The sequence below is a fragment of the Ochotona curzoniae genome, unplaced genomic scaffold (assembly GCF_017591425.1).
Source record: "Ochotona curzoniae isolate NIBS_2020 unplaced genomic scaffold, NIBS_Ocur_1.0 contig_1014, whole genome shotgun sequence".
Lineage (NCBI taxonomy): Eukaryota > Metazoa > Chordata > Mammalia > Lagomorpha > Ochotonidae > Ochotona > Ochotona curzoniae.
This window is the reverse complement of record NW_024464920.1, coordinates 47,496,662-47,565,686: the sequence shown is the minus strand read 5'-3', so window position 1 is coordinate 47,565,686 and position 69,025 is coordinate 47,496,662. Positions and strand designations below refer to the sequence as shown.

The window sequence follows — 69,025 nt, the reverse complement described above, 5'->3', positions numbered from 1 at the left end:
TCCCTCCGCGTCTTTCAGCCCCTTCCCCACATCTCTCATCAGGGTCAGCGCAGTGCCTGGCCGCCAGCACCTCCCTGACCCCACAGCTCTGTGTCCCCGCTGGTCCCAATCCCTCTGCCGTGCCCAGCACCATCTTCCAGTGCCCATCTGCATAGCTCCTGGAGGGGTGGCCTTCCCTCCTGCCTGGACTGGAAGCCCCTTTCAAACTTTCCCAGAACCCCTGCTCACATCCTCAACCCCTAGTTTCCACCCCCACTCCCATTCTCCCCTGGGCCCGGAGCTCGTGCTAACTTCCTCCTTCCCCCTAACTGCGGAATCACGTCAGGGTCCCCCAATTCTCCCCACCAAGGCGCTATCTGGACTGTGGTCCCCAAGAGGCAGCATCCCACCCGGGGCAGGCAGGGGTGGGCGCCACCAGACCTCAGGCCACCGGGCTGGCTGGGCCAGGCAACTTCCCCTTTGGCTGCTCCCACCTCAGGCCCCCCAGCCCGCAACGCACATCCCCGGGGCCACACTCGCTCCCCACCCCCGGTTCCAGAACTCACTATTCGTAGATATTTATAGCGCCTCCCCCACCAAGTCAGGCTCCCTCCCCCGCACTGGGCAGTGCAGCTCAGAGCTGGAGCGCCCCCCGCCCCGGGATGTCGGGCTCCCCGCACCCTCCCCGCTGCCCCTGCGCGCTTCCACCTGGCCCCCACGGGTGGCCCCAGGCCCCCCGCAGGCGGCCAGTACCCCGACTGCGCCTGGGCCTCCGCCACAGCCCAGGGTTGGGTTGGGGAAGGAGGACGCCGAAGTCTCCCACCCCAACCACGCGCGCGGCGCCGGAGGCTGGGGGAGCGGTGGGGTGGCCGGGGATGGGGGGCGGCGTGCACAAAGCAGGGCTGGAGCCCCACGCCCAGAGGACGTCCCCCACCCGCCAGTGGCTGCCGGGGAAGAGGGTTGATGCGCGGAGGCGCTGCCCTGCGGGGCCGCGGAGACCTCGGCCGAGCAGCCGGGTTGGGGGAGGGGGCGCCAGGGCCGCGGCGCTTATCCTGCATCCCGCCTCCCCACCTCGGCCCACCCCCGGTCCCCAGCCCCCGGGCCCTAGCGCTGCTACCGCCCCCAGAGGTCACGCGCGGGGAGGGGGCCGTGGGAGCCGTGCGGAGCAGGGGGTTGGGGGGAGGTGCAGCGAGCGCCGAGCCCGAGGCGAGGCCGGGAGCGCGGGGATGCAAGGGCTGTGGCGCGGGGAGCCCCCTCCCCAGGATGCCGGGGTCAACTCACCCATTGCCTGCTGGGTCTCAGCAGTGGCGGCAGCAGCAGCAGCAGCGGCGGCGGCGGTTCCGCGGCCCCCGGGGCCCCCGGCGGGGAGATGCTGGCGTCCGCCGCAGCCTCTCGCCCCATCCCGGGCTCCGGCGGCGGCTGCGGCGGGCGCCCGGCATCGCAGGCGGCGCGGCCCCGGCCCGGCCCCGATCCCCGCCCCCCAGCCCACCTCCAGCCCGTCCCGCGGGCCCAGCGCAAGGGGCGTGCGGAGGCGAGGCCGCGCACGGAGGTGCCCGCGCCCCCCTCGGTCCCCGCGCCGCCCCGCCCCCACCGCAGCCCCCTCCCCCGTCCGGCTCCGCTGGCCGCGCCTCCCGCGTGAGCCCGATCCCCCCCCAACCCGGGTATGAGGGCGCGCGCGCCCCTGTCCGTGACCGTGCGTGCGCCGGCCCACGGCCCGAGCGTCCTGCGCTGGGGGTGTGGGTGCAATGGGAGGCGGGGCGGCCGGAGAGCGGGGATCTGCGGTGCGCACAGGGCTTGGCGTGTCCGTGGCTGCGTGTGTCTATCCTGCGGGCGTGCCAGGGTCAGTGTGAGTCAGTGCATAGAAGTGCAGGTCTGCCTACAGGCGTGCGTGAGGAGCCCGCGTGCGTTTGCATGTCCCTGACTCGGGGGCTCCCATGAACCAGGTTGTAGGGAATTCTGTGCCCAGTTAATTACCAATACTGTGCCCACCACCTGTGCCATTGCCCCAGTGATTTCCTCACACCTGATGGTGGGCAGGGGTCTGGCTGGCCTTGTCCATGCCATGAACCTCCGTGTCCTGCTGCTGGGGCCAGCAGCAGCTGTCTCAAGGTCCACTCTTCCACCCATCAACTCAGAGTTGCAGCAGGGACACTTGGCTGGGTGGGGGTGGAGAAAGAGCTGAACGCACAGTGGGGGGCCCTCCCCTGCCTAGAGCTGGCCTGGCCAGGTCTGGAACATTCTGGAGCTTGCTCACTGACCCTCTGTCCTCCCCCCACCACCCAGTCTCTGTTTGCTCGACCTTTCCAGATTCCCGAACTTCCTGGGAGGCCGAGGAGGAGGCGGCGACTGTGGCTGAGGCCATACCAAAGTCCGCCTCCGTCCGCAGCGTGCCAGGCACTGGGGGCTGTGTGGTGTGAACATGCCCTGGGCCCTTCTGATGCGACAAGTCACTTGCTCACCGCCAGCCCCCACTGTGGTCTCAGGGCATAGCCTCTGGCTCATGTGCCCAGTGTCCAGGGGTGCAGAAACAAACCCAGGATGCTTCAGGGAGGTGTCCTGCTTGCCTCAGTTTCAGAGTCTGGAGACTGGGACTATGGGACTGGCCACCACCCTGCAGTCGCTTGGGTATCAGTGCCAGCTGCCCCTCTCCACCCTCCGGTTCCCTTTGCTGGCTTCCTGTCCTTGTCCAAGAGGATGGGAGAGACAGAGAAGGGGCAGCTTGGTAGGTGGGCCTCCCCAGGGACCCAGGCCACCTGACCAGGATGCCCAGGGAGCTGGGAGCAGCCCAGATACAAGATTAGCTACCGCCCTGGGCAGTGTCACCTTATATCCCTGCCACCCCCTTTCACCTGGGCCTGATTTGCCTCTGGAAACAATCACTGGGTCTGTTCTGCCTCCAGCAGCTTCTGCCTGGTCCTCACAGGCGCAGGCAGGCAGAGCCACATTCCGGCTACCCCGAGGGTCATCTTGCTTGCAGGCCCTGGGTTTTCCTGCAGTGAGGATTCCCGTTGGGCAGAGACTTCTGGCTCCAGTCCTGGGTCCTGCTGGCCAGGCCAGGCCTCGCTCTCCTAGCCCTGCCTGGAAGGAGGGGGCACGGGGGCAAGCAGGAGAGAGGGAGGGAGGACAGGCAGGTGCCAGCACTGTGCAGGAAGCATCCTGTGAGTCTCCCTTCTCACTGGACCCCACTCCCAAGCCTGCTGGGGAACTTCTGGGTCCCAGCATTTGGGGCTCTTCTACCTCCAGGTCCAGTCCCCTCTCCCCCCATTCCAGCCTCCTCTGCCATCCCTTTCCTGTCCCTCCTGCATTTCCTGTGTCCCTCCTGAGACCCAAGCACGGCTGTTCCGGGCCCCTGCTGGCCTTGCTGTGGCATTTTGGGGTGGGGCCTTGGTTGCAGTTGGGTATAGTGGCCATGGACAAGTCCCTTCTCCTCTGCGGGCCTCAGTTTGTGCACCTGTCAGATGGCAGTGTTCATCCCCTGGGTGGAGGGATGTCAGACATCTCCTAAAATCCACCCCCATGTGGCGTACGTGCAGTGAGTGTGTGTGTCCGCATGGGGGCACGCATGCCTGCATAGACATGTGGATAGATGGCTGTGCACATGTGTTTACCCCAGGGAAGGGGTGTTCGGCTCTCATGGCTGCTTAAAGGCAACAACCATGAGTCAGGTGGGGATACCCAAAGCCCTCCTGCAGGCATGAACCCCGTGTGGTCTGGGGGCACCTGCCCATCTCACCCCTCCCTTGCCCTCACTGCTGGCATTGTGGCTTGGAGTAGCTTCCCCAGTGTGGCACCCACAGCGGCCAAGGTGATGCCGGAAAGCAAAAGTTAGCTGCTTTCTGCCCTCTGCCCAACCACTGCTGTGACTCCTGGTTCGCTCAGAGCTAGGCCAGCATCTTCCCAGGCCCAGCACCTCTCTGGCCTCCCCCAGGGTGCGCTGGCCTCCCTGGCACCTGCCATTCCCTCTACCTGCAAGGTTCCTTCCTGGGTGTCCCGCCCACTTTCAGCCTCCTGATCACCTCACTCAGTGCGGCCACAGCTCCCCTTGCCTCTGCCCCAGTCAGCTTCTCCCCAGGGCTTTGCCTCAAGTGTGGGTTTTCCTGTTCTGTCACCTCTGTTCCCCATGATAACTCAGAGGGAACAAGGGCAGGATTTCTGGCTGCCTCCTCCCTCCCTGCCCCTGTTCAAGCACTTGGCACCTTTTAGCACATCAGTATGTGCTTAGTCAGGCCTGAGAAGCTAGCCCAGAGTGCCTGGCTGTGTGTCCCTGTCCCTATGAGAACCTAAGGGACAGTGAAGGGACAGGCAGGGAAGCAGAGGGACTGGCTGCCTCCAGATGCTGAGCCCAACAGGTGCTCTTGCTGCAACCCGGAGGAGGTTGACGAGGGAGGGAGCTGGCTGCGTCACAGTGTGAATGACAACTGGCAGTCCTGGGAGTGAACACACCCACAGGGTGTGCAGACCCTCCCGTCCGTGCACCTGTGTGGGCACTGGGTCTCTCAGAGACAGTCATAGCCAAACCACCTGGCACACACAGGGCACACCCCTGAATTGACAAAGTTCTGTAGGGCGCTCCCCCAAAACCCACAGGACAGCATTCCATAGGAGACGGTCCCTCTTCACCACCTCCCGAATCTCTGCCCAGGGAGTCTGTTTCTGGCATCTGGACATGGGGGTGGGGCCAGGTTCAGCACTGTCAAGGTCCAGGGGTGGTCAGCAGATTCCAAGGCCATCCTCACCGCCTCTGGGTCATGCCCTCACCGTCAGCTACAAGATGGCTCTGGGAATGTCCAATCTGTTGGCATTTGCCTGAGTCTGCAAACCCTGGGTCACAGGTAACTTGCTAGGGGTCAGCAGCTGCTCTGATCCTTTCGATGGCCAGAGGTCCAGATACACTGGGCCAGGTGCCTGGCTTGGGCTCTGTCCAGCCAGAGTTGAGCCCGGGAGTAGATGAGGGAAAAGAAAGAAGGGGCCCGACGCGATGGCGCAAGTAGTTAAGGTCCTCGCCTTGCACGCCCAGGATCCCATATGGGCGCTGGTTCTAATCCCGGCGGCCCCGCTTCCCATCCAGCTCCCTGCCTGTGGCCCGGGAAAGCAGTGGAGGACAGCCCAAAGCTTTGGGACCCTGCACCCACGTGGGAGACCCGGAAGGGGCTCCTGGCTTCAGATTGGCATAGCATCGGCCAATGCGCTCACTTGGGGAGAAAATCATCAGATGGAAGATCTTCCTCTCTATCTCTCCTCTCTGTATATCCGCCTTTCCAATGAAAAAATAAAATAAATCTTTAAAAAAAAAAAGAAAAGAAAAGAGAGAAGGCTTACCTGCCCCCTGCCCTTTGGGGTCAAGCCAGAGCTAAAGGCTACAGGGCAAGCCTCCCTGTGGGGGCCTGAGCTAGCAGCCAGAGCTCAGCAGCTGACCCCCACAGCCCTGTAAGCTGTGACCTAGGGACCATACATTTCTCCTGGAGCAGAGCAGGGCAAGGTGGATTTGGGAACTTGGGGGAGAGGCCCTATATTGCTGCCTCCTTGGGACTGCTTGGTGTGGGCTCCAGATCTTTTGTGTCCACCTCCTGGAGACCAGCACAGAGTGGACAGCGGTCCTGTCTGCTGATAGCCTGCTTGTCTGCTTAGGTGTCAGATGTCACCACATACTTCCTCCCAGTGCTGCATGGAGTGTGTGGGTTGACTGGGAGGGCGTGCATGGGGTGCAGTAGGTTAAACCACACTTTGTCCCATCCTACAAGGCACATCAGTTCCAGTCCCAGCTGTTTCACAAGCTCCCTGCCTGTGGCCTGGGAAAGCAGTCGAGGACGGCCCAAAGCCTTGGGACCCTGCACCCGTGTGGGATACCTGGATGAAGCTCCTGGCTCCTGGCTGTATCAGCTCAGTTTTGGCCATTACAGTCACTTGGGGAGTGAACCAGCAGACAGAAGATCTTTCTGTTTCTTCTTCTCTTTATATATCTACCTTTCCAATAAAAATAAATAAATCCTGAATTTTTTTCTTGGGCCTGGCACAGTAACCTAGTCTTCACCTTACATGTGCCAGGATCCCATATGGGCACTTGTTCGTATCCTGACCTCCCCACTTCCCATCCAGCTCCCTGCTTGTGGCCTGGAAAAGCAGTCGAGGATGATCCAGAGCCTTGGGACCCTGCACCCACAAGGGAGAACAGAAAAGAAGCTCCTGGCTCCTGGCTTCAGATTGGCTCAGCTCTGGCCATTGTGGCCACTTGGGGAGTGAACCGATAGATGGAGGATTTTTCTCCTTTCTGCTGTAGATCTGACTTTCCGATAATAATAATAAATCTTTAAATTGTTTTTAGAAAACCTCAAGTCACTTTATGGCATGAAATTGTGGCTGAGCCAACAGGGACTGGGAAGGCAGAGCTCTGCCCTTTGTGCTGTGGGGTCATCATTTAGGCTCTACCTGTTTCCTCATCTGTCAGGTGAAACCAACAGGGTTAGGGGAAGGAGGAAGTCACTGGGCACGTGCTGAGAGTTGGGAAAACAGTGTACGCTATCCCTGCTCGCTCAGACAGGCGTGTCCCATGCGAGTCACGGACACTCCTGGCTGGGAAGGTCTTGGGGTGGGGTCAAGTCACTGAGTCCAGCTCCCACCCATCGCAGGTGAAGAAATCAGGTTCAGACAGTGGTCAGATCTGCCCAGGGCCATAGGAAGCTGCCACAGCCTCAACCCAGGCCAGTATACCTGTCCCTGGGCCCTATAGTACACCTGTCCCCGCCAGCGAGGCCTGAGGTGCTACTGAAGGGGCACAGCTGCTGGCACCTGCTCCTGTGTGTAGCCTGGGCAGGGTGTGGAGGAAGCCAGGAGGCGGGTTCTAGGATGACCTGCACCCCTGAGGCACGAAGTCACCTGTGGGTTGGCGTCTCCTGGATCACAAAGCCAGGCCTGGGGGGCCTCATTCCCATATTCCCATAATGGCCATGTGCCCTGATGATGCAGGCTGGGCCCCAGGCAGAGCAGGACTCAGTGAGCTGGGACCCCGCCCTCATCGCCTGAATCCTGCCCATGCTTGCCTGGCCTGGCCTGGACTGGCAGGGGACAAGGCTTAGACGTCACATCTGCTCTCCTATCAATTCCCTCCCACTGGCATCACCACACCATGCCCTGCATGGCCCTTGGCACTGCACCTCTGCTGCCTGCTTAGGCCCCTGCCAGCCTTGCCTCCCCAGCCTCACCCCAGAGCCTGGAATCAAATGCGGTGGGGGGATGGAGAACCTATGTGCATTGCAGCAGAGAGTGCAAACCCGCATAGCCACCCTGGGAAAATCAAACAGAACCTCGTGTGACCAGCCATTCCAGCACCAGGGTCACACCCAAGGGGCGGGAAGCAGGAGGCAGGCAGGCGCTTGTTCACTGTGCTCAGTCATGCCACTCACGGTAGCAGAGGGTGAGGAGGCCAAGAGGACTTTCAGGGTCGAGGTAATCAGTGTGGTACAGTGTAGGCGGGACCCATGCATGTGACATGCACCCTTGCAGGGCTAACCCTCAGGAATCACACAGACACCATCGTGGGTGCTGTGGAATCAAGTCCAACCTCCACTTCCCATGCAGCTCCCTACTGGCGCACATCCTGGGAGCCTGGGCTTCCATCACCCATGTGGAAGCCGCAGATGGCATTCCCAGCTCGGCCGGCCCCTGCTGTGGCTGCTGGGGGCATTGGTGGTGGTTGGCGGGGGGAAATGTGATCCAGCAGATAGAAATTGTAATGGCATCCAGAGAGGAAGTCAACAGGAGGCTCATGTGGAGATGCTATGCCAGTTGACATGGAAAACTTAGGCAACAGACTGTTGCAGGAGGAGGGTCCTGGGGCTCCTGAGGCTCAACAATGTTTTAGCAGAACAGGAAAAAAAAGAAGGGGTCACTAGATGGGCAGCTGGCACCAGAGTCTGAGCTCCAGGGAAGGGGACGCTGATGGTGTTGCTCACACTGTGGCCAGAGACACTCGGTCCTGGCCTCAGGCTGGCCCTGCCCTACCCCTGCCGGTGGCGTGGCCCACAGCAGCTCCCGGGACAGATTCGGGCTTCCTGTTCCCAAAGCCTGGCCCTCCCTGCCGTTGCCATTCCCTGCTCCATGACATAGAGCTGGATGAAGGCTACATAGCCTGTCCTGGGTTTCTTGCCAGGCAAGCACACTGAGGCAGACAGACCAAGTCCCTTCCCCCAAATCCATAGTTGAGGAGTGGCAGGCTGGGCTAGGACTCCAGGGCCTGCCCCTCTGGACACCTGTGAGGACGCGGGTGTGCTGGGTAGGAACCTGTTATAACCTCTGCTGTCCTGGCCCCAGTGAGTAGGAGGCTGGCGGGGGTTGGAGGTCATAGCCCAGGGGGTCCCAGGCAGAGTAGGTAGATGGGGAGGGCACCCCTAGCTAAGCCGAGCAGGGCCCTGACGTGTTGTCACCTGCAGCAGGAGCAGGCCCAGCCTCATTCCTGCTGGAATGCAGGAGCAGAGGAGCCAGCCATTCCTTGCAGTCCTTTGGCCCAGAGCCTTCCTCCCTGCTCCCCAGGGAGCAGGGTGCAAGGGATTGGGGTTGGCCCAGAGAGGCAAGGTCTGAAAAATGTAAGCCACCATTCCTGCCCCTGGACGGGTGGCCACTCGGCCATTGCAGCTCCCTCTTTGGTCCCTGGGCCAACTATAGTTCTGTTCACTGGGCAGTGGCCATTCCCTAGTGTCCCTTGGCCTGAGCATGCTGGTACTTGCCCTTTCATCCAGCTGGCTCAGGAGAGTGACTTGGCCCCTGGGGCTTCAGGAAGTTCCCCAAGGTGAACTGGGTGTGCCACACTGGGGCACACAGTTGGCTGCTTTTCCTGTTGCAATGGGACCTCACGGCTGGATCTAGCCACAAGTGATCCAGCACAGCCACACCATCCCTGGACCAAGGCTGGGTCAGTACACCCAGCTCTGCTCCTTGCTCCCATGCTGCCCTGGGATGGACCCCATGGAGACCAGCTGGGCCAAGGCAAATCTGCTCATTTTCTGTGCCAGGCAGGTCCCAAAAAGCCAAGTTCTGGCACCGACCTGGGATTCAGCCATCCTGTGGTCTTTCTAGCAATGCTGCCTGACAAAGGAGGTGGGAGGCAGGCAAGCAGGGCAGGCTGTGAATTGAGACAGTTCCCTGGGGGCCAGAGAGTGGGTAAGGCATAGCTGTGTGTGAGAATAAGAGGGTGAGGCGGGGGTGGGGGGCATGTGCCTGGTGGTCAGACACCAGCTGAGATGTCTATGCATTTGACAGACCTCAGCACAGTGGCACAGCTCAAGTTGACCATCTGGGCCACCCACGTGGGAGACACTCAGCTGTGGCCTCACCAGCCATCGTGGTCATCTGGGGAGTGACAAGTGGATGGGACCTCACTCTTCCCCTCCCTTTAAATAAAGTCCCGGCTGTTCCACTTCTGATCCAGCTCTCTGCTGACGTGCCTGAGAAGCAGTAGAAGATGGCTCAGGTGCTTGAACCCCTGCTATGCAGCAAGGAGACCCAGATGAATTTTGGGACTGGTGTGATGGCTCAGTGGCTAAATCCTCATCTCACAAACGCCAGTATCCTATGTAGGCACTGGTTCATGTCTCAACTATGCCGCTCCCCATCCAGCTCCCTGTTTGTGGCCTGGGAAAGCAGCGGAGGATGATCCAAAGCTTTGGAACCCCATGCCCACATGGGAGACATGGAAAAAACTCTTGTTCCTGGCTTTGGATCGGCTCAGCTCTGGCTGTTGCAGACACTTGGGGAGTGAACCAGTGGATGGAAGATCTTTTTCTGTCTCTCCTTCTCTCTGTAAATCTGATCTGCCTTTCCGATAAAAATAAATAAATCTTAGAGAAAAAAAAATAAGAAAAATTTGATAAACAAATAAATATTAAGAAGAACAAAAGATAGTATTCAAGCAAACTCCATATGGGGTTCTGGACTGGAACATTCAGATAGGATTTTTTTCTTTTTTTTTTTTTAAGATTTATTTATTTATATTGGAAAAGCAGATTTACAGAGAGAAGGAGAGACAGAAAAAGATCTTCCATACACTGGCTTATTCCCCAAGTGGCTGCAACAGCCGGAACTGAGCCAGATCAAAACCAGGAGCCAGGAGCTTCTTCCTGTTCTCCCATGTGGGTGCAGGGTCCCAAGGTTTGGGCCATCCTGCAGTGCTTTCCCAGGCAACAGCAGGGAGTTGGATGGGAAGTGGAACAGCCAGGACATGAACTGGCACGCATAAGAATGCTGACACTGGCAGAGGAGGAAGCTTTTGCCGCACTTTCATCCAACTTAAGATGCTGCCCCGCCCCCCTCACAAGCTCAGTTAAGTCCCTTAGATTGGCACTGGAGATCTTCCTTCATACCTCACACCCACCCTCCATGGTTCCACCTTGCAGGTGGCAGCAGCTGACCCTGCCCACCCTTTCCATGCACCCAGGGCTGCTGTCCTTTGGGCATTGGTGGATCTACCATCCATTACCTAAATTGTGAGATGTGCTGAGGGCTCCAGGGCCTGGGCAGCCACTCCTTCCAGCCTCCCAGGATTCCAGCAGGGACCTACCTAAGACCACACAGCCCAGGACAGGGGGCACAAGGATGCCACTCACTCCTACTTTCCTCTGCCTGAGCTGGCTGGTGAGTTCACCCCCATCCCCACAGGCAATCTGAGGGGCAGGGTCTCTGGGACACCAGCTGCATGTTGGTGTTTGCATGGACCTGAGACCACCATAGGGGTTGGAGTATTAGGTGTGGGGCTGGGCAAGCTGGAGAAAGCTAAGACTCACAGGGTTAGGTACATGGGGTGGGGAGGTGTTGTGTGGCCCCATCGTCTCAGGGCCTGATGAGAAAAGCTGACCATGACAGCTGTACCTAGGCCCCAAAGTGGGTTGGAAACTGAGGCTGGCCTGGGTCCCCACATGCATACTTTGCCTCTCCCATGAACACCTCCAGTTCCTCTCTGATCCTCCTAGCCTTGCCTGGAAGCCTTCCAGATCCTCCGGCTCCCCCTTGCACTGAACCCCTCTTCTGTCCACTCTTGATTCACTCACTTACTCAGGCATCTTCTCAGGCTGGCCCTGGATGCCAACTCTAAGGGAGACACACCCCAAGCCCTACAGGGAACTCTCGATTCCTGGGTGGCCCTCTGTCCCACTCATCCCAGTGTTTCCCAGATCTGCAGGGACCGGGCCAGACACACATCTTGTATGCTATTTGCTCCCTGTATCAAAACCAAGGACTGTATGCAGCCAGCATCCCACAGGAGTGCAGGTTCAAGTCCCAGCTGCTCCGCTTCCAATCCAGCCTCCTGTTAATTCACCTGGGAAGGCGGTGAAGGATGGCCCAAGTACCTGGGCTGCCTGCTCAGAGGAGACTTACCATGGGACCTGGAGAGAAGTCTGGCATTCCACTCCTTGTGCCTTGGAAGCCTGAGTGACATGCCTCTGGTTTTGCTCAGCTCTGTAGTGCTGGGACGGCATAGAGTTCACTCAATCTCTTCCTTTTGCTCCTGTTCTTGCCACAAGCTGCGCTATCAGTCTTTTGGAGATGAGGTGGGGTCAGGTTTATGCAAAACTGTCCAGGGTCTTCCAGGGATACCCAGAGAGTTGGGGCTCCCCAAAACGCCAGCCCAGGGCAGATGGGGGTGGGCGGAGCCTCTGGGCCGAGCCTGCAGCACGCCAGGGGGGTGATCGGCTCCAGGCCAACTAGAGTTCCTGGTGATTCCACAGCACGGCCGAAGAATCTGGACATGGACCACAGCTCTCTCTCTTGATAAGGACACTGCTGTGTAGTTGGCAGTGGCCCGCAGCACACACAACCCACCCTACCTGATGTGATGCCAGGCACCTGCATGCACCGGGACAACGGAGTCCTCCCACTTCCCCCTGGGAAAACCCCTCCAATGTCCTACAGCCCACAGGCTTGGGATTTCACCTCCCATGAAGTCTAATTCTAACCTAGTCCTCATTCCATCTCTCTAACCTGTCTGCAACGGGCTGGCCACTGGGATGCATGCCTGGAAGCTTCCAGCAGGGCACCCACACTCAGCTGCTGTTCTGGGGATCACAGCACCCTCAGTCTGGGCTCTGCACAGGACAAGCCAGACTTGGTATACCCCATCCCCCGACATCAGCTCACTTGACAATCAGTGATTTCAAATGCTATTTTGGAAGACAAAAGCTGTTTGTGTGCTAAAATGGACACCATGATATCATGGATTGAAGACTAAAAACAGGCCACAGGTGCATTCAGCTGGGCTGTGTGGCTTCCTGGGGATGGGAGGAGCTCGGCAGGCTTTCCGGTTCTACCCGTGCTGGAGGTTTTTGACCACCACAGGTGCATTCAGCTGGGCCACGTGGCTCCCTGGGGAAGGGCCTGGGTGCTCTGGGGGCTCGGGGCTGTGGATTTGCACGTGTTGATGATTGATGACCTGTGGGTTCACACCCAGGTGAGGAATTACTGCTGAGGGACTTCCACGTGTATGTAAGAGGGGCTGAGACCAAATGGTCTGGAAGGGGGAACAGGAGGGCCTTTAACCGCTAGGCTGAAGTACGAGTTCACGTGTGACACCTGAGCTGGGGTAGTTAGCATCTTCCGTCACCAAGCACCACTCGCTGATACACACTGAAGTTAAGGCTGGGGCCTACTAGTGAGAGAACAGGGTACGGGTGATGTCAAGATGGGCCACGACAATCGCTAGCACGTGAGAGAATTGGTCTGCTAGCAGAATCTGTGGAGATGTGGGCTCACTGCTGTAGAACTGCAATCTCTGTTGACACACCCAATAGCTGTGGATGGGAACAGGCCTGGCTGGGGAGCTAAGGGGACACCCTAGCTGGGTTCCCTTGCTGTGGTTCCCACTGGTGAGGACGAGAGCTGGACTGGTGGCAGCAGGCTGGGCTGGACATGGCTACAGCCTCCAACAGCATGGGTGTGGACTGGATCCGGGAACCGGCAGACTGGGCTAAACTCCAGCACCCACTGGTACTACTGAGAGCCAGGGTGAGTACGGGATGAGCTGGGCTAGGTCGTGACTCCCTCTGAACCATGTGAAAGCTGTCTGGGTGCAGACCAGGTATTGCTGGGCTATAACACCCGGCGCAATAGTGTAGTGGTTAAAGTCCTCACCTTGAACGTGCCGGGATCCCATATGGGTGCCGGTTCTAATCCCAGCAGCCCCGCTTCCCATCCAGCTCCCTGCTCGTGGCCTGGGATAGCAGTGGAGGATGGCCCAAAGCTTTGGGACCCTGCATGTGCATGGGAGACCTGGAAGAAGCTCCAGGCTCCTGGCTTCAGACTGGTGCGGTACAAGCTGTTGCAGTCACTTGGGGAGTGAATCATTGGATGGAAGATCTTTCTGTCTCTCCTCTTCTCTGTATATGTGCCTTTCAAATAAAAATAAAGAACCAGAATGGGTGTGGGCTGGTAGAGCAAGGCCACTGTTCCTGCCAGCACAGGAGGTGGACAAAGTCCACCTGGCCGAGGACCCAGCTGTGTGTGAGGACTGCCTCTGGGGAGAGACCTGACAGAGGAGCTTGGGAAACTCCTTTGTCAGGATGCAGTCCCTGCAAGTGAATGCAAGAATCAAGGCAAGGAGCAGCCCACCATGCCAGGATACAGTACCCACCAGCATTCATGTGGGTCAGGTCTGGGAACAGGTCAGCCTGGGTCAATTTATAACATCCACGGGCAGATCTGAGAACCAAGACAGGGTGCAGGAGGAGCCAGGCCACAACACCAGCTAGTTCACATTAGGGCCAGGACAGGGATCAGGCTGGGCTGGCTTCGGCACCCACCAGCAGGAGCTGGAACTGAGGGCAGACTAGACAGAGCCAGGCTGCACAGCACAGCAGCCTGGGTCAGTGGGTTCTGGACTCGTGAGCCCTGGAGGCCGGGGAGTCGGTGGGGCTTGGCATGCTTGGCCGGGGCCTGCCTGTAAGATGGGTGCTGGGCTTGTGAGTCCTGGGAGTAGGGAATCCGGTGGGTCTCGGTTCACCTGGCTTGGGTCCTGTGAGGTGGGTGCCAAGTTAGTAAGCACCAGGGGCAGGGGATCTGGTGCAGCTGGGGTTGCCTGGCCCAGATCCTTGAACTTACCTGCAAGAATATGCCTTCCTCAGTGAAAGAGGTAGAGCAGCAGACACAGACCGTGATGCACATGGAGAATATGGAAGCCCATTTGGTTCCATAGCAGAACAAATTGGACAACTACCCCAGCCAATGACAGCAAAAATCTGGGTGAATAGAGACTTGAGGTTGACTTTGTCAGCCAGTGGACAATGGGAGGGCTTCTTCATCCTTGGATTGGCAAAATCGACAGCATTTCAGAACTTGGCAGAACCCTCGGAACATGCACACATGGGACCCGGGGTTGATACTGGGTGGTGGCTCGCCTTCCCTGGGTACTGGGATATTTGGGAAGCTAGGTGTGGCTCCCCCCTTTATCTCTCCCTTTTCCCCAGAAATAAGAATAGCAAATTTAGAAATAATTTCACTTACTTATCCCTAACCCTTGATCCTTCCAAGCCTGATCAACCATGCAATTATCATGAAAAATTAAAACAAACAACAAAAAAACGGACACTTATTTTAAATTTTTTATTTGAAATACAGATGTGCAGAAAGAAGTCTTTCGTCTGTTGGTTCACTCCCCAAATGGTTACACTGGCTGGGGCTGGGCCAGACTGAAGCCAGGAGCCAGACCACTATCCTGGTCCCCCATCCGAGTGACAGCAGCCTGAGCACTCGGGCAAACTTCCACTGCTTCCTCAGCAGCCCCGTCAGGGAGTTAGATTGTTGGTGGAGCAACCAGGGCTTGAACTGACTGTTATATGGGATGCCAGTATTGGCAGGCAGTAGCTTAACTGGTTCTACCACAACGCCAGCCCCAAGACATCTAACTTCTTCAGCAGGGTTTGGGGGCCCTGCAGGGAGCGTTTCTGTAGGGTAACTATCAGAAGCTGTGCTTCAGCAGCCTTCAGCTCTACCAGGTGCCCCTGGGGCTCCATGACTACTTGGGCTGGTGCAGGGTGACTGATGACTGTGAGGGTCCAGTGCCCATCCAGGACCCGAAGGACACACATGGCAGGAGCTGTGAGGGTGGGGAGACGGCCAGTTCCCAAGCTCCGCACAGGCTGGACCACAGAATGGCTTTGCAGAAATGACAGCTGCAGCTTAACCTGGCCAGCTGTGTGGACATTAGCCCTGGCAGAGCCCTAGCCAGGGCCGGGCTAAGCAAGTGGAGAGAGCCTCCAAGGCAGGGAGGGGGCCTGGGACCGGCCAAGCTCAACACTACTGCCAGATGCACTGTCCTTGAGGCTGCCCGCCGCATGGAAAGGTCGTGTCTGAGCCTGTGGTTGACGTCACCACTGTGCAGGAACCAAGTGCGTGCCTGTGCCAAGCTCAGTGACACTGGCAACGTCTCTGACCTTGCCTGGGTCCTACAGGAGTGTCTGCTGGTGCAGACCCCGAGAAGCTATAGGGGCAGTTCAAATAGTGGGGTCCTTGGGTGAAGTTTCCACCTCCAGCTTTGGCCTCAGCTTGATCCTGGCTACGTGGGCACTTGGGGAGGGAAACTGAGGATGGCCGACCTGTCTGTGCTCAGGGACACCTGGGAGCCTGGCTGGAGGCCTCCATCCTCCACAGCCACAGCCTGGCACCTGGGCCCCTCACTGAAGCGGCAGGACGCAGCAACACCGCCTGCTACAGAGACTACCTTCGTGCATACAAGGGCAGAAGTGTGGTCAGCTCAGCCCAAGCCCAGGTTCCACATGGGCAGGCAGGGGGCTGCCCAGCCACGGTGACAGATGTGTCCAGCAATCTTACACCTTTATTTTGGATTTTTATTTATTTGAAAAGCAGAATTGGAGAGAGAGAGAGGAAAGGAGAAATCTTCCATCCATTGATCCATTCTTCAAATGGCGACAAATCCCAGTCTCTAGCATGCAGGAGTCCAAGCCCTTGGGCCGTTCTCCACTGCTTTCTCAAGGATGTTAGTGCGGAGCTGGATACAAAGTGGAACAACCAGGACTCGAACTGGTGCCCACATGGGACGTTGGTGCCACAGGCGGTGGCTGAATCCACTGTGCCACAGCACTGGTCTCATCCAAATTTTGCTCAGATGTGGCTGTGTCACCAAGCTCATCTAGCTACTCCCTTCTTCCTCCTTCCTACTGATTCGCTTCCCACGACCATCATTAAATGTGCCGTCTTGTCTGGCCACGAGATTCCCAGAGGCCACCTGAGCTGACGGAGAGGCCTCCACAGTCTCTGAATGCAGCTGACTCTAGGAGGGGCCCAAGTGAGTTCAGGGCCAAGGGCACAGTCTGCAGACGGCGCAAGTGGCCCAGGATTCCAGCTGATTCTGATCCAGCCCCACACGGGACGTGGTCTAGGGCTAGATAGCCCAGACCTAGGCCCAGTGTCAGAGCCAGGGACTCCCTGTGACGCATAGCTCTGCCTGGTGGGGGTGGGTTCCTCTCTCTGCCCACAGCCCCTGTGAGGGTCCTCAAAGACCCCCGAGCCTTCCCCCAACAAGCTGTCATTTTCATCTGCTCCTATATGGGATACAAGGCGACCCAGCCTCCACGCATTCGGGGTAGAGCTGGCACTGGGAGGGCCCTGGTGACTGGGACCATGTATAAAAACTTGTGTGCCCATCACCTTAAGGGCTTTCATCAGGCCATGGAAGCCCTGCCCCCTCATGCCAGGTACACACAGGCCTTTGTCTGGACCCAACCCCAGAGGGCTGGGCTCTTACAGCACAGAGCAGGAAGAACAGCTAGCTGTGTGGACCAAAACCACAGAGCACCCGTGAGCAGAAAGAACCAGCAGCCAGAGAGAACAGAGCCCTGGGTGGAGGCTGCGGTACCAGCCACCGCCCAGTCCCTTCACTGGAGAAGAGCCAGGGCCACTCACAGTTGTGTTACAGCCCCACTGGAACTCCCAGAGATCCGAGTGACAGCTCCAGGAACACAGGGATGTACTATCAGTCTCTGGATCCCCTGCAGCACCATGGGACTCAGGGTTCCAGAGCCTCACTTCTGGCACAGCAGCAAGGGCACCAGGTGCCTCTGACTGCATGGACCCCTTGCTTGCTGTGGGCCACACAGCCATGGCCAGTGCTGGGCAAGCCATGTGCCAGGCACTGGGAGGCAAGGAGACAGGCTGGCCAGGGAGGAGGCGGCAGACCCCGACAGGGCCACCGCTGCTTCCTCCTCTGGAGAAGGGAACTGCAGTGCCTGGGCTGGCTCTGGTTGTGTCCCCAGTGCAAGCAGGGTCCACTGACAGGTGTCCTTCCTGCTCCTGTGGGTGAAGGCAGGCCGCATATGGCCCTGAGGCCCAGGTCCACCCAGAGCTAAGCCCCACAGCCTGGCTGTTACCCGGGACTGGGCAAGGACTTCATCTCCAGTTGGAGTTTTGCGCACCTCAGCCGCCTCAACCACCACCTCGCTCACACCAGAAGCAAGAAAGCAGGCCCTGGGCTGCACACCCTGACTTGTACCCATTGCCCGAGAACACTTCAGGATCAGTGCTTCTTAAGGCCAGCTCCCTCTGGGTCCTGCTAACTGGATCTGTTGGGCCCAGGTGCTGCCTTGGCATTCCTCAGCATGGAGCACCAGGACAGGTGCAGGCACCCCTGGCCTTGGCACAAGGCTGAGGCTGCGGGGGCAGTTGCTGTGCAGAATCGAGAGGCACCAGTAGTGTCACAGACTGCCGGGTGATGGCAGCTTTGTGAGCTGCATCCATTAGATGTGACTCTCAAGGTCCCTAGGACCTCTGCCTGAGCTGGATGGTGCTCCGGGGAACCAGCAGGCCAGGTCCAAGCTGCATGTGCACGCCTTACAGTCCTAGGAGCCAGGGGAGGCTGGTGCACAGGACACCCCCACAGGGTGGCACAGTCCGAGCACTGCCAGGCCTTGCTTGGGCAGCTCACCCAGCTGGACTACGGTGCTGTCATCGCACTCTGCTCACCGTGGTCCATGCTCCAAAGGCGGTAAAACTCAGCAAAATCCACGTAGGGCTCGACACGGCCATCCTCGGCAGGTGGGAGTGCGTGGGCCGGGCGGGAGCGGAAGAGGCCGCCGTCGGAGCTGGAGCTGCTGCTCTGGGTGTGTGTGCTGGTGGACTGCAGGGTCAGGGTCGGGCTCTGGCTGCGGGCACCACAGGCAGGAAAGGAGTCAGGGGACATGCCCACTGGGCTGAGTGCAGGGAGTAGGGGCAAAAAAGGAAGCGGCCACTGGGCCGCCGCTTTGTGGACACAGCTGGTGGCTTTCTCGGAGAACCCAGCGGGGTGCAGGACCAGCCACCCCAACTGCAGCCCAGAAGCCCCAGCTGTTCTCAGGGCATGGAGGGAGAGCCGGGGACTTGGGGGATTTCCAGCCCACAGCAGTGGGGCAGCAAGACAAAGGGGCAGGGGAAGAAAGGCCCTCCTAATTGGCCACATCCTGCCTGGGCCCAGCCTGCAGAGCCCTGGCCAGTGGAACGAGGGTGTGGCTTCTCTATTATACTGGGCAGATTGTGGAAACAAGATCCCAGCCCCCTGGGGCAGCGGCTGGGGGGCATTCCACACAAGCAAAGGAGGTGGAAAGAAGGGGCCAGGCGGGTCTACACTCAAGAGGGGACCTCTGACACCCTGATCCTGGGCTGCTCCACCCCTACATGCCCCTGAAACCCGAGAGCCCCCTGCAGAGCTGACACAGTCCACAACGCCCCCTAAACATGGGTGACATGCGGGAAGCCAGCTCGCCTGCGGATGAGGAAGTGTACAGGAACCTTTCCCACTGAGGAACACCAGAACGGGCCCAGGACCAGCAGGCAGCTAGTGGCAGTGACCAGAAGAGACCTGCTGGCCTCCCCTCTCCCTGGCCCAGCTTCAGGGAGCCTCTGATGCCAGGACATCCCCATGGAAGAATGGGGTCCCAGGGCTTACTTGGTGAGGGTGGGTGTGGCCTCATCCAGGGTGGAGGCACTGTGAGCCCCGTTGACCATCTGGCCCTGGGAGGGCATGACAAGGGAGAGGGTCACGCTGGTCTTGCTGGTGCTCTGGGCGCTGGAGTAAGGCACGGACACCGGGTACACGCGGCCCCCTGCAGCTGCGGGAAGGAGAGCACAGAGGGCACGTGGCTCACAGGGGACACTGAGCAGTCAGCAGGGACAGCGGCCCCATGGGGCAGCTCCAAGGACATGTCCTCCAGGCTGGACGGAACCTCCCGTCGGCGGGGGAAAGGAGGAACTGAACCAGGGGCTGAGCCGCTTCCCAGGGATGTTTGCTTCCGCTTGAGGTTGACCCAATGAAAACATGGCCGCAGTAAGTCAGGGACGCTGCAGGAACCCTGGGGACCACAGGAGAACGAAGCTCCAAGATCGGTTTGTTTAAAAAAGACAAAGATAAAGCAACAATGAGTTGTGGCACAGCAAGATGAGCCATCGTCGGCGATGCTGACCTCTCAAAGGGGTTTAAGTTCAATTCCCAGCCATTCCACTTCCGATCCAGATCCCTGCTAATGAGCCTGGGAAAGCAGCGGAGGACGACCCAAGGGCTTGGGTCCCTGCTGACTGTGCCAGAGACCTGGATGGAATTCCAGGCTCCTGGCTTCAGCCACCCCACTCCCGACCTGACCACCAGGGCCATCTGCAAAGTGACCCAGTAGATGCTTGAAGAGTCTGTCTCTGCCTCTTCCTCACTGCCGACCTGAACAGGAAGGAGTGTAGGCTGTAGGCACGGAAAGCCTATGTGTTGGGCAGCTTGGGCAGGTGGTCAATGAAAGGAGCAGCAGGCAGGGAAGTGGCCCCCGGGCACTGGGGCAGGGCCTGCCTCTGGCCTCAAACCCAGCCTCACCCCACAGCCCTTCTTTCTTGAGTCTCGGCCTCCCTCCCCTCCATCCTCTGAGTCACGAAGCAGGCTAAGTCGAGGCACTGCAGGCGACATGCCTGGCACACAGAGGGAAGGGCCCTGGCAGCAGGGGCCAGGGTCTCAGATGTGGAACCCTGTGTGGCAGCCCAGGGTAGATGCATGTGGACAGGTCGAGAGCCTGGGTCACAACCGCTCAAGGCCAGACCTGCAGGTCAACCTGCACACCATGCACCAGGCCACCACTCAGCTCCAGCTCCTGGACAGTGCCTTGGGTGACGCTCGGCTGCAGGGAACACGTACCTGGGGCCGGGGTTGGTGTGGGTTGGCTCAGTTCACCCAGTGGGTAGCCGAAGTTCCTCACCAGCAGGGTCATGTCCTCGTGCCGGGGGCAGAACTTGGCACGCTCCCCGCCACTGGCGAAGGTGTCACTGTGGATACGCCTCACCCGGTCCACCACAGCCTGGGCCACTGCATCCAGCGAGGTCTGCTTGGCGAACTCTGTGTCAATCATGGCGGCGATCTCCTGGGGGTGGGGAGCGGGACAGTGAGGAACAGAAGTGACCCAGGCACTGTGGGCCCACACTCAGGAGACCCAGGGGTCACGGGCTCAGCAGGTGCAGGAAGTGCCTGACAGCCAAGTTTGCAATCTGAACTTGTCAAGGTATTCAGGATAATGCTTCTGGAATCTTCTTACTGGAAAAGCTGCATGACCTATAGTCTCTGATGCTGCTTCCACCTCTCTAAAAAGTGATATGCTTTGCCTCCCGGGTCTCTGTGAGGGAGGTTACATAATAGAACCGGGGACAGCAATACTCGGACGACTGCTGAAGCCCAGCTCACACAGTCACCGTCAAGCATGCCTCCCTGGAACACACTAACATCAGGGACTGGGGCTGCAGATCAAGATGGGGTCTCTGCCTTTAGCAAAATCCACAACCCAGAATATTCCAGAACCTAGTAAAAGCCACTGGATAATTCTACTGGGAAGACCAAGGTGGAAAGGAAAAAAGGAAACTCACACTGACTAAAAACATTCAAAGCACAGAGACAAAACGTCCTCTAGGCTGCCTGCCAGTCTCTGTGCGCAGGGGCAGGCGCTGAAGACTGGAGCCATTCTGGGGGCCGGTGCCCTCACCAGCCATCCTCATCTGTTACCTCAGGCCGGACCCCAAATCCTGTGGCTCCAGGGTCCCTCCTCAGGCAGGTGGGAGTCACTGCCCTTCTGTTACAAGCCATGACGAGAGGGAAACCTTGGCAATGGGCCAGGGAGACTGGAAGTGTTGGGCAGTCTTCTGCGTGTTTCAAGGCACCAAGGTTAGGTGACAATGGCTTCCCTCCACGTGCCTTGGTCACATGTGGTGACAGCTGTCTGTGCTGGTGCTCCAGGGCCACACCCAGCTAGGGGCCCCCTGTTTCCTATATGAACCCACTGACTCCACACCAGAAAGAAATGAAGAAGGGGTCAGGACAGACCTGTGGAGCCCCGGGGTCCGCGAGGACTTGTGGCAGGACCCCAGTTTCCAGGGAGCAGCACCCATCCAGGAGCCCCCAGAGTGACATTTGCCCAGGGAACTGCCCTCCCAGCTTGGCCTTCACTGGGGCCCTGGGAATGGCTGTGGCTTTACGCCCACAAAGAGCGAGGCCTCCAGGCAGGCCTCCGCTCTTCCTTTCCCCAGCCTTGAGTCCAGAGAACAGGCTCTGCCGTGGCCACAGTGCTGCCCAGCTCACCTGATTGGCCTGCCCAGGTCCATGGGCCGCCTCCAGAGCCTTGTAGAGCCCCTCAGACATGAGCACTAGGAAGCCGGTCACCCCATCCAGGGGCTGGGCGCCGTGGATCTCCGGCTCTGCGATGATGGGCTTGGATTTGGCAGCGCTGCCGGGAGAAGGAGAGGGTTTGGGTGGGGCAGGCCTGAGGCGCACACCGACGGCCCAGACGGGAGACAGAACACACAACTAGACCAGAGGTAGGGACAGCGAGGAAGGGACCAGGAGCAGGCCTATCCTCTGCAGCTGCCGAGACAAAGCTCCAAGGTGGGGAAGCCACCGCTCAGGGGTGGGACAGCCAAGGTCAACCCCTCCATCCCTGTCCACAGAGCTGGCCATGGGAGGTAGGGGTGTGAGCGCCAGGGTACGGGAGGCATATCCTAAAGGCCTTCTTCTCTGCTATCCTCCTGGTTGCTCCCAAATAAGTGTGCAAGCCAAAGGGGCACAGATGTAGAAGGTACCTACGAGGGCGTCAGGCATAGCCGGGGGAGGTTCCATCGTGTGTGTGTGCACGCACATACACAGGCAGCCACAAGGTAGGCACAGGTGAAGACGCAGTGGGATTCTGATGGCCGTCAGAGCCGGCCGACATGGCAGGTGGGCAGGACTCATGCTAACACTAAGTGACCTGTGACTTTGCGCCAGGCACCTTGGATCACACGCACTAACAACGCAGTTTACGACTGATAGGATAAGGCACAGCCAGCAGGCCGGCGCTGCTGGCCACTTGGGGCCTCTCAGGGTAGGTGCCTCGCTCAGATGTCTAGCAACAGGTGGGCTGGGGTGGGAGGAAGACCAACTGCATTGCTTATAGCCCAAGCACTGTGTGACCCTTGCTTCTAATATGCAAACAAAAACCTACAAGCTGGGGATGAAAGTTCCAGGTGCCAGCTCCTGGATCTCAGAGGGGAGGGAGTCAGTTGTGTCCTCCGCCCTGCAGGACCCACCTCTGTGGATGGGCCCAGCAGTACGATTCCCCACAGCCCGGTGGCCAATTCAGTGCTTTGATGGGCATCACACACGTATGCCCACCTCCCCAGCTCTTGCCTCACACACAGGACCGTCCCTGGGTCAGGACTTGTCCCACACCAGGCCGCCTGGATCCCAGTCCCAGCTCAGCTCATCATCAGTTGTGCCTGCACAGGCTACCTGATGTCCACACACAGTTGGCTCATGTTAACTGTCCCAGGGACAGGGTGGACACCAGCTCACCGTGTCTGAGCAGGGCTGAATAGAAGAAAGCATATAAAGGGCTGGGCTAGGCTCAGCACTACCAGGGGTCACGCCTCCTACTGGCCACTGTGCCGCAGCGGGCAGGGGGTGTCCTGGGTTGAATGTGGACAAAGCAGACCATGCCTGCTCCTGCCCCTGCCCCTACCATGGGCAGCACCAGCCAAGCCCCTGGTCTGTCCCCACCCCAGCCAGGCACCCCATGCAGCTTCACTTGCTCCTGCTGTCCTTGCCTTTAGGCTAGTTCTCGACTTGCTGCTAGTAAGCAACGACTAGCCACCCCACACCCACTCTCTGCAAGAGAGGTCTGAATTGCCTCAGCGGCACCTGTGTTGTTGGAGCCCCCCACTTGCCCCGGCTCTCTGGTCATCCACCCACCTCAGCAGCTCGATGTCGGTGTAGCCGTACTTGACCTTGTAATCCCCGATGCGCCTGGTGCTCTCCTGCCCACAGATGACGCCCACTTGTTTGATCTTCACTGCATCCAAACCTACCAGCACGGAGAACAAGGCAACAAGCCCACTTCTCGTTCATGGAGAGCAAAAGAAGAGGGCAGACTGGGCTGGCACAATGGCTCAAATGACTAATCCTACACTGCAAGTGCCAACCTCCCCTATGGGCACCAGTTCGTGTCCCGGCTGCTCCACTTCCCTTCCAGTTCCCTGTCTGTGGCCTGGGAAAGCAGTGGAGGATGCACAAAGCCTTGGGACCCTGTACCCATAAGGGAGACTTGGATGAGGCTCCTGGCTCCTGGCTTCAGAATGGCCACTGAGACCTCTGTCTCTCCTTTTCTTTGTAAAATTGTCTTTCCAATAATAATAAATACATCTAAAAAAGTGGGGTCACAGACACAGCAAATAGTCAGAGGCAGAGGCCCAGCAGATGGGCATGAAAAGGGTGTCAGGTACCCCGGCCTGCCGCTGCCCCTATGTCCTGAGGGCCCTGTGCCCAGCCGAGGAAAGCACAGCTCACGGGCCCCTCATGTGCCAGCTCAGTGCCACCCAGAGCTGCTGTGGACACCTCAGCCCAAGCAGCACACTGCCCCCACATCCTCCCCAGGCTTGCCAGCTTACCGCCGAGGAGGCAAGGGGTGACCCCAAGTCCCATGGGGTCCCATGGGACTCTCAGGACCTGTCTGGTGGCCTCCATCCCCACTGGTTAGCAGTGAGCACCCCAGTATTTGGGGAAGCACCAGACACAGATTAAACACAAACCCCCCAACATGCCATTTCTGTTGTCCTCTTAACACAGATGGGAAACTGAAGAAAGCACCACACCTCACGAGCCAGCAGATGGCAAAGCAGGGACCCCAGCCCCAGCCACGGAGGGGGCCGGTGCAAGCCCTGCAGGTCCACTCACCCAGCTGCGAGAGGCGGAAGAGCTCGTCCTCATTGCTTGTGGTGTGGTCCACGTTCAGCTGCGTCACCTGCAGCCCGTCCACTGTGGACTGGCAGAGGAGCGCACGGTTTGTACCTGCAGCAGGAAGCAGGTGGCTGAGCACAGACAAGACCAGGAGACAGCAAAAACAGACCAAAGTTAGGCGACTCCTGTCTAGCACCCGGAGAAGGGCCCTGGTCAGGCTTGGTCAAGGGCTGCAGATGATAGGAACTGGGCTAACATGTAACTTTAAAAAAAAGCTATGGGCCTGGTGTGGTAGCCTAGCTGCCAAAGACCTCCTCTTGAACGTGCAAGGATCTGATATTGGCGCTGGTTCTAATCCCGGCAGCCCTGCTTCCCATCCGGCTCTCTGCCTGTGGCCTGGGAAAGCAGTCAAAGATGATCCAAAGCCTTGGGACCCTGCACCTGCAGACCCGGAAGAGGCTCTAGGCTCCTGGCTTCCGATCGGCACAGTTCTGGCCATTGCAGCCACTTGGGGAGCGAATCAACAGCTAGAAGATCTTCCTCTGTCTCTCCTCCTCTCTGTACATCTGACTTTACAATAAAAAAAAAAAATTAGAAAGAAAGAAAAAAAGTACACAATGGCCCAAACAGCCTTTGGTAGTCCAATAAAACACCATTAAAAAAAAAGTTACAGGTGATAGGACTTGCTGGGGTTGCAACAACATAACCGGAGCATGAGAGGGGGGGTCCCACGGTGACGGCTGTGGACCTGGGGACAAGCGCTGCACTCAACGCTCCTCATGGAGCTGTTCTGTGCTGGGACTTCTGTCACAATCACATCTTAAGCAGAGGAGGAAGAGAAAGCAGTCAAAACCAGGGCACTGCACTGGGCAGTGACCAGAAAGCAAGCACACAGCCCTGGGCACCCTGCCTCCAGGGGCCCCCCGGCCCAGCCAGCAGCTCACCAACGTTGGCCACGTAGAGCTTGTTGCTGAGAAGGACAGCCACGACGGCCATGGCTCCTCCCGAAACCTCCCTCTCTAGCACCTTGAGTCTCTCCAGGATCTTCTGATACTGAGGCAGCAGCTGGTGCTGTGGGACACCCTGCAAGTGGACCATCAGAGGTCAGAACACAGCTGGCCCTCAGGGACTGTCCCTCCAGAGCAAGGACCTGCAGGCCGAGGGCGCAGCCAGGGCAGGGAGCTCTGTGCAACCCAGGGCAGGTTCCTCCGGGAAAGTAGTGGACAAGGTTCTGGTGGGTGCCTGGGCTGTGGACCCATGCAGACCACTGCGCGCAGAAAGGCCTTGCCTCCTGTCTCACTGACCACCCAGTGCTGAGTGAGGCTGCCCACGGAGGGCTGAGGAGGCACCTTTGAGGGCAAATGGCCTTCCCCACCTTCCCCACAGGGGCCCTCTGCTGGAACCCATCTGCTCAGCCTTTTGTGTCAGTGGCCTGTAAGTGACACTACCTCTGGCAGCTGGGACTGCAGGCTGGCCTTCTCAGCCAAGGCATCGTCGATGGACTCCAGGAAGCTCCTCTCCACCACATCGAAGGCCTGCAGGGACAGAGCACACAGGTGACAGCTGGCTCACATGGTCACCTTACACTCCAGCGCCTCCCACTGGCAGCAACCAGCTCCCTGCCCACACCCCTGTGTGATGGCGGCTTCACCCCCAACCCCCTGCAAGGCCCCCGCTGCTTCCTGGGACTGTTATAAAGGCAGGCTGCGCCACCCAGGTGGGCAGGCAGAGTGGTGGGAGGCCGGGAGGACAGTCAGGCAGGAGTGCACAGCTGGGAGAGGCGGTGAGGACACCCAGCTGGGCAAAGGTCAGCCCGAAGGCAGCTCCTCTGAGAGGGCCCCTCTCACGCCCTGCTGGCCATGGCCCTTCCCCCAGGGCGGGGGGGGGGGGCGGTGAGATGACAGGCACGGAACCCTGGGGCTGGGCAGGAAACAGCTAGGGCAGTTGTCCTGGAGGACTGAGAAGCCCCTGCTAACCCACAACCACAGGCCTCTGTGCTCCCCACAGGAGAAGGGACCTGAGCCCCAGCAGCAGAATGACAAAACTGCTCACCGGGACACGGCCCACTGCCCCGCCTACCTAGGGTCTTTCAGAACCTGAGGTCAAGCACTGGCTAGATGGAAAGGAAAGGGGTCACTGGACGTTATCTCACTTCCATCAGGCCCTACCCCGCCACCCCCTTGCTGTCAATCACTGAGACTGGCTGCTTCCCGCCTCATCCTAGTCCTGGACATGTTGGGGGCCTGCTCCTGCTGGAAGCTGCCCCTTCGCAGGGTCAAGATGCTGGCAACACTGCATGGCTGTGGGGGCCCCAAGCCAACTGGGCCCCAGCAGCCTGAGCCCTGTACCTGCAGCAGCACCCGGCGCACATCAGCCTCTGTGTGTTCAGCACTGAGCTGGCCCAGCAGCAGTTCTGCCGACAGGCGCTGGGCCACGAAGTTGGTCACCCGGTTGCCATCGTAGCCGTTGAAGACCCCATACAGGAAGCAGTTGTTCTCACTCCTGGGAAAGGGGTTGAGGGCAGCGAGAGATGCAGCAGCTGTGGCTTCAGAGGCCCACTCTGGCCACCTTTTCACTCTGACCTTGTGGGTGTCCTATATACACACACATACCCACAGCTGGTGGACACACACTGGTGCCCTACACACACACACACACACACGCAGAGCTGGTGGACACACACTGGTGCCCTACACACACACACACAAACACACACACACGCAGAGCTGGTGGACACACGCTGGTGCCCTATACACACACACAGACACAGCTGGTGGACACACACTGGTGCCCTACACACACACACAGAGCTGGTGGACACACACAGCTGGTGCCCTACACATACACACACACACAGCTGGTGGAACAGGAAGGGGCAGCGGCCCCTACCAGGGACCTCATCTCAGTGACAAGCCCCACATGCAACAGTTCTAGGAAAAGTGCTCTTTTCTGCTTGCCCGGAAGGGTGATGCTGCCCTCACACCTGAACTTGAGCCAGTTGTCCTCCGGTGGGTGGCTCTCGGTGCTCTTGCCGTCAGCTGAATAGCAGCGGTTGGAGGCCGAGCCCACCCCGGAGAGGTGGCAGAGCGGCAGGTCATCCGTCCAGCTGGGCTGCTGCTCCTGGGAAGGACACAGGACACTGTGAGGCTACACCTTCCTCCCCTGACTAGATCCCTCCCCGTCTTTTTCTCTTACAATAAAAACCCACTTATTTATGGAAAGCGGCCATGCTCACATGAACAGACACTAATCTGCCCAAGGGAGGGCTGTTCTTAAAGCCAGTCCAAAGTGGTTCCGAGGACCCAGCCTGCAGGAGCAAGCTACGCAGTGCACGTATCGGTGGGAGACTTGGCAGCACCCCTACAAGCCAGTCTATCACTCTCCAGCCCACAAGGACCCCCTCCTCCCTGGGTCACGTCCCTCCCAGCCCACGCAAAAGCCTACAGCCTTTTACACCCTACCCTTACTTTCCACAAGGAGTGTCTCATTTTATTCCTGCCTTAACGGAAAATTTATCTTATTTTGGGGGGATGGGGACAGGGGTGGAGGGAGATGCAAGGCAGATCAACCGAGAACTCTGTTGTGCATGGCTTTCCTGCCCAAAAGCCTGCAACAGCTGAAGCTGCGCTGAAGCCGAGGGCCAGGGACTCCATCTGGGTTCCCACGTGTGAGGGCGCCCCTGAGCAGGCAGCTGGATGGGAAGTGGCGGTGGGACTCCAAAGGGGGCGCTCTGGTACACCACAATGCCCACCCGCATCTCCTCATGTGGCCAACTCCACAGCCTCTGCACTCCCTGGCTCACAGGTCACCACTTCCATTAAGTCCTTCTTCAGGAAGCCTCCCCAGGCTTGCCCCACCGCCACCAGCCCTGCCCGTGTGGGACTTGCTTCTCCCCCACAGATCTGCAATCAGGCTGGGTGACCTCACGCCAGCCATGCTTCCTACGTGGGCACAGGCCCACACGCATACATCCCCTTTGAGCTCCCCAGGGGTCCTTCAGGCACGCCCTAAGCATCATTTCTCTGTAGTGCAATCTAGGTTCCCCCAACCATCGGTGAAAGTCCGCCCCTGCCTCCCACCTGAGAACACGGCCTTGCACACTGCCCCAAAGAAGAAAACTAAAGGAACTGGGGGACTCGAAGTTCAGCTCCCTGCAACAAAAGGTTTTGCTGGAAAACTGGGCAAGACTACCAAGGGGGGCACAGGCGGCAATGGTCTCCCAAACCGACAGGAAGGCACTTGGCCAGGCTTTGGCCATTAGGTGGGCCAAAAGCCCGTGGCTAGCTTTTTGTGGCACAGTAAGTCTTCTGTTTATTTACGTACGGACAGGAAGCGACTGGGGGATTTTCCTCCACTGTGAGGCTTCCACGTTGCCTCCAGCTATTTTAGTTCTGCCTCTAACACCCTGAGCCACTTCTGCAATGTGTGGGTGTCTGTTTGATTTCCAAATTAACATGTAGTAAGACTGCCTTTCTTGGGTGTGCAGTTTTACAAATGTCGGCACGTGTACAATCTATCTTGAGCCCCACGACAGGACACATCACCCCCAAAGCGCCCTCGTGCTGCGCCTTTGGACGGCTCCCTCCCCCAAGTGCCGACAGCCACTTGGTCTGTCCGGTTTTATCCTCTCACGAACATTACACACAGCAAGTGAGGCGCGGAGGTCGGCCTCCAGCGCTCTGCTGGCCAAGACCTGGCCTGGTGGCCGCTGCGCGCGTCGGCCTGCGGAGGGGCAGTGGTTTAGGCATCCGCTTGTTGGAGGACAGCTGGCAGCTTCAGGATTATTTAGGGATTATGACGTGCACTGGTATACGCCTTCGCAGATTCTGTGTGAACTTTCTATCTTCTCACATTACGTACCAGGGGTGAGAGTGCCGGGTCACATGCTTAAGTCCTTTTACAAGAAACTGGCAAATGTTTGTCCGGCAGTGGCCGTTTCATTCGCATCCCACTAGCAACACGGACATCTGTCCCCCCGTCCCCTAAGGCAGACACTCCCCCAACTCAGAGAGCAGCAGCACCCCACCACGGGGGCTCTCACTGCACCTCAGCAGTGGCTACTGCAGGGTCTGAGTGAAAGCCCACTTGTGCGTGGGTAATGTGTTCCAATTGCTGAATTCAAAGGGTTCTTTACATATTTTGGACAAAAGCCCTTCCTTGAATGTGGAATTGGCAAATCTTTGTTTCAAGTTTCTAGCTTTTTATCTCATTCACTCGAGCCAAGCTGACCCTGCAGTTCTGGTGAGGCCACACCCGCGCTTCTCCCGTGGCTTAGGCACCACACTCCCGGCCCAGCCCCAGGCACGAGGGCTCCGGGAGCCTGCCTTACAGCTCTACACTGTTCAGATATGTCACCAATTTTGAATTACAGTATGAAACAGAGGGTTTCTGTCAAATTTTGATTTTCTTTTAAAGATCTACTTGATCTTTTGTTTTTAATATATTTTTTTTTTTTGGAAAGGCAGATTTACAGAGAGAAGGAAAGACAAAGATCTTTCAACTGCTGGTTCGCTCCCCAAGTGGCCGCAGCTGCCAGAGCTGAGCTGGTCTGAAGCCAGGAGCCAGGAGTTTCTTCTGGGTCTCCCTCATGGGTGCAAGGTCCCAAGGCTTTGGGCCGTCCTCCAGTGCTTTCGAAGACCACAAGCAGGGAGCTGGATGGGAAGCGGGGCAGGGCTATGAACCAGCACCCATACAGGATCCTGGTGCACGCAAGGCGAGGACCTTAGCCACTAGGCTCCCACACAGGGTCTGTTTTTGCTTTCTGAGTATGGAGATCTGATGACTTCAGCAGCACGTGTTGGGAAGGTTGGTCTTCCCGCACTGAGTTGCCTCTGGGTGTCAAACATCTGTATGTGTGTGGCTTAGCGTGCCAGGTTGCCTCTTGCAATGCACACAACCCTACTGGAGTCTCTGCTCTTCTGTTCTGATCCAGCTCCCTGCAAACGCACTTGAGAGGCAGCAGGGCCAGCCCAGGTGCGTGGGCCCCGGTCACCCAGGGAGTAGACCAAGATGGAATTTGGGCACCTGGCTTCAGCGCTGGTTGGTGTGGCCATTTTGGGAGTGAAATCAGTGGATGGAAAATCTGTTATTCAGCTGCTCAGCCTTTTCAAAACTGTCCTGCCCATCCCATGAGGCTTTGCATGTAAGTTTTAGGATCAGTTGCCCTGAATCTGCAGAGCCTTGCTGGGATGTTGAATGGAACGGTCTGAATGTCTAGAATGTTCTGGGGAGAACTGACACCAGACTTTTGACTTTTCAGGCCACCATCATCACTGCGTCTGCCCTCTGGCTACTTGACGAGACTTTTACTAACGTGGTTTTACTCACACCACCTCACCATTGCGTGCAAAGTCACTAGTGCCTTGGAGAACAGAAAACATAGCCAGGACCTGCTGATGGACAGGAAATGTGAGGCCAGTTCTGTTCAGCTCTCGAGGACCCAGGAATCTAACACTTCCACATCAAGTGATGGCAAGTGTGACCTCACAAGAATTCCCAGCTCTGACTCTGGTGCGTCTCCTTGTAAAGCCAAACAACGCCCCCTCCTGAGATGCACAGAAATCAGGTCTGTGGAGCCAGTATGATGTGTGTGGTTCCAGTGTCATCAGTTCACACACACATCCTCAGCTAACGCTGGCTGATTGTGTCCAACAGGACGCCATCAGTCTACGCACCGAGGGAGGAGACAGAGGGTCCTGGTGTGAGCCCATCTTCCAGAAGTGTACAAACAAGGCAACTACTGCCAGGGGTGTACACTACATCCCAACAGGGTGGAATGTGCTGGGCTCAGGGAAGAATTGAAGGCCATGTGGCCTCTGCCAGGAATGCACCAGAGGTGGCTCCAAGCCACACGTACACACACGTGCATGTGTGTGCCGGGTGTGAGGCCCATCCTGTGCAAGGAACGAGTTGCCAGAGCGTTAATTTTCAAGGCACTGACATGGCACCAATCAGCTCTGAGGTCTCAGAGCCACCAAGGCATTCCCACTGCAAGATCCTCCGTGGGTTTAGGTGGCCTGGTAGGCACACCTCCCAGGGGGCCTCCTTTTCTAGGGTCTGCCTCTGCATGCAGCAGAACTGACACACACCTAGGTTCCGCACGCAGGAGCGCCCCAGGTGCCCCCGATGGACAGTCACAGACCATGCTCACATGCAAAGCCGCCACCACAGAGCCCCTCTCCTGCTAGGGGCAGACAGACTTCCAGGGACCTGAATCCTTCCAACAATCCCACACTTCCCAGCGGAACAGAAACACCGCGTGAACAATGTACGGGCCTCCCTTGGCATTAGGCGATGGGCCATTGGAAGCACTGACCACTGGACCACCAGTCTCACACACAACAAGAAGCAAACAAGCTCAGCCAACTGAGGAACTTGCTGTGTCGGTGTCGAGGGACAACTCAGCCAGGAGCATCCCCCAGGGGCACCTGGGCTCTTTCTATCAGCCGGTGCCTACCGGGCTGACCATGAATAACAAACTGCCAAGTTGAGAAATGACATTACAGTGGCACTCAGTGAGCACCTGGGACACAAGGGAACTTGCGAAAACACACGGAGCAACAGAATCCAAGGCCGCATTTAGGGGATTGGCGTTGGGATGCAGGGGCTCAAGCCACAGCCTGCGGAGGCAGCCTTTCTACCACACTGGAGTCTTGGGTTGAGTCCTGGCTGCCACAGTTCCTATCAGGCTCCCAGCTGACATGCAGGGTCTTTGCTATCCATTTGTGAGACCACGAAGGAGTTCCACGCAGCCTGGACCAACCAGTTTACGTTCTGAACATAAATTTTTTCCGGTATTGTTAAATGGAAAACCGTATTAGTAGCCATACCTTGAAGACAACAGAAGATGAACACCAAACAAGGTTATTCAAGTCTATAGACCACGAGCAGAAATCCAGTCCTACATTTTCATGAAGCAAGATCAGTGTCAGACAGTGGTCGGGGGCATGCTAGGAGTGGACATTCTCTGACTCAGAGTGGGAGAGAACCGACGGCAAATGGCAGTGACCATGAGGATTTGCGTCCTTGCCCCTCCAGTGCACGCATCCAGGCTCTGTAAGAACACTGCCCAAAGTCCAGGGTCCCTGCCCTGAGTCTCCCCCATACACTCGCACGCTGTCTCAATGATCACAAGACCTGTGCTGTGCCCACTCCCACACCGCTGGAGGCAGTACAGTGCACGTGCATCTGCCGCGGGGTGTCTTCCTCGGTGCCACACAAGGCACTCACGTGCCCCCGTCATGGTGCCCTAGGTGCAGTGGCCAAGTTTCCTATCCAACATGGCAGGGAATAGGACATGCTACTTCCACAGCAGACCCCAGTGGGCACACAGTCCTCACGGCACCTGCGGCCCTGACTCAACAGCAAGGGATGGGCAATGCTGGGAGGCTGTCCTTCACCAGCACCTCCCCCACCCTGCTGTGCTCTCCCACTGCCTCCGGTCTCCCCCAGGACATCTCTGCTCCCGGCACCCATTGCTGGCATCAGGAAAACCAGCAGACTGCCTGGTCTCCCGCCTCCATCCTCTGTGCTTCTGAGCAGTTTGGAAAGGTCACATAGCTGCCGCTCACACAGCTACCCCTCTGCCCCTGCGCCCACCGAGGAGGCATCTTCCCTCCCACATCGCTAAATGCCAAGTCTGCCCACACATGGCCCAGGGTCCATGAGCCTCACAGACGCTGAGAAGGGGGTGTCTTGCACATGGCACACATGGCCTTCTCCGCACGGTGTATGCCTACGCAGCAGCAAATGCAGGCACCTCAGGCCTCTCCGAGAGGGGGTGAGGAACTGCCCCTGGGGCAGCACGCAGGGGCAGAAAGGCAGCAGACACCCAGCCTGGCTCAGCGACTGCTGCGCTGTGTGTCTGTGTCTCCAGCAGGAGCTCACCCCACTCCCCGCAGTCAGGGCTCCAGCCTTGAGTTCAGGCTCCAGCCTGAATAGCAAACTATGGCATGAAAAGGCCGAGTGTTTGTGTGGTGAAAGCCATGGATTCTGTAGAGGCAAGGAGGAAGCCGGGAAGGGAGGCGGGGCCTCTGGAGGATGGCTCCCAGGGGGCCGGGTGCAGCTAGGCTTCCCTACACGGGTTACCAGGCCCTCCTTCCTCACCGTCTGTGCGACCTCTCCTGCTGCACACCCCACTTCCCCGCCAGCCCCACTTGGTCCCCATGGCCCTGCTGGGCACCCTGAGGGGCTCCCTGTGTCAGTCGTCATCACAGAGACCAACTGGGGGCCAAGCAGCAGTGGGACCCTGCAGCAGACCGCTGGCTTAACACCTACAGGTAACAGGCTAATGGAGACCTCACACTGTTTCGTTTTGTTTTGATTTTTTTTTTTTTTTTTTTTTGCAAACAGAAAAGTTTATTTGCGAAGGGACCAGGGGAGCAGGGAAGGGAAGGAAGGGGAAGCACCCCTGGAAAGGAAGCCGGGAGGTGGGGTGCCTCTCGATAGAGGAGGGAGGGAGAGACACCTTAAGATTTATTTTTATTGCAAAGCCAGAGAGGAGGAGAGAAAGAGAGGAAGTTCTTCTGTCCAGTGATTCACTCCCCAAGTGAGCGCAACCGCAGAGCTGCGGCCAATCTGAAGCCAGGAGCCAGGAACTTCCTCCAGATCTCCCACACGGGTGCAGGGTCCCAAGGCTTTGGGCCATCCTTGACTGCTTTCCCAGGCCACAAGCAGGGAGCTGGATGGGCAGTGGAACTGCCAGGTTTGGAATCGGCACCCATATGGGATCCCAAGGCATTCAATGCGAGGACTTTAGCCACTAGATCACTGCGCTGGGCCCAAGACCAGCAGTCTATTTCATAGACGTTTTCACTTTAATGGCTCCATACTTATTTCTATGTCCATTGGAGGGGAGGGAGAGAAAATGCTGTCTACACCCACGAGCTTATAACCATCACTGCTCGACACCATTCGCAATGAATAAAAACTGGTTTCAAACAATTGGCTTTTTCTGCTCCCTGGTGTGGGCTAACTCAAACTCTACTCTGCCCGGCCCCAGGGTGTGACTAGGTTTCCATCGTCACACCTCCAATTCAAGGGAGAAACAGGTCGGCATGGTGGCTCAATAGGCTAATCCTCCTCTTACAAGTGCCTCTTACAATGTGGGTACCAGTTCATATCCCAGCTGCTCCACTTTCCATCCAGCTCCCCGCTTAAGGCCTGGGAAAGCAGTAAAGGATGGCCCAAGTTCTTAGGACCCTGTACCCATGTGGGAGACCCGGAAGAAGCTCCTGACTTTGGATCACCTCAGCTCCTGCCGTTGTGCCCACTCAGGGAGTGAACCAGTTGCTGGAAGATCTTTGTCTCCCCTTCTCTATGTAAATCTGCTTTTCCAACAAAAATATTTAAAAAAAAAAAAAAAAGAGCACAGCATGGTGACTAAAGTCCTTGCTTTGCACGCACCAGGATCCCAGGTGGGTGTCAGTGTGTATCCCAGCTGCTCCACTTTCCATTGAGCTACCCACTTGAGGCCTAGGAAAGCAGTAAAGGACAGCCCAAAGCCTTGGGACCCTGCACCCACATGGGAGACCTGGAAGAAGCTCCTGGCTCCAGATCAGCTCAGCTTCAGCCTTTGTGGCCTCTTGGGGAGTGAACCAGTGGATGGAAGATCTTCCTCTCTGACTTTCCAATAAAAATAAATATATCTTTAAAAAACCACAAAATCTTAAAAAGTATCTTCTAAATCACCTCATGTCAGGCACTTATTTAAAACCATCCTGAAGGGCCCGGCGCAATGGTGCAGTGGTTAAGGTCCTTGCCTTGCACGCCCGGGATCCCATATTCTAATCCTGGCGGCCCCACTTCCCATCCAGCTCCCTGCCTGTAGCCTGGGAAAGCAGTCGAGGACGGCCCAAAGCTTTGGGACCCTGCACCCGTGTGGGAGACCCAGAGGAAGAACCTGGCTTTGGATCGGCATAGCATCGGCTATTGCGCTCACTTGGGGAGTGAATCATTGGACGGAAGATCTTCCTCTCTGTATATCCGCCTTTCCAATAAAAATAAATAATAATAATAAAAAAACTTATTAAAACCATCCTGAAGGTTCACACACATAGACTAGAACCCAGAGCGCACACCTGGGCCCACCAAGTCCAGCAGGGCCCAGCTCCCTCTGACCATGACCTCCACAGCAGCCTGATGCCTCCCGAGGGCACGCCTCACCCCTGCTGCAAGGTCTCCCCACTCCTCCGTGTTTCCTCACGGTTCACGGCAGCCCCCTAACTAGAACAGAAGCTTCTGGGAGGCAGAAGGCAGCACCCCAGCACCTGCGCTGTGGCTGCCACATGCCAACGGCTCCCGCACCCTGGTGCCACCCTTGGCGGAGCTTGTTCACGGCCGGCATGGGACACACTTGGCTAGAAGTGTAATGAGGGAGCTCATCCCATCATGACAATGTGTCCCCAGGGTCGGGTGGAGGGGGGGATGCCACATGGGACACACAGTGCCCCATCACACTGAAGAGGCCAGGTTGCTCTGAACACGTCAGGCTGTGCTGGGGGCTGACGGTCCTAAGGAGCCCACCTCCAATGGAGACCCCTCCAGGGCAAGGACCCACACCTTCTGGCTAATTCTCCTCATCCAGGCTCAACCACACCCCCATGGGGAAGCAAGGGGACCAGACATTACTCTCCCCAGCAAGCTGCTCAGCCTGCACCATGTAGTATTTCTAGCCAGCCCCATCCCCTTGTCTTCTGGAAGCTTCCAAAGCACGGGGGAGGACCTCATAATTGAGTGAATGAGGCTGACTGGCCTTACAGTACTAAACCAAAGCAACAGCCAGAGAAAGGGGAGGGAGCGAGCAATTTCAAAATACTGAACCCAGGGCTGGACCTGTGGTGCAGTGAGTAAAGCATTCCATAAGGAGGCAGGTTCAAGTTCCAGCTGCTCCACTTCTGACCCAGCTCCCTCTTGGTGCACCTGGGAAAGCAGCGCTGGACCATCCAAGTCCTTGGGTCCCTGTGCCCACATGGGAGACCAGGAGGAAGCTCCTGGCTCGGCCCCAGTTTCCTGGCTGTTTCCAGGGTGAGCCAACAGAAAGATCTGTCTCTCCCTCTCCTGTAATTCTGCCTTTCAAATAAGGAAATCTTTAAGAATCAGACCCCCCAATTACAGAGTCTACACAGAGCCTGCATTAGCAGGAGGGCCTTTTCTGCCCTGTAAGGCGAGGCCTGGAGCTGAATCTGACTGTCTAGAGGCCTCCTCATTGCTCAGCACGGGTGCAGGCCCCAGCATACGACGGATCATGGGAAACACATATGATGCTAAACCAGAAACACAGACCCTTTCTTGGGGAGTTCAGTCTGCGCAGGGAGGCAACTATATCTGGGGGCAATTCCAATAGAGGGGTGTGAGGCCAAGTGGGCCAGCCTGAGCCCTGGGGGCACGCGAGGTGGTGCAGAGGCAGGCAGGGGGAGCTAAACCCACTAGGGTTTACCCTGCAAGTAGGCGTTTCAAGGTTAAAGGATTCCCTCCCACTCCCTGCTGTCATCTCAGGGACATGGAGGGCATTGTGGTCAGACCCCCAGGTCCTCACGGCCCGACCTTAATCCTGCCTCCGCAGTCACCGGCTGTGGGCATCACGGGCGCCTCTCTGCCTCAGGCTCCTCACCTGTTAAACAGTCATGGTCACACCAGGGAGGCCGCGGGTGCTCTGTGTGCACGCCTGCTCGGGTCGTGCCCGCTCGCTGAAGACGCCCCCAAATCCTCGATCCCCCGCGGATGCCACCCCTGCAGCCAAGACACCTGAACCCTTGATCCCCTCACCCGGCGGCCCTGACTCCCTCACTTGACCGCCCCCCAAAAAATACACACGCACCCCGCCGGCGGCCGGCCCCGCAATGCGCATGCGTGGGTCGAGTCCGCCGCCGAGTTCGCGCTACAAAGCAGCCCCCCAGCCTAGGGAGGCAGGGGCCGGCCCGGGGAGGACAGGGGAGGACGGCGGTCACACCTCGCCACGGAGAGGGAGCCGCTCCTGCACCCGACAGCCCCCCGGGGCTGCCAACCCCCAGCCCGGAGAGCCAGCCGGTTCCTCACACTCTGCAGCAGACTCCTCCTCTGCGCCGCCATCTTGGAGGGACCCTCGCGCGGGCGCGCCCGCCTCCCGCGAGAGCACCGAGAGGAGCGGCTAGAGCGGCCCGAGCCTGCGCGCAGCGCCACCCCGCGGCCGAGCCGGGACGCACCGGAGTGCGCGTGTGCGCAGGCGCACTCTTCCTTTTTACTTATTTCCCCACCACCACCACCAAGGTACTTAGCTGCTTCACTTCCGTTTACTCGGTCGCTTCTCTTTCAACCCCATTGGCACACTTTGTGCAAGTTACGTTTTAGACGCGGCTGCTAAGAGTCCCCCTATCCCTCCAGGTTTGGGTTTTTATGAACATTGTGGAGGCGAGCGCGTCTTTTCTTATTCCCGCCCTTACCCCTGTAGAAAACAGAGAGAAGCTGGTTGTAGTTGCTCTAGGCGAGTATAATTTTTGGGAAGAAATAGCCAAAGATTGTTTTAGAAGGGAATGGGGAGGCAGGGATGAGCCAGCCACGGTGACAGAAGGCAAGGGGCCCAGAGAGACAGCTGAAACAAAGTCCATTGGATTTGGAGTCCTGCAGACCATCTTCCCTGGCAGCTCGCGGTAGAATGGCGGGACAAGGTCCACTGTGGAGAGTGGAGGATGGGCCGGGCTGGGAGGCCAACACGCAGAGTTGGGGCAAAAAGGGGGTGCTCTCAGGACTGGGAGGCAGACGCTGGGATTTTTGCTTTTAGCTGTGGAGGACTGGAGCCTGTCAACGCTGATGGGACTTTTGGGACCAACTTATGTCAGAAATAAAGAGGGTTGATGGAGCCCCTGCAGGTGCTAGCGAGAGCAGGACCCGGGCCTGGGTAAGACCCACAACGCCCTGAGGCACAGCGGGGAGACTGCTTGCTGGACCCAGCACTGAGGGCGTGTTCATAAGAAAAATCTAGGCCATGGAAGTCACTTGGAGAGTGAATCATGGGTCACAGGATCTTCCTTTCTGTCTCTCCTCTATATCTGAAAAAAAAAAAAAAGCAACACAAAAGACTCATACAGCAAAATGTTTGCCATGGAGATAAAAGATAGGCAAAGAACCAGGCCCTGAGCCGCCCCGGCCACTCAGGCAGCCGGGCCATAGGTCCACCTGGGTTCCTGACGGAAAGGTGGGGAGGAAGGAGACAGGGACGGTGGAGTATAGATTGAGGCCAAGGGAAATCTGGAGAGCTGCTGAGGGTTCTGTGTGGTCCCAAAGCATGCATCTGATATCCCGGGCCATGCGCACATCTCCCAGTGCACTGGGGACCCTGGTCCACAACGGCAGACCTGCCCATCTGCCTGCCTGTGATAGGGCCTGGAGCTCATGTTGGCTGTGGAAACGGCTATCAGGACTGGCACACACGGTGTCCACCCGGTGCTGACTGCTAACCGCTGTGTGGCACCCATGATGAACTCTGGGGGACGCACTGGACAGCTGGTCTCCTGTCACTGTCCCCAGAGGAGGAGCCTGTCAGCGGTGCCTCGTCCTCATTGCCATCCCCCACCCCCTAGAGGCTCAGTGCCCTCCTGCCTGCTCTCCCCAGGGCCTGCTGAGCTCTCTGGAACTGGATCAGGCCTCAGGAATTTTGGAGGGACGGTGTGCAAAATGGTGTGTTGTTTAGGGCAGCTGGGGAGAGGCCAGAAGCCCCAAGCCATAGCCCCAGTGCCCCTTAAAATCCCTCAGGGAACTTGGACTTGCTGTGGCTTGCTTTCTTTTCTTTCTCCTCCCTTCCCCTCCCCTCTCTTTTTCCTTCTCTGTCTCTCAGCTGCCATCCAGGTCTCCCACGTGGGTGGCAAGGACCCCAGGTGCACTGGTAGGCACCCACATTCAGGAGCCTGAGCAGGTATCAAACACAGACATTCCGTGATGGGATGCAGGCCCCTTAACTGGCATCCAAAGCTCCTGGCCAAGCATCAGCCCCTCTGACGCTGCAGCTTTTCTGGAGCTCTGGGGGCCTGAGAAGGAAAAGGAGACTGGGAGATACTGTCGGCTCACAGGTTAGGCCAGCATCCCCAACAGGCAAGTTGGAGACATCTGCATTTCTACAGAACCAGCTCTCTCAGCATCTTCATTCACGGTCTCCATCTTGTGTGATATGCTGACAGAGACCTGGCGTGGCCTGAATTCATGGAAACAGTCACTGAAATGACCGTCCTTGGTCCATTTGGAGTTTTAATGCAACATAAGGGAGCTGACTTGGTTGTTTCCAGATATGGAGCCAAGTTCTTATTAAATTCATTTACTGAATAATCTCCTTCCCTGCTGTTGCCTTCATCAGCTGTGTAAATCCCACACACTGGTATCTTTGTGAAGTGCCTGGCTCTCCAGGATGTTACCAGACCTGAAGGAGGTAAGCTCTCTAGGCTGGGCGTGGGAGCCCGGGATAGGCTCCAGCCAGGCTGGCTCTCTGCCCAATCCTGCTCCTCTGGCCATGCGGCTTCCACCGCTTGGCTCTGGGATGCGGCAAGAATTCCAGACACACAGGAGCAGCTTCCCAAGGCTTCCTGGTAAGCCCTCTCACCTTAGCCAAGGCGACCTTGCTCACCAGGGTTGGGACAGGGCAGCTGGTGGCAGGGTTCAGGTTAGCGAGCAGGAGGTGGGTGCACTTGCAGGAAATGGCTTTGTCTTTAAATAAGAACTCCTCTTTTTTTTTTTTTTTTTAAAGGAATTTATGAGCTTATTTTATTTGCAAAACAGAGCAACAGAAAGAGGTAGAGACGATCAACTGATTCCCTCCCCAAATGAGTTCAGCAGCCAGGACTGCATTGGGCTGCATTGGGCTAAAACCAGAAGCCAGGAGCAACATCCAGGTCTCCCGCACAGGTGCAAGAGCCCCAGGCACTTGGTCCAGCCTCTGCTGCTTTCCCAGGCACATCAGCAGGGAGCTGGATCAAGAAGTGGAGCAGTGGGATTTGAACTGGTGCCTATATGGGATGACTGCATGGCAGGTGGTGGCTTAACCCGCCGCGCCACGGCACTGGCCCTGTATGCTTGGATTTTTTTGGGAAGAGGAGCACAAGGGAATGACTGAGGGACAGTGGTGTCTCTTCCTGATATGGGGGAACAATGAACAGGGAGGGGGTGGGGGGGTGAGTTCATTAATTCAGCAACATTGAATGAAGTACCTCCTGTCTGCGGGGACTTGGGCCTGCTGGATAGGGCCCTCCTAGGGCTTGCATTCCACATCTCATGAGGAGGGCTGGACACTCAGGAGACACACAGGGGGCTGGGGAAGACAAGAAAAGGGGAGAAGGGGGGCTACATTTTTAAAAGGTGCAACTAGGAGTGCTGTCCCGCTGGACAAAGGGCCATCTGAGCTGACCTGAGCACGGAGGGCAGCCTCCCAGGTCTGGGAGAGAAGGGCAGTGGGCCAGGGGGCAGGATTGTGCTTGGTGTGTCCTCCAATGGCAGGGAGGCCAGCACGGCGGAAGCAAGGGGAGAGAGAACAGGAGCTGGCCATTGCAAAGACTGGCTTTAGGCTGAGAAAACCGAGAATGTTTTGGAAGTATTTGCACAAAGATTTTCATTGTTCTTCTTTTCTCTTTGAATGGCAGAGTGAGAGAGAGCCATGGCCTGGCACTGGATCCAAGCACTTGGATACAGAATGTGGGTATCTTAAGTGGCATGTCACGGCAGGTGCTATCCTGTGGAGCTGGCATCCCATATGGGTGCCAGTTCAAGTCCCAAGTGCCTGCCACAGCTGGAGCTGGAACGGGCTAAGCCAGGGAACTGGATCCAGATCTCCTAGGCAGGTGGCTGGGACCCAAGTACTTGAGCCATCAGCAGGGCCTCCCGGGATGTGCGTCAACAGGAACCTGGCATCGGGTGCAAAGCCAGGATTGGAACCTAGGCACTCGTCCCAGATGCCTGCCCTCAACTGCAACTTGGGAATAACACATCACCCTGTGGGCAAGGGGCATTGTGTGAGGCTGCCATTGCGACTGGTCCTCCCTACCACCTTCCCAGTGGCCCTCACGTCCAGATAACGTGCAGACTGGGAAGGACGGCTGTTCAAGCGGGGTGGGGGAGCGGGCTCAGCTGGCAGCCTGGGCGTTGGCATAGGTCCCGAGACCAAGACCCCTGTCTCTCTCCAGCCTCGGTTCCCCTCTTTCTCACCTGCCTCCCACTCCCTATCGATCAATTGTGTCGCCCCATTTTAAAAGGACACAATCAGATCGGCTCAGCCATCATCTCCCGCCTCTGCTCAGCAGCATGGGTGTAGCCAGCGCTGGGACTGACAGCTTGCAAGCACCACCTATCTGGGCTGGGCTCTGGGTACCATCCTGAGGTTGCTGTTCCCTTTCTCCCTAATTCAGCATTTTCTGCTGGACTCCTCCAGACGCAGCCTGCATGCAGGGAGACGGCTGTGTGATGGCCACACGGCCTTCCCCTTCAAGTCAGCCGGGTCCACCCCTTACCCCAGCCCCTGGGAGACACTCTGGCAGCGACAGGCTGCCTGGCTGCTTTGCCTAGCACAGTGGGTTCATGAGCAGGCAGCCAGCCGGCCAAGTGTGATGGCTCAATGACTAAATCCTCACCTTGCAAGCCCAGCATTCCATATGGATGCCGGTTCATGTGCTGGCTGCTCCACTTCCCATCCAGCTCCCCGCTGTGGCCTGGGAAAGCAGCAGAGGATGAACAAAGCCTAGGGACTTTGAACCCATGTGGGAGACCTGGAGGAATCTCCCAGATTGGCTCAGTTCTGGCTGCTGCAGCCTTGTGGAATGTGTCTCTCTGTAATCTTATCTTCCTTTCCAATAAAGATATACAAATCTAAAAAAAAAAAAAAAAAAAAAAAGAAGAAGAAGAAAAATAAGCAGTGTCTGGGGAGCATGTGGATCAGGTGACAGGGTGGGCCAGCTTCCTTCATCCTGGCCATCTCTGAAGGTGGGACCCTGCACCCACGTGGGAGACCTGCCAGTCCAGCTCACAGTGTCAGTCTGGCCTAGTCCAGCCACAGCAGCTATTTGAGGAATGAACCACTAGAAGGAATAATTGTCTTTTCCTCTCTGCAACTCTGCCTTTCAAATAAATCTGTTTTTTTTTTTTTTTTAAAGGATGCATTTGTAAGTCCCTTGTGTAAGTGAACATGAACCAAGCAGTAATGAACAAAGCCAGGCCCCATGCAGCTCCAGGCTCCACCTGAGCAGAACAGACAGAAACCGCAACACGCTTGCAGCCCCCCCAGGGGGGTCTGAGTCTGCACTTTATTACTAAGTCACCAGAAGTCACCACCTGCACGTGGGTCGCCACACACGAATGCACATCATAGAGGAGGGGCCAGGGACCACTGGATGCTCTTCACCAGGTGGCGCTGGGGGATGGGAGGGGACCACCCTTCACCGCACACAGGTATACTCGTGGAGCCTTCTATTAGACCTCTTATATATAGAAAATATATATATATATATTTGTACTATACACAGGCAGTTATGCTGCGGGAGGGGCCGGGCCACCCAATGACTGCAGGCACCGGGTGGGATATGGGGGTGGGGGAGGGAGTGCCAGGTCAGGTCAGGGGCAATGCTGGGAGACGGATGACAGTTGCATCTCCCGTCCACTCTTGGGAGGGACAGTCCCCTTCCATGCTCCTCAGAGAATCACAGGGGTTTGGTGTCAAGTTTGAGGGTGGGGTTCACCCAGGGCTTACAAGTAGAGGCTCTTGGTTAGGTAGCAGAAGCCAAGGACTAGTATCCCCCTAAGAGTCCTTGGTGGCCAAGAAACACCAGGGCAGAGGGGAGCAGGGGGCCCAAGGCTGGTCCCCCCCCACCCCCCGAGAACACACCCTTCAGGAATCACACCCCCAGGGCGGCAGCAGCCACTGTGCAAGAAAGCCTGGGCCAGTACAGGATGTGGCTCAGGGCTGGACCTCGGAAGCGAGGGTCCTTGCAGCCTGAAGTGTGGTGGAACCTGTTTCCTGGCCCCTCTCTTGTGCTGGGAGGAGGGAAGCCAAACCCAGCAGCCTGGTTTGCAGGGGACCTTCCTTTTAAGGACAGGTTTGGGAATAAGGGAGCAGTAGCTGGGGGGTCACCATGAGCCCTGCCCCTGCTGCGCTGTTGGCTGTGGGGCCATGGCAGGCAGCCGGGCTTAGCGCATGGGTTTGCCCCACCCCCTGCTCCTGGCAGCGGTCAAAGGTAGTACACTGACCACTGAACACTGGCCATAGCAGGCCTGGGTCCCTTCCAGGGAGAAAGCCAGTAAGCTGTCCACGGCAGGAGTGCTTTCAGGTGGACAGCAGGAATGGGAGAAGGAGGGACTTCGCAGAGCCCCCTTCAGTGGGCAGAACTGCTGCCAGCAATAATCCACTCCAAGCTGCCCCCGGGGAGGGCAGAGCCAACAGATCCCCTCCCCCAGGCATGAAAAACGGGCACCAACAAGTGGCTCTCACTCAGCCCTTGGGGAGATCTGAACACACCTGAGTTCCCATAATGGTCCACTGCTAGCTCACCTGTGCTCACTGAGCCTCAGCTGACTCTTCTGTTAAGTGGGACAATGCTGCTACTTCTCTTTCTAGAAAGTTCCTTTTCCTTCCCTTCAGGCCTGCTGCTTAGAGCCCCTCCCAGGGCACTTGCACTCAGGAACGAAGTTCATGGGAAAAGAAGAAAAAAAAAAGGAGGAAGAATTGAAGGGTAAGTATGCTTTGGAACCAGGAAAACTGAAATCCATGCAGATTTCCTAAAACACGTTTTCCAGGGACTTCGTCAGGAGCCCTTGCATACAGCCCTGCCCATGGCTGTCTGCTTCCTGTCCGTCTTCCCTGATGCTTGGGGGGAGGGGAGGAGGAAGGGCAAGCACACCTGCTGCTTCCGCCGTCTGCACAGCACGTGCGTGATGGCCACCACCTCTGCTCCACTCCTGGCAGGACTGGTTCGTGCTGGCTGCAGGTGGGGTGGTCCCCAGCTCCACCCCACAGCCAGCCCCTTGGCCCTGTGGCCCCCAGCTCCACCCCACGGCCAGCCCATGACCCGCATCTCGCCCAAAGTGCCCCACTGGCAGCAGGCATTCCCCCTGCCCAGTCCCCACAATCCTCACTACACCTTCGAGGTCACTTGCTAGTCCCTCTTCTGTGGCCCCTGGTCTTCCCCATGCCCACCATGGGCCAGGGTGCTTACCCTCAGGACAGTGCCCTGCCTACACTGAGTTTGCAGCTAGCAGAGCCTGGTCTCTAACTCTCATGGGCCAGCCCCTCAGTGGGCCTCCTGGAAGGCCAAGGAAAACTTGTGACTGACCTCAGAGGAAGGCAAAGATGGATGTCCCAGACCAGGTACAAGGACAGGGATTTGGCCACCTGCTGGGCAGCTGGGCCAGTAACCCCACGCTGCCAGCCCAGCGTGGCTCCTCACTCTGCTGCAGCTTGGGCCCCCAGATCCCATGTCCAAGAGCCTTGGTGAGGACTTAGCCTGCTTAGGGGCCAGGACGGTGACTAGTCCTTTAGGCTATCACAAAAGGCTTGACCCAGTCCCCCAGTGGACCCCAGTGGTCCCCCGGGACCCCACGGGGTCGACCGGGACAGATGCCAATCACAGCGAAGCAGGTGAGGTGGGGCCTTCTCAGGAGAGCCCAGCAGGGACACAGGGGGTACGGATGGCAGGGAAGTGACAGGACAGAACAGATCTACAGCTTGTGGCAGAGCCAGGGTCTCATGGGCGAGGTTCCCATGGCTGCCTGGGGTGACAGCGTGGCTCAGTGAGAATGCTCCACTGATGGAAAGCAGGGCGGGAAGATTGGTGGGGGAGGGCTCAGCCCTGCCCCAGCACTCGCTGCCAGTGGCCCTGGCTCCTGGGTCTGTTTCTCAGCCGCCCAGTGGATGCAGCCCTGCCCCGTCCCTTGGGAGCCAGGGTCCCTCTTCTAGGCCCTCCTGCTGCACTCACCAGCACAGGCCTCGTACACAGCAGGCGCTCAATGAATGCCCCATGACACAGGGAATGGATACAAGTTCCCTGGCTGCAGGGTCCCTCCCCTGCTGGATACCCGCCCTCGAGAGAAACACGCACACACACGCAGACGCCCCCATGTCTGGACAGGGCTAGGAAGGAGGGGGAGGGCGGTGGTAGAGGAGGCAGGGGGCAGGGGGGACAGGCCAGGGAGCAGGCGGTCACTGCGGCTCAGTAGCCCTGCGACTGATAGCCTGGGGGCTCGGCATCAAAGGCGTTGGCTGGCTGCTGGTAGGTGCCGCCCAGGCCGGCGGTGTCCGGCCCACTGCTGGGCTCCACGTAGGGTGCGTAAGGCATGCTCGAGTCCTGGCTGGGGTCCATGTAGTCCTGGGAGAAGAGGGCCGAGTCGGCGCCGATCTGGTACCGCTGGAAGGCCAGCACGGCCTGGCCCGCCTGAGGACAGGGGCAGCAGGGACATGGGCAGGCGAGGGGGCAGGTGGTAGGGGCAGTTAGGTGAGAGACAGACAAAAGCATTGGGTTAGTGGCAGTTAGTACATAAAAAGGCACAGGGTAGGGGGTAACGGAGGGCTAAGGGGCCTACCAAAACATGAAACCAGGCTTGGAGGCTCGGGTGGCTTAGAACCAGGGTCCAGCCAGAGATGCTGATGGGGAAGGGGGCGGCTCTCATGCTGGGTCAACTTAAACTCAAGGTCTCCACCATGCAAAGTATAGGCAGCCTCAAAAGCCTATAGCCTCTTCCTCAAACTGCTCGTTTTAGCCAACAGGGCACTTCCTGTTCTCTGTGCCTTCCTCTTATCTGATGCTGGGATGGCATGGAATGCAGACATGATGCCTGAAGCACTGGTTGGCACACTGGACCATGAGGACGGCCAGCCACACTGTAAAGGTGGAGGAGGGCTGCATCACCACAGACCCATGCCAGCTCTGGGCCATGGCCTCAGGCTGCACCCCAAGCCACTGTCACGTGGGGTTTCCATCACTTGCTGCTGAACTTGAAAGCTAACAGAAGCACTTGTGGTCAGACAAGCCTGGGAGACGGAGTCCATCAGAGTGTGTTGGGGAACTCCATGGCTCGTCGGTGTGCAGTGAATCCCTGAGAGGAGGCCGGGGCACGCAGCACCCGTCCATCTTGCCCTTCACTGTCTACACTGAGCCAGGGAGTAAGAGCTGTTTGGGGGCTCCTGGTGAGGGCGCTCTGCCCTGGGAACCTGCCTGGGGTCAGAGAGTGCTGGCTCCACATTCCCATTTCTGGGTGGAGAAGGTGAAGTCTGAGCCGGCCCCAGAGAGGGCGGGTGTCCAGGGCACAGCTGGTGCCAGCACCCAGCCCAGACAGAGGCCAATGCAGGGCAGCACCCTGGTGTTCTCTTCCAGAAAGTTCTAGAACACCAGTGCCCAGACATTTGCTTTTGGTCTGATCCCTCTAAGAGGCAGCACTTTCCAGGTGACTAAAGCTGGAGCAGGGGTCTGGGAGGTTAGGCTGAGGAAAGAGGGGTGTCACAGGGGTGCTGTGCATGGGGACACAGGGAGTTCAGGTCCTCGGCAGGCGGGGAGCAGGGGCTGCCTGCTCAGAAGCTGGGGGCTGAAAGAACAAGGACTTGCCACTGGAGGACTACCCTGGAGGATCTCCGACTTGTGGAGGGCAGAACAAATGAGTGAATGAGAAATGAGTGAACGCAGGAGCAAAGCTACCACTTACTGAGCATCCCTGTGCCCAGCGGCCCGAGGCCTCACCGGGTGCTGTCACCAGTCAGCCCGGTTCGGAAGCGGATTCAGAGAGGTGCTGCACCCATCCCATCCACCCACCGGGCCAGCCTCCATGGGGACGAGAGGGTGGCCCTTCACTCCACAGCCCCGGGACAGGCCAGCACGCAGGGTCCACCTCTCCATCCCAGGACCCCCTCCTGATTCATCACTAGGCACAGAACAGACACTCAGTAAGTGTTTACTGAAGGAGAAACAACAATCTAGGCGTGAGTGGGCAGCCCCCTTGGTCGGCTCGGCCAGACAGGAGGCGGTGGCCTAGGGCTGCGCCGAGGCGGGGAACAGCGTGCTGTACTCCTCCTGGAAGCTAAGCTCCTGGAATCTCCTCACGGCCAGGGCTGCACTCAGGCTCTGCCGGGAGAGAGCAGGGGCAGCCGATGGGAGATGGGGCAGGGCAGAGGGCCAGGTGGCACGGCTGGGAGGGCCACCAACAGCCCGGGTTCGACTCCGCTCCGGGAAAGCTCGAGCTCTGCGACCCACTTCCACCTCGGAGCGTCCCACCCTGTCTCAGTGCTTGCTGTGTCCACCCAGTGGGTAGGCCCTAGTAGTCTCCACTCTGCAGCATCAGCAGCACCTCTGGTCTGAGATCCCCTGGGGACACTGGGGTCTTACTGCTCAGTCTTGGGGACAGGAGTGGCCATGGCTGATCCCCTAGGGCCTGAGCCACAGGCCTCCTCCTCTACACTGAGTGTACTGTTAACAGGGGTGTCCCAGAAGAAAATGCATGAGGGTCCTGGGAAGGCCGCCTGCCTAACCAGCGGTGCTGGGGGCCTCTGTGTGCAGGAGGACTAGAGGATGGGGGCTTGGGGAGAGGGCCCCAGGAAGGGGTGGAGGGTGGGCCCAGAACAGGGCCCCAGTACATGATTCACTAGAGTGAAGCACCGCCAAGTAAAGCTTAGCTTTTGCATGACAATGCAGCTTTCTAGTTTCTCTAGGAAATAATAAATAAAACATTGGATGCCCAGGAGTCCCCAGCAGAGCGTGCTCCCCCAACTCAGTGAGCGGGAGCGTGACTCCTGGAAGGCCGCACTGTGTTGAGCCTGGGCGAGGGTCTGGAGGCCGTGTGTTCGTCCTGCCAGCCGGGGGGAGAGAGCCTGGGCAGGGGAGGACCCAGGACTCATGGGGCAAGGTCCCCAGGGACAGGAGGGCATGTTCCGGGTGCTACACTCACCCATGTGAAGATGGAGAAGAAGGAGAAGGCGATGGCGGCCCTGGCGGCGTCGGTCCCCTCGTTCAGCGGGTTGTCCTTGGGCTTGGAGACCTGCCACTGGTTGGCCAAGAAGCAGAAGCCCACGAACCACAGGAAAGCCCAGAAGGCTACGGTGCACAAGGCCAGGGACGTCAGGCATGGCGGAGGGGGCAAGGGCAGGGAGGGGAGGAGGAAACCAAAAAATGGGGGCATTTGAGAGCGTGTCCCCCATGCTCCCCGATCCCCAAGGAGGCAGGCAAAGCAGCAGGGGCAGAAGAGGGGAGCCAGGGTTCGGGGACAGGGCCCACAGGGAGGGCACGGTGATTCCACAGCCGGAGGGAGGACGGGAAGAAGGGACAGAGAACTGGCAATCAGCTCAAGCCAGCTTTCTGCTGCCCGCTGCCACATGCCAGTTTCTAGCTCCCTACCTCTACCCTGCCACTCCCCAGGGAAGAGGACCCCACCCCATCCCCACAGCCTGCAGGGCAGGGGTCACTCTGGGCCTTTGCTTCTCCAGCTTTTGCTGCTGCCAAGCTCAGAGAGAGCTGGGTGGGCTCCGGGCAGTGTGGAAGCAGGATGGGTGGGTGTGCCCAAGGGAGCCCAGAGCTGCCTGGGGGAAAGTGTGTGTGTGAGTTCATGTCCATGTCCACATGTGTGTGTCCATGCCTGTGTGTGTGTCTGTATACGTCCATGCCCAGGGGACAGGCAAACCCTCCTGTCCTTGGACACACACAGGGACCACTGTGTGTGTCCATGGAAGTCTGAGATCTATTCTTCTCATTCCTTCTGGTTCCTTCTGGGCTGCAAAGCTGAAGCCTGGGGTCTGACCCCTGCCTAAGCATGTGCCAGAGATCCCTGGCACCCATGGGTCAGGGAGCAGGGTGTCCCTGCTAAAAGCCATTTCTGGAGGGCATGGGGTGGCAGATCCTGTCCTGCTGCCTGGGAAGTGGGGTAGAGGGGAGGCTGTGGCTCCTAGGGTGCCCTCTTGCTTAGCGTCCAGGGACTCAGCCAGGGCAGTGGCATGCAACTGGACCAGCAGCATCCCCCTCCTGACTGCCCTCCCTGGCAGGAGTCTGGGGGGGGAGTCCTGTCACAGCCTCCTCTCACCAGCCCTGGGTGTGTCCCTGCCGACTCCCCCCATCTAGGGGGCCCCCCCACCCCCACCCCCACCCCCACCCCCACCCCCACACTTCCGGCTGGCTCACCCGAGACTCCGATGTCTGACAGGACGGCTTTCTTGCGGTCCTTGACGCTGCTGATCTGCGGGAAGTAGGCATCGAGGGCCAGGTAGAGCAGGCAGGTGAGGAAGGCCAGCACGCCCACGGTCACGCCGTAGCTGCAGGCGTTGGGGTTGCGGTTGTAGATGCAGAACTCCTCGCCCTCCGAGGGGCTGTTGAGGTAGCCCTCGTTCACAATGGAGCCAAACACCACGATGGAGAATACCTGCGGGGGCGGGTGGAACAGGGCCTCTGAGTCAGGTGAGTCAGGGTCACGGGAGGCAGGGGCCGCAGCAGGGGCAGGGAGGGGTCAGCAGCTTCCTTCCTCTGCTGCAGCAACCGGGACATTTAGCAGTTGTGGTCCAAGACAGATCCCCAAAGGGCTTCCTGGACCTCTGCACTGAGATTCCTCTAGGAACGGAATGGTGTCCTGCTAAACAGATGGCCACAAGCCTTCCTAGGCAGGGAGTGGTGGTGCCAGCTATAAGCAGAATGAACCCTGCAAACAAGTGAAAGACAGTGGAAACTGTCAGAGGCAGGGAGCCGTGGAGAGTGCTTCCTTCCAAGGTACACGGAGGAAGTCAGGCCAGAGCCCATGCCCAGGGCCCTGTCAGACACTGCTCAGAGTCTTGAAATGAGACGCAGGTGGAAGTTAGAAGGTAACATGAATACCCACATGGCATCACTCACTTCAGAATGGTTACCTGGGGCCTGTGCTGTGGCACCTCTAGTGCCAGCATCCCATATGGGCGCCAGTTCATGTCCCTGACAGCTCCAGCTCCCTGCTTGTGGCCTGGGAAAGCAGTCAAGGACGGCCCAAAGCCTTGGGACCCTGCACCTGCATGGGAGACCTGAAAGAGGCTCTTGATTCCTGATTTCAGACTCTCTGTACTGTCATAGCAGCCATTTGGGGAGTGAATCAGTGGATGGAAATCGCTGTCTTTCCTTTTCTCTGTAAAAATAAATAAATAAATCCTTTTAAAAATAAAACTGAAAAGAAAGAACAAAGGAAAGAATTCACCTGAAGAGGTCCAGTCCTGGGTGGCAACAGAAGATCCTCTGGGGCAGAGGACCTGCTGGACACACCCAACCCCTGAGGAGGGTGAGAGAACTGCACCTCTTGGAGCTGGGAGGGGCCCTAGGCAAAGGGATTGCTCCCAGGGGCTGGGAGAGACCCTGTTCAGAAACCAAAATCTGGAAGCAACCAGGCTCCCTGGGGCGCAGGAAGAAGGCAAGATAGAAGTCGGGGCCTTGGGGACCAAGGAGAAGGAATTCCTACACTAAGCCTGCATGGGAGAGCACGGCAGGGAACCCCAGAGAGGGGGAAGGAAAGTGCTGGAGAGGACGGTCCCCAGGGAACTCCGCAAAGGGACGGACAGGGTGGCGCAGGCACTGGGGGGCTTTGCTGGCTCCAGCACAGGACTGGAGTCCCAGGGCACTGCATCTGCCGGGACTCTGGGGGCAGAGCAGTGACTGTAAGTGGGGCCGGATGAGCTGAGCCTGCCTAGGTGAGTGGAAGGGGTCAGAATTGCCCTAGCCTGACCCAGAACTCGCCAAATTGGCCACTGAAGCAAGGACAGTGATGGCCCACGCAGGGAGCCAGTTTTGGGCAGGTCTTGGGGGAGGGGGTTTGAGCAGATGGGTGGGTAATGCCAAGGCTGCAGGAGGGGGTTGGAGCGGGAGGAACAACACGCTGGACACCAGGCTGGGGAGGTACATGGGACAAGTGGGGGTACAAGGCCTGGTGGGCCGCAGCAGGGACTCCGGCTATGAGGGCAGTGAGAACCAGCAGTCCCCTTACCAGCCGGAGTCCCTCTCATCTGTCCCTGGCCTACGAACCACTATGATCAGTACACAACCCTGGCCTGGAAGCAACCAGGCTCCCTGGGGCGCAGGAAGAAGGCAAGATGGAAGTCGGGGCCTTGGGGACCAAGGAGAAGGAACTCCTACACTAAGCCTGCATGGGAGAGCACGGCAGGGAACACCAGAGAGGGGGAAGGAAAGTGCTGGAGAGGACGGTCCCCAGGGGACTCCGCAAAGGGACGGACAGGGTGGCGCAGGCACTGGGGGCCTTCTAGGCCACAACCCAGTCACCTGCTGTCCTTCTACTGCCCCAGGTTCTCCTCCCTGTAAAGGCTATTTCCATCCCAGATCCTTGGGGGGCTGGCTGTGCTCGCTGCAGGTACAGCAGGGAGCTGCCAGTTGCCCCACCCCACAGCAGGGCCTAGGCGATCTCTTCTCAGAAGCTCGAGAATTGGGGCTGGACGTCAGAGGTCCTTTTCTGTCCAGCAGTCCCTACAAGCATCAGGAAGCAGAGTGGTGCAGAGGGAACAGTCCAGGCACCGGGGAGACCCCGGGAGAGGTCAGCTGGTGGCAGAAGCCCAACAGCAGCAAGTGACCCGATGCTTCCGATGCTGTGTGTGGGGGGAGGGGACACACCCAGAAGGTGAGGCAGGTCGCCAAGCCCAGGCACCATCCCTGAGGCCAGGAGGGCCGGCAAGTCCAGAAGCCGGGGGCCTGCTGCCTGCCCTGCACAAGGGGTCTCTGCAGGCTGAGGCTGGGAGGGAGCAGTGCCAGGCACCGCAGCAGCCAGCTGACCTCACAGAGCCATGGGCCCCTTGGATGGGTCCCCGGCAGTAGGACGTGGCCTCAGGCTTCCACCGCTCAGGAATGGAGAAAGGACTTGAACCCTGTGTTGGGATGGACAGCTGGAGCCCTGAGACAGATGGCTTCCTGGGGTGACAGCAAGCAACACACAGAGAAGCCACCAGGAGCCACCTGAGAACCGGAAATTAATCTGGGATGGAATCCTACCCTGGCCACTGCAGCGGCGGGAGGCAGCTGGCCTGCTGGGCGGCCCCAGATGCTTGGAAACTCCTTGGTCGAGGCTGGAGCCCGGGCCAGCACCTGGCTGGCGGGCTGCTGGGCACGGCAGGCCCGAAAAGGCCACCCCCACCCCCACCAGCCCCGAGATAACCAGGACAAGTCGTGTGGATCCTTCCCCACCTTCTGGTGAAGCCAATCCTGGATCTTGTTAAAAACAGAATCCAGATGGTGCCTGGTGCAGATCTATGTCACACTCGGAAAAAAACAAACTGGAAAGAATCTCTCAATCCCAGGATTTCAGGATCCTGCACTTCTGGGCACGGAGCTGCCCACTGCGACCCCTGCCCCTGCCTGTTTCAGCCATCGGACAGGCGGTGTGGTAACTATGACCTGCCACTGCCCACCCTTTCACCTGTCCAACAGGAGCAGACCTTCAGGGGTCTCAACTTGCCTGGCGGGGCCTCGTCTACGGGCCTGTCTCCTCTGCCTCCTTTTCAGCCTGTGCTCACCGAGTGCCCCCTGATGAAAAGCCTCTTCATCAATCCTTCCCAGAACCTTCTGAACCAAACTCATGGCCATGCCTGCACCCATTCGGCCCGCCTGTCTCCCAGGGTGGAATGGATTCTAGATCCTGGACCCTGGGACCTATCTGAGACCACCAGTGGGCGTCTGCAAGGCCAGGGTGCATCAGCCCACGCTGTGGGACTTGGGGGGACACTGCGGTCCCAGCACCTGCTTCTGACGTCTTGATAAAAGCACTGGGTTCTCTCAGGAGAAGCAGCGGGCAACACACACCTGCAGCCGCAGGCGTCCATGCTCTCCCTTCTATCTGGCCTTGCAAGGGGTGGGGGGACCCTGGCCCCAGCACCGCCTGCCGCCTCCTCCCAGCTGTCCATGGTTCCCCTCAGGGCTCTGGGATCCCCTGTGTGACCCACCGGCTTCTTGGCCAGCCTCCCCCAGTCTTCCACAACCTCAGACCTCCTTTATCTGCTCCCACGGCTCGCCCAACTGTCCAGGCACCATCCCTCACCCCATTCCCCCAGACTGCTGTTCTGAGGCCCATGAGAACCTCCCAAATCACTCTGTGGGCCCCCCTCTGGCTCAGGCCATTGTCTCAAGGTGCCCCCAGACCCCTGCAGACCCCCAAAGTCTGCCCATCTCCTCAAACCAGTGAGAAGTGATCTCCCTGCCTGTCCACTCCTCCCCTGCAAGCCAAGACTTGGCCCCCTCAGACTCCTACCTCTCCCCTCCCTCCCCTACCAAGCTCCTCCCTGCTTTGCACATGGCTCTGCCTGGGACACTTGCGCCCCCACCTTCCCCACCTTCCCACATCAGGCTCCTTCTCCGGATCCAAGGCTCAGAGCAGCCGGCACCTCCACAGGGAAACCTCCAGGCCAGCCCTCTGCAGTGGCCTGATTGGTCTTAACACAACGTCACTGCACTCCCTTCCTGCTCACTGCTTCGGGGGTGAGGGTCGGGAAAGGCTCCCTGGGCCTGACAGAGGATCATGCCCACTGCAGAAGCACATCCCTGGCTTGCCCCACAGCCTGTATCCCCGTGCCCCCTGTGCCCAGGGTGTCCCGCAGGCTCTCTGGCCCCCCACCCACCTCGGGGTCCTGTGAGGAAGCCAGGGCTCACGGGATTCTGTTCTCCTTGCCTTGCAGCCTGAGGCGGATTATGGGGTAATCTGTCCACAAGCTGCCCAGGGGGGGCCTTGCTGCCCCAAGGAACACTTCTGGGTGGGGGAGGGGGGCCAAAGCCTCAACACAACTCCAGGGGGCTCAGGCCCCTGCTCAGGGCTGGCCCCTCAGCACTGCCCCACCCAGTCCTCCCCTGGTGGAGGGCAGAGGGCCGCAGGTGCCAGGCAAACACTGCCTGACCCACCACAGACTGGGCCTCATCCACATCCACCACAGTGCCCATTCCACAGATGGGGCAGCTGAGGCCGAGGCCCCGCAGCTGGCAGGAAGAGCAAGGCTGACCAATCCTGTGTACGTTTCCTCACCAATACCTGCCCCTATTAGGCCAGCCACCAAGTGGCTGCTCCTGCAGGGAGTCCCAGGCCCTGCCTCCCCGCCTCACGAGGTGGGCAAGCCCACTGCTCTGCCAGTCCTCATGGCCAAGCTCAGCAAGCAGGAGGGAGGCAAGTGGGAGAAGACAGCGAGGTTGGGGGCAACCCAGGCAGGCTTCGGGGGAGGGGCTGTCTGCCTGGAGCTCTGAAGGCTGGGTGGAAAAGCTGAATGGGCACAGTGTGTGAAAGAAGGACACAGCAGGACAGTCTGCCTCACCCACACACACGGGACTCCCCGTGTGAGATGCCAGGGTGCCAGCCACAGCTCACTGCTGCCCCAGATCTCCTGGGCCTTGCCTGTGGAGGTCTCTCTGCTTGCAGCTCCTTCCTGGGTTCTTGCTTAGCTGACCACAGCCCTCGCCTTGCTGTGTCCTTCAGCCCTGGAGTGTCCCTCACTGGGGTCTCACACTCACCTCTGCACGCACCTGCAGGTGCACTGTGCAGTATGCAGGAACTGCAGGTGCACCCCCAGGGGCTGTTGGAGTTCAACAGGAGGACATGCACCCCCCCACACACACACACAGCAAGCCCAAGTAGCTCTGTCAATAGCAGCTGGTCACAGGATCTGGCAACAGGAAGGTCACGATGACCGGGGTGAGGGGTGGTGGGACAGCAGCTGCCGTCAGCAGTGAATGACACCACACGAGGGGCCTGGAGCAGCAACCACAGAGACAGCCCTGGGGCAGCCGTGGTGTATGTCTGCAAGCTGACCGGAAGGAGGCTCCGCCCATGCGTGGCGGGCAGGTGACAGAGGTGGCATCTAGCAGCAGTGATTGGGCTGGAGGCACCACCCCCAGACCACCAGGCCGGGTCAGGCATAGGATCACAGCTGCAGAGGGGACAAGGAGCATCAAGGAGCAGGAGTGAGGCCAAGACTGTGAGGTGTGACAAGGAGGGGGGAAGCGAGCATGGGGTCACCTCCTGCCATGATGTGCCACAGGAAGGAGCTGGCAGGGGGCCTGATATGGATGCCCGAGGTCGAGCCAGCAGGGTCTACGAGTGGCCTCTGCAGCCAGGAGTCCCTGCCCACTCCAGGCCCAGGGGCAGCCAAGTTACAGTGCAGATGGTGCTGGGGACAGCAAAGGGGCTGAAGGCTTGGGCACATGGGCTCTGTTGGGTCCTAGCATGGCTGCAGCCTGGGTCCCACAGCTCAGGGCTGGCCCAGTCAAATGGCCACCCTCTGCCCTCAGTGTCCCTTGCGCCCGGCACCTGCCACCCCCACACAGGGGAGCTGAGCAGGACTCTATCCCTGGAAAAGAAGCCTGACAAGAGACTCAGGGACCTCACCCCCAATGCCAGGCTCCAATGTTAACGTCCCACTCTGCTTTTAAAATAATTAAAAATTAATATTTTCTAACATTTATTTCTATTTGCAAGGCAGAGTTCCAGAGAGAGAGGAGAGACACAGATCTTTTATTTGCTGGTTCACTCCTCAAATGGCTGCAATTACAATGGCTGGAGCTGAGCCAATCAGAAGCCAGGAGCTTCTTCCAGGCTTCCCACATGGGTGCAGGATCCCAAGGACTTGAGCAATCCTTCCAAGGCCACAAGCGGGGAGGTGGATGGGAAATGGAGCAGCCGGGACTAAAACTGGAGGCCATATGGGGTGCTGGTGCCACAAGTGGAGGCTTAGCTTGTTATATCATGACACTAGCGCTAAAAATAAATCTTAAAAAAAGAAAAACAGTAAGATCGACAATTCTCAGTAAGCCCGACCACACTCAGCACAGGAGTGGGTGCCTGGGGGTGGAAAGGTTGGGGATCATGTGCCCACTGCAGCCAGCCTGACACCCTGCCTGCCGTCTTGGCTGGGGGCAGGGTGGACGTGGCCCAGGCGCCTCCCTTGCCCTGCTCTGCCGCCCCTCCCACAGGCCTGGGCAGCTGGTTCTTCCGGTCTGGGTGCCAAGTGTGGCTCCCTCCAACCGCCCTGCCATCTGCCTATGCTCCCGCTTCCGGCCTTCCCTGTTCTACTGCCCTCCTCGGGGCTCTGGCTGATCATGGGGGACATGGCTGAGGACTTGGGAACTCCAGCTCACCTCTCTGGGAGAACAGGGGAGGAACAAAGCCCCCAGGAGAAGCCACCCAGCAAGTACATGGCAAACTCATTTCCACAAACCTTCTGGGGCTCCCCAGGCCCACACATTGCACTCCTAGCTCACAAATGAGGCTCAGCAAGGCCCTGCATGGTGGTCCTATTCTTGATGCCAAACCCCAGACCCACTCAGGCTCCCCAAACCCGACGCGCAGGAGAAAGTCCGAGACACACAGCAGAAACCACAGGGCAACGTCTGTGGGTCTCCTTGTTGCAGACCCTACCTGAGACCCACCCCCACAAGAACAGAGCAGCCAGGGGGCAACAAGAGAGGCTGAAGGAATCCAGACCAAACAGGGCTAGCTGCAATTCCATGCCTGTGCATAAGTGGCAGGGCCGTGCCTGATGCTGGACTGCCAGACAGCCTACTCCCCGTCACAGGGGCAGCCCACTCCCCATCATGGGGGTTCCCAGAGCCCTTTTCCAGGCTTCACACTACCCAGCTGTGAATCCCTCATCCTGGGCGGTGCCCACCTGTCCCTCGGGCCTCTCAAATTGTCACTCTTGCTGCCACCCTACGTCCTCAGATGCTCCCGTGTCCTCAAGCACCCGCCACCATTCCCAGAACCTGCTCCCCGCCACACACTGCGGGCTACCGGCTCAGGAGACACCACCACCTCCTGGAAGCCCTCTATACTCCTCCAGGCAGAGGGAACTGCCAACCTCCTGCAGCAGCCCGAGCTTCCTGGACAGGGTTTGCTGACTCGGTCCTGCTCTCACTGTGCAGGGTGGGACACGGGCTGGCTGCCCCTGGCAGGGGCACTTGGGTGTGTGTGGAATGACCAGACAAACATCTGAGTTGGTCAGACACTCCGTCTCCAATGCAAACCCCCTTCCTGGGTGCAGTGGGTTCAAGGTGGGGATTTTGCCATCTTTCCTTTTGTTTTTTTTGAGATTTATTATTTGAAAAAACTGAGTTACAAAAAGGAGGGAGAAATTTTCCGTTTCCTAATTTACTCTGCAAATGGCTTATAACAGCCAGGATTGGGCCAGGCCAAAGCCAGAATCCTGGAACTTCATCTGGGTCTCTCACGCAGGTGCAGCAGTCCAAGCACTTGAGTCATCTTCTGCTGCTTTCCCAGGCACATTAGCAGGCAGTGGGATTGGAAGTGGAGTGGCTGGGACTCGAACTGGCATCCCTAGGGGATGCTGGTGTACAGACACTAAGCACTGTGCCACAACATGGCTTCAGGGGTCTTCTCTGGAAGCTACTGTCTTTGCAAAGCAACCTCAGCTTTTTAACTCTGGGGATGCTGGGAGGTGGTCAAGCTGCCCCCTGGGGTGCTACAGGAACCCAGACAAGGACGCCAGAGTGGAGTCCTGTGTGTTGGGTCTGCTCAGCGTCTCTAACAGCCCCAGGACCTAGAGCAGGTACAGTCCTCAGGCTGAGGGCCAACCTGAGTCACCCATAAAATGGGGAGAAGATGCCCACCCACGCTCAAGAGACCCTCTGGCAGACGGCAGCATCCCAGGACTCCTAGCTCTATTCTGCCACACACAGTGTTGGGGAGGCCCAACTCACCATCAGCACCCTGGCCCCCTTCTGTGGGGCTCTAGGGCAAGTAGGTCACTAGGTTACACAAGGTGGACAAGATGGCACCAAAAGGAGAGTCCTGGATGTGAATCAGGGCGGGGATCAAGTTGTTCTGAAGAAAGGCTCATTGGCCAGGGCCATTTCCGTGCTCATGGGCACCGCGTGTTCACCTGCCCCTGGCCTATGGGAGGTGGCTTCCGCAGGCGTGCTGATGATGTATAGAACGCATGCATTCCTGACCCTAATTATGACTGGTCCTTAGTACTCCTCCTTTCCTGGAATTCCCCGCTTGAGACTGCTCACTGTTCTTATATAAGAGCGTGTGTTTCCCAAATAAAGCAGAACTACACTGACAGAACCCCTGCTGCGTCTGTCTCCTGCACACCAGGAGGCTGGGTGGCGGGCAGCTGGCTCACCTCCTCCGATGACAGGGCAAGAGAGAATCCAGTCTGTGTGGGAGAGACCCGCACCCTTCTGACAGCCCACAAGCCCGGATCTCAAGCTCAGCTAGCTGTGTACTGCGTTCCTGCGCCAGCACCCCCTCTGACTCTGAGACACACAGAGGAGCAGCTGCTGGACCACCTGGGACTGAGCCCCACCTGGGCGTGATGGGACACTTGCTCCAGGTCCTCACGGCTGCTCCTGGTGGCAGCCAAAGTCCTGGTCCTCCGGCAGCTCTGCCCGGGTCAGAGGCAGCAGCTCAGAGCTGGCTCCTGACCTCCAGTCAACCAAGGTTTTTTCTGGACTCACGGGGTCCTGGATATCTTCCAGGGCTGTAGTAGGGGTCTGAGTTCAGGGTAAAATACGATTGTCTCATACCATTTGGGGCTGAAGATGGCAAGGTCCAGCCCCAAGGACCCCAGAGCTCAGGCTGCAGGAACTCCATGAGGAAGCCACTGCAGGCCAGAGCCAACTATGGACCTGGGGAGGGAAAGGGTACGGCCAGGGGCAAGTGCTGGACACAACACCTCGTCAACTACAGCCCTCCCCAACCGCGGGTTCACACAAGGTCTCCCCTCCACCCCAATTCTTTTCTATTGTAAAACACGCACAGGTCACCCATGTCTCGGTTTCCTGGGGTACAGTGCAGTGGTGAGAGGCAGCCAAGCTGTACAGCTTCCACCTACCAAGCTAAACTTCCCAATGACTGCGGGGAGCGGAGTGGCAGCGCTCTGACCACCAGAGAGGGTCAGCTTTACAAAGGGCTGCCTGCATGAAGGTACCAACACCTGTGCCCAGGTGCCCAGGTATATAGGCAGGACAGGAAGCTGCATGTATTGGAGAGTGGGGAGTAGGGGGCCTGCCCAAATGACCCTTGTATCCTAGAATTCCAAGTTTGCACACTGTTCCCTCTCTCCTTGGGGACAGGAAGTCTCCCACCCAGGTGTGTTGGGTGGCCCAGCACACAGTAGGCACCCATGCCAGAGTGGCCATCCTCCAAACACAACCATAAGTCCTGCCCACCACAACAGGCCTCATTAGTCATCCCCCTTTCCATGAAAGCTTCTCTGATGGCATAGGGGAGAGACGCCAACCCTGGGCTCTGGAAGCCTCTGGGTCCCTGGCTCACTCGGCAGAGGGGCTGCGGGCTCCCCAGGGCACACAGGCCTGCATCCGAGACACACTGCCCTCCCGTGGGGCCAGCAGACTCAATCAGGCTCAGCTAAATGAAGCCATGCCAGGCGGCAGTAGCAACACGCCCAACCTGCCAGCACACCCACGCCCCCAGCACACCAGAAGTCTGGCCCACTCAGGGCCCAGGCACAGCCAGGCATCCCCCAAATTCCCTGGTCAGGGACCTCGCTCTTGCCAAGGTCCTGAGTTTGCTTCTGGGGGAACTGGCGACTGGCAGATGGGTGAGTCGTGAGCCTCACATCCTCATGAAGGTGCCCGGGTGCCAGCATATGAGCACAACACTCCCCTCCTGGGCCCCAGGACCAGGATGGAAGGTGCCAAGATAAAGGCTTGGGGAGCCACCCCAGCTGGAGGATCTTGACAGGTCCCCTAACAGCTGGGGAGCAGGTGCTGCGGCCTCCTGCACAGTGTCCCAGCTTCCTGGTCTATGTTTATCTGGGGTGGGCCCCAGGCCAACAGAAGAAAGCACCCCTGAAGCCAGGGAGCCTGGGCAATGACAGCCTGCCCCAGGCAGCTCCTGGCCGACACCACCTGAGCCCATCCTGATGCTCATGGTCTCTGGTCGACCCTCTCCCATCTGCTCCGGGGGCTCTGCCCTGTCTGGGGGCTGCAGGTCCAGAGCTCCAGAGTCGGGCTCCCTCACCTCCTCACTGAAGGAGGGTCTTGTCTCCCAGGTACCCCCCACACACAGGGCGCCCTGGTGGATGGGGGATGCCGCGAAGTGATGAGATGTTGCAGCCCAGGTGGGTCTCCAAACCCTCCTCTGATGGGGGGAGACTGAGGCAGAGACAGGAGCTAGGCACCTGGGAGGTGAATGTCCCCCCTTCTTGTGAACATTTCTTGGGTGGTGGCCAACCCAAGGTCACACCAGGAAGGAAAGGCAGCTCCTGGGAGAACACCAGGGAGGGACCCGCATGCCCACTAGCGCTGCCCAGGAACACGGCCGGGTACCCCCACCCCCACCCCCGGGCCTCACTCCCTCCAACGTCCGCCTCAGGATCCACATCCCGACGTCCCCCCGCCCCCACATGAAAGGGTCATTTAAGATCTAGGCAGCGTCCCTATGGTCGCTAGTCCGCAACCTGGGACGCTAGCTGCATAGACGCGCGGCTCGAGGGTGCAGGCGACGAGGTCGGCAGCGGAGAACCGGGGCGGGGGTGTCCCCCGGAAGCAGCGGCTCTCGGAGCCCACGACCCCCGCGACCGAGAGCTCCCGTCCCCGAGCCCCGCAGCAGGGCAGGAGGAAGCCGCGGGCGCAGGCGAGGGCTCCGTGGCTAAGAGCCGCCTTCCGCACGCCCGCCCGCCGCCGCTGCGCCCGCACCCGGGGCCGGGGTGGGGTCGGGGTCGGTCGGGGCGCGCGGCCCTAGCCCACAGCCCCCCACAAACACACACCACACCGCCGCCGTCGCAGCTCGGCCGACTCCACCCCCGCTCCGCTCCGCGCGCCAGGTCCGTCCTTACCCAAGACACGACGCGCAGGATGGTGTGCGGCTGTCGGACCAGGGTGTAGGGGTCGAAGGCGCCCCCGGCTTTGCCCGCTCCGTACGCACCCCCTTCCATCGTGGCTGCACCCGCGCGGTGCCCCCTACTCGGCGCGCGCCGCCGGTCCGTGCGCGTGCGCTGCGCCCCCGCCCCCTCCCCGGCGCGCGCCCGGGGCTCCCGCGAAGCGCGGGCGCGCGCGGCACGCGGGGCTGTCGGCGGGGGCGCGCCCGTCGCTGGCGCGGTGACCTCTTCTCCCGCACGGAAGGAGGCGGGCGGGGGCGGCAGGTGTAGGACGCTGAGGCCAGCGGCCGGCCGCCGTGTCCGCGCTGCACAGCTGCGTTATTTCCTGCGTTTGCCCCAATTAGAGCCAGAGGATGCGAGCTGCGTCTGCGCCCCTGGCAGGTGCCGCGGGGCTGTTGGTCGAAAGAATGAAAAACCCCTGAGAAACCTCCAAGGGGGCACCCGGCTACCGGGACCACCTCTCCACGAGGTCCCACGGTGACGTCATGAGTGTCCCTGTGTCGCGGGAGGGGGAGGGCACCCTCGCCCCCGGCCGTCCCTGGCGCAGAGGCCACCGGAGGGCAGGAAGTTCTGAATGAGAATCCCTTTCCCCACCCCAGTAGGGGCTGCTTTCCTTCACCCAGGGACTAGGTTCTGTAACCACGCGTTCATCGTCCCCTCCTGCTGAATCCAAGGACCTGGGTTTAGCTCCAGCCCCGCCACCACCCCGGCACACAGCTCACAGTGAGGTCAGGAGGGGAAAACTCCTGCTACGTTTGGCAGGGAAAGATGACCCAAATCTTTGGGTTCCTGCACCCACGTGGGAGATTCGGATGAAGCTCCTGGCTCCTGGCTGTGGCATTAGGAGAATGAACTAGTTGATGTAAGTGCTTTCTCCCTGCCCTTAAAATGGGTAAAATCACTGAAGAATGAACACAGGATCTGAGCAGCCGGCTTAGCTTTCCTGTTTTCCCCTTTAGCCGCAGGACCCCAGATCTGTGCGGAGGAAGTGCACGGTGGGCCCCGGGGCGCTCTCAGTCAGGAGGTAGACACGTGTCCGGAATGCTGGCTGCCGGCCAGGACCCAGGCTAACGGCTCAGCGGTTCCCTCATTCCCTCTAGTGGATGTCCTGGACGGCTACTCTGTCACCACAAAGTCAAGAGCGGGATCCATCAAAGTACCAATTGATGCACCGGATTTCTTCAAATTCAGAACCTTGAGGTGCCAGTTCAGTGGCTCAACAGGCTACTCCTTCACCTGCAAACACCAGCATCCCATGTGGGCGCTGGTTCTAATCCCGACAGCTCCACTTCCATCCAGCTCCCTGCTTGTGGCCTGGGAAAGCAGTCAAGGTCGGCCCAAAGCTTTGGGACCCTGCACCCCCAAGAGGAGACCTGGAGGAAGTCCCTGGCTCCTGGCTTCAGAGCAGCTCAGCCCTGGCCATTGTGGCTATTTGGAGAATGAGTTGGCAGACAGAAGAGCTTCCTCTCTGTAAAATCTGTAATATACATATATATTACAGGCACGCTGTTCCGAGTGCAGACATTAGTGGCGTCTTAATCATACCAAATGCTTTGCCCCAGAAACCATATATTAGCAAAGTGCCTGATTTTTTTTAAAGAATGATTTATTTGAAAGTCGAAGTTGTAGGCACAGAGGGACACAGAAAGAGATCTTCCATCTGCTGCTGCACTCCCTAAGTAACTAGAGCGGGCCAGGGTTGAGCCAGGCTGAAGCCAGGAGCCAGGAGTTTCTTCCAGATTTCCCGTGTGGCCGGCAGGGCCCAGAACTTGGGCCATTAATGAGGAGCGGGATTGGAGCAGCCAGGATTTGAACTGGTGCCCATATGGGATGCTGGCATTGCAGGGGATACTTGATACACTACAGCACAATGCCAGCCCCAGTTCTTTTTGTGTGTTACAGTCTGCAAGGCCCTTTGAGGGAACTCTGGGGACTGACAGGCTGCCCTGATGGTATACTTCCTGTTACGGACAAAGCCTGATCGGGCCTTTCTCAGGCTCTTTTGATTCATGGAATGAATGAATGACCTTTGGCTCAGCTATAAGCTGCTCCCATCCACAAATGAATGCTCAGGCAACGACTGGGGCTGCAGGCCAACCTGGTAGTAAGCTGCTCCGGTGCTGAGCAGGGTGGACCCCTTCCCAAGACAGGGCTGCCCCTCGATCTGCCGTGAACTCAGCTTCTTCGCCTAGGGAGCCGAGGGGCTGTGAGCCAGTTGCCGCCCACCATCTCTGTGTCTGGCACAATATAGGAGCATGTCATGTGCATCCACAGGTACTTAGCAAGTCACACTATGTGCTTGGTGCTGGGTAAAGCAGAGAGGCCCTTGATCACAGTGTGAAAGCTAGCCTAGCATGGTAAGGTGTGGGTTAGATAAAAAAAAAAGCCTGGCGCCCTGGAGCCCTCTGCAGAGACTTGGTTTCAACTCCTGAATCAGATTAAAAAATATTTACTTGAAAATTGGTGCTAAAGAGAAGGAATAAGAGAGAGAGAGATGCATCCATCGGCTGGCTCACTTCTCACGCAGTCCACAATGGCTGTGGCTGGGTCACGCTAAAGGCAGGAACCAAGAGCTTCATCCAGGTCTCCCACACAAATGCAGGGGCCAAGCACCTCTGCTGCTTTCCCCGGCCATAACAGAGCTGGATCGGAAGTGGAGCATCAGGTCTTAAACCAGTGCCCCTATAGGATGCTGGCACTGCAGGCTGTAGCTTAACATTAACCCTGATCGGTCTTTTAAATTTTTTTCTCAAAGTTTGGTTGATTTGTGCATTTATTTCATTTGGACATGAGAGACAGATCCCCTATTTGCTCCTTCACTCCCCTAATTCCAAGGTCAAAGCCAGGAAGCCCAGAAGTCCATGCACGTGTCCCAGGCGGGTGGTGGAGGCGCACATGCTTGACGCCATCACCTGCTGCCTTCCAGGGTCTGCACGGGCAGGGAGCTGGAGCAGAAGTGGAGCAGCCAGGACTCAAACTAGGAGCCCTGATACAGGATGTGAGGGTCCCACAGGTCCCAGGTGGTATTGTGACCACCATACCACAGTGGCTCCAGTGAGGGCAACCACCCTTGCCACCCATGTGGGAGACCTGGATTGGGTTCCTGGCTCCCAGCTCCAGCCACTATGAACAGCTGGGGAGTGATTCAGCAGCTGGGTACTGTGTCTCCAGTAAGGAAATGCAAATGGCACATGGGAAGATTCAAGTCTGCAGTGGCAGTGGCTGCCAGAGGGGGGCGCTGCAAAGGTGAGGGACTCTCCAGGGCTTTGGAAGGCGCCAGGACTGAGCCTGTCACATGCTCTGTCGGTGTCCTTCAGCTGTCTTTACAAACTGTATGTTGTAGATAAAGACAGTAAGGCCAGCGTTCCCTACCCATGTACAGGCAGTTAGCTTGGCTGCCCCTAGGAAGCACCCTGACTCACACTCTCCTTTACTCCAAGCTCTGACTATTTTGGCCACTTGGGGAGTGAATAAGTGGATGGAAGATCTTCCTCTCTGTTTCTCCTCCTCTCTGTATATCTGACTTTCCAATAAAAATAAATAATTTAAAAAATACAGATATCTCTAACTCTGCCTTTCAAGTATTAAAAAAAGAAAAGAAAAGAAAATACCCAAGGCTGAAAATGTCAAACCCCATGCTGGTGTTAAGTACCCCAGAAGGAAAAAAGCCTGACTTCCTTTAGCAGTCTAAGCACAGCTTAAGACCTGGCGCCCCTGTAGCTGCCAGGTGGGATCTCATGGGGATGAGCCACCAGGCGCCCTACGGGAACTTGTGCTTTGCTGGTCACACACCCTGTGCAGGAGCCACTGTCCCCCCACCTCCCCACCTGCTGAGTTCCTCATCTTCCTTTCCAATGCTACCTGCCTTGCCTGGCAAAGCAATAATGGCCTCTTTCTGCCACGTGCTCACACCCTGAGCTTTTGTGTTGTCACTGATTGTTGCAAACCACCAGGCCTGGGGGCCAGGGTCCTGGGCACAGAGAGCCAGTTGCTATGGGCTTGTGGAATGAATACCACCCTATGCCCCCTGGACGGGAGCCTGGGCACAGAGTGTGTGGGTCATGAGGGACCCCTACCCAAACCACTGCCAGCTGCTGGGGGCATGCCCTGCAGGGCAGGAGCCGGCTGGGCCAGGGTACTTGGCAGCTCCTGTCCATCTCTGCGCCCCTACTGGGGCTGCAGGCTGAGGCAGCTAGTGTGGCCTGGCACTGCCTCTCCATCGCCATGCTGGGCCTCTGCATGCTGTGGCGTGGCAGTCTGGTGCTTGGCCGGGCACTGCTCCCTATCCTGCCCTGGCAGTCCTGCCTGTAGCTGCCTGTCCAGTGGACCTTGTGGCAGCTGCTAACCACCACACATGCCTGGAGCATTCAGCTGCTCCACGGAGCCCGGGGCTGCCTCCTGTGGCTACTGCAGCACCTGCGGGCAGAGGTCTCCATGGCCCAGTGGGCCTACTACAGCCTGGCTGACGTCCGTCATGAGAACAGCAAGGCCCTGGAGCTGCTGTTGCACATGGTGCTGCGGCAGGTGGCCATGTCCCTGCTGGTCCGCTGCCTGGACAGACTGTGGGTGGCCCTGGGACAAGCAACCTGGAGCGTGCGGGGCAGTGGCCTGCAGCCCCTGCAGTGGGCCAGGCTGCGCCGGGTAGACCTGGAAGCTGTCACCACCATCCCCCAGCCACCACCACCCCTTTCAGCCAGCGCTTCCCAGGGCCTGACCCTGCCACCCTGAGGACATGCATGCCAGCCTCCATCAGCCTGTGCCTCGTGGCTGGGGACATGGATGCCAGTGAGGTAGAAGCAAGGGGTGGCTTCGGGGCCACAGGCGTACCCCTGAATACCAGGTTCCAGAGTGGGCAGGCAAGCAAGATGACCTGCAGATCGTCTTCCCGGCAGGCCCTGGGGCAGCAAGTCAAGGGCACGTGTCTGCTCAGCATTATTCTCTGTAACTATGCCACGTGTCTCTTTGTGCACATCTTCAAATACAGTGACCAAGTGTGGGCCGGCCCTCCGCTACATCCCCCGTGCTGTTTTGCTTTGTCACAACAAGAGTGCATGGTGATCGTGACCGTACCGTGGGCTGATGGGACAGGGAACACAAGCCTTGTGCCTGCCGGAGGCTGGCGGGGCCATCTGCTCTCGGCTCTGTCACTCCTGGGTGTCCTTGGAAGTTTCTCGTACTCTTCATAGCCGCGGTTCCCCTAGGCGGGTCTGTGGGGAAAGGGACATAGAACTGTGCGCCATCTATGAGCCGGGGAGGCCTCTACCCTCCCTGAGTGACCTAATTAAGATGGGGCAACCACAGCCAACTCAGCTACAGGACAGCCCTGAGTAAATGGAGGGACGAAGCAGTTTAGCTGATGCCTAATTGCGTCAATACAAGGTCTGTGTTTGGCGCAGTGGTTAGGACGTCAGCTAAGATACCTTAGTGCGGGCCCAATGTTGTTGCCTAGCTGCTAAAGTCCTTGCCTTGAACACACTGGGATCCCATATGGGTGCCAGTTCTAATCCCAGAAGCCCCGCTTCCCATCCAGCTTCCTGCTTGTGGCCTAGGAAAGCAGTCGAGGACAGCCCAAAGCCTCGGGACCCTGCACCTGCATGGGAGACCTGGAGGAAGTTGCTGGCTTCAGATTGGCTCAGCATCGGCCGTTGCAGCCACTTGGGGAGTGACTCATCGGATGAAAGATCTTCCTGTCTCTCCTCTCTGTATATCTGACTTTGCAATAAAAATAAATAAATATTTTAAAAAAAAAAGGATATTTGCGGGGCAGACACTGGCACACCAGCAGACAGGGTCTTGGGACCTGTGCACAGGTGTCAAGTACGTGTGGGCTCTGGGTGGGCAGCAGAGCCCTAGGCCAGCAGAATGCATCACCGGAGGACCAGGCTTGGGGGTCTGCACTCGTGCGGGCACAGGGGCTGTGACCTGCTCAGGGAAACGGGTCTGGGATGGTAGGAGGGAGGACTGCTGAGGGGGAATGTGACAGGTGAGGAGTGACTTCCGGGGAACTTCCACCAACCTGGCCGCTGCACTTGCAGGGGAATGAAGGGTTGGGACTGGGTGGTTAGAGGAGGAAAACTGGAGGACCTTTTGGGGCCAAACCAACACAACTGCTCACGTGGGAGACCTGAGCTGGGCTAGTTGGTATGGAAGGAACAACAGCCACAGGCACACATGAAAGCTAGGGCTGGAGGCCTGCTTGGCAGCGCCTGGGCACAGTTCCTGCCAGTGAATATCAAAGTGTGGACTGTGTTAGGCTGGGCCATGGTACTCCAGCTCATGAGAGAACTGGGTCTGAGAGCAGATTCTGTGGGGGCCGGTGGGCTCACTCCTGTGGGACTGCCATACCAGCTGGTTTGCTCAAGGGCTGCAAGTGGTGACAGACTGAGCTAGGCATGACCATGGAACTCACCAACACTCATGGGCACTGGGAATGAGCTGGGCTGGTCCAGGATGTAGCACCTGCGGGCTCACCCAAGAATTGGGTGTGGGGCTGGCTGGGCTCAACATCCACCAGCACACACGAAGGCTGAGACTGGGGGGCAGACTGTGCAGGGTATCAGCCTAATACCCACTAACACGCGTGAGGTCTGGGTCTGGGAGTGGGACTGTTGGGGAAGCCCCCTGGTGAGCCATAGCTCTCCTTCTCTGTGGATCTGCTTTTCCAATAAAAATAAATATATATATTTTTTTCTTAAAAAGCTATTTATGGGCCCAGCGCAATGGCACAGTGGTTAAGGTCCTCGCCTTGCATGCCCGGGATCCCATATGGGCGCCGGTTCTAATCCCGGCAGCCCCGCTTCCCTTCCCTGCCTGTGGCCTGGGAAAGCAGTGGAGGACGGCCCAAAGCTTTGGGACCCTGCACCCACGTGGGAGACCCAGAAGAGGCTCCTGGCTTCGGATTGGCATAGCATCGGCCGATGCGCTCACTTGGGAAGTGAATCATCGGATGGAAGATCTTCCTCTCTGTCTCTCCTCTCTGTATATCCGCCTTTCCAATAAAAATAAAAGTTGTTTTTTTTTTCTTTTTTAAAAAAGCTATTTTTAAAGCACGGAGGCTGGTATTGTGGCACAGCACAGAAAGCTATCGCCTGCAATGCTGCCATCCCACACGAACCCCTGTTCACATCCTGGCTGTGCCACTTCCCATCCAGCTCCCTTCTGATGCACCTACAAAAGCAGCAAAAGATGACCCAGGTGCTTGGGCCCCTACACCCAGATGGGAGACCTGGAAGGCATTCCTCCGTCTGGTGGTTCACTTCCCAAGTGCTTGGCACAGCCAGAGCTGAGCTGATGTGAAGTTACACCACTGCACCACCCCAGATATATTTTTTAAAGATTTATTTTTATTGGAAAGTCAGATATACAGAGGAGGGGAGACAGAAAGATCTTTCGTCCGATAATTCACTTCCCAAGTGGGCGCAATTGCTGATGCTATGCCAATCCGGAGCCAGGAGCCAGGAATTTCTTCCAGTTCTCCCACATGGATGCAGAGTCCCAAGGCTTTGGGCCGTCCTCGGGTGCTTTCCCAGGCCACAAGCAGGGAGCTGGATGGGAAGTGGAGCAGCCAGAACACAAACTGGCACACATATGGGATCCTGGCGCGTGCAAGATGAGGATTCAGCCACTGAGGCATCTAGCTGGGCCCAGCAATCCTGAGAAGGTGGGGGCCACCGGTGCTCACCCTTCCCTACATAGCTCGGCTGCTTTAGGAAAAAAGGGAGGAGAACCTTGAAAACACATTCAGCTCCTAGGATTTCCGGTAGGGGTGCAAGACCCACCGGAGCCTTGCCTAGGCGCTGGGGTGAAGCGGAGTGTTTTCTAAGCTACAGCGGGCGCCTAGGCCGGGCTTGGAATCACAGCGGACCCCGTGCACCGGCGGCGTCCTTTCGAGGTCCTGCTAATCCCGAGGGCGCCTGCTGGAGCCTGGGAAGTCAGGAGAATGAAGGGCGGCGGGGGAGCGGACCCGGGGCTCCAGGCGGAGCTGAGCGGGGGTCTTCGGAGGCCGGACACGTGGAGCCAGCACCCCAAGGCTGGACGCTGACTGGGGCGCCCTCGCAGCTCCCAAAGCCCTCAGAACGCAGTGCGGA

At 58.3% G+C, this 69,025-nt stretch overlaps 2 protein-coding genes across 4 annotated transcripts; both read right to left on the bottom strand.

Annotated features, from left to right (window-relative positions):
- Positions 1-17,160: 17,160 nt before the first annotated feature.
- Positions 17,161-37,264, bottom strand: TAB1 (TGF-beta activated kinase 1 (MAP3K7) binding protein 1). 2 transcript variants are annotated; one of them, XM_040986187.1, is made up of 11 exons: positions 37,208-37,264; positions 27,156-27,292; positions 26,521-26,674; positions 25,621-25,707; positions 25,117-25,255; positions 24,170-24,283; positions 23,189-23,300; positions 21,545-21,689; positions 20,117-20,339; positions 18,893-19,055; positions 17,161-18,113 (listed from the first exon to the last, which is right to left on the bottom strand). In XM_040986187.1, exons 1-11 carry the CDS (start codon positions 37,238-37,240, stop codon positions 17,906-17,908), a joined length of 1,515 nt encoding a protein of 504 aa, XP_040842121.1. In that variant the 5' UTR covers positions 37,241-37,264; the 3' UTR covers positions 17,161-17,905. The 2 variants fall into 2 exon arrangements, with proteins under 2 accessions (XP_040842121.1, XP_040842129.1); XM_040986195.1 differs by having other exon boundaries at positions 18,893-19,049.
- A 7,869-nt stretch (positions 37,265-45,133) lies between these two features.
- SYNGR1 (synaptogyrin 1) lies at positions 45,134-61,056 on the bottom strand. 2 transcript variants are annotated; one of them, XM_040986340.1, is made up of 4 exons: positions 60,897-61,030; positions 49,267-49,504; positions 48,044-48,189; positions 45,134-45,543 (listed from the first exon to the last, which is right to left on the bottom strand). In XM_040986340.1, exons 1-4 carry the CDS (start codon positions 60,993-60,995, stop codon positions 45,322-45,324), a joined length of 705 nt encoding a protein of 234 aa, XP_040842274.1. In that variant the 5' UTR covers positions 60,996-61,030; the 3' UTR covers positions 45,134-45,321. The 2 variants fall into 2 exon arrangements, with proteins under 2 accessions (XP_040842274.1, XP_040842283.1); XM_040986349.1 differs by lacking the exon at positions 45,134-45,543 and adding an exon at positions 47,048-47,223 and having other exon boundaries at positions 60,897-61,056.
- Positions 61,057-69,025: the final 7,969 nt, after the last annotated feature.

Coding starts and splice junctions, on each gene's coding strand:
- TAB1 (XM_040986187.1), bottom strand. CDS start 37,240: ATGGCGGCGCAGAGGAGGAGTCTGCTGCAGAGT. Junction 27,293..37,207: donor GGAGGAGTCTGCTGCAGAGT/GTGAGGAACCGG, acceptor TGTCCTTCCCAG/GAGCAGCAGCCCAGCTGGAC. Junction 25,256..25,620: donor TGCAGTCCCAGCTGCCAGAG/GTAGTGTCACTT, acceptor GTCCACTTGCAG/GGTGTCCCACAGCACCAGCT.
- SYNGR1 (XM_040986340.1), bottom strand. CDS start 60,995: ATGGAAGGGGGTGCGTACGGAGCGGGCAAAGCCGGGGGCGCCTTCGAC. Junction 48,190..49,266: donor GTCAGACATCGGAGTCTCGG/GTGAGCCAGCCG, acceptor TGTGCACCGTAG/CCTTCTGGGCTTTCCTGTGG. Junction 45,544..48,043: donor TCTTCTCCATCTTCACATGG/GTGAGTGTAGCA, acceptor CCCTGTCCTCAG/GCGGGCCAGGCCGTGCTGGC.